General features: G+C 47.9%; 2 long non-coding RNA genes across 2 annotated transcripts; one reads left to right on the top strand and one right to left on the bottom strand.

The window, feature by feature from the left end:
• The first annotated feature begins 30,577 nt into the window (after positions 1-30,577).
• Positions 30,578-43,677, top strand: LOC102155901. Its single transcript, XR_005368441.1, has 3 exons — positions 30,578-31,012; positions 31,124-31,389; positions 42,842-43,677. It is a non-coding gene; the product is annotated as an uncharacterized LOC102155901 (long non-coding RNA).
• A 6,970-nt stretch (positions 43,678-50,647) lies between these two features.
• On the bottom strand, positions 50,648-53,183 carry LOC111098494. The gene is made up of 2 exons (XR_005368255.1): positions 51,793-53,183; positions 50,648-51,066 (listed from the first exon to the last, which is right to left on the bottom strand). It is a non-coding gene; the product is annotated as an uncharacterized LOC111098494 (long non-coding RNA).
• Positions 53,184-71,725: the final 18,542 nt, after the last annotated feature.

Here is a 71,725-nt window from a genome sequence, read left to right as displayed (position 1 = left end):
TGTCCCCTACAAGAATACCACTTAGTAGTGGCTCAGCGTGCTTTCTCCGGAGGGAGAGAAAGAGCTCAAATTACAGGCAGCAGGTGGAGAATCCCATGCAAGACCCTAAATACACCTGTGTGTCGTAGATGTGAATGTGAAGCAGCATGTGTATTACAGTGGGAGGAAGACAGTGTAAAGTCTCTGATGCAGAGGAGATAGCATAGGCTTCTCTGCCAGGTAAAGTTAGATTTGGATTTATCCCTGCTATTTAGAATCCAGGTGACTGAGTAGTAAACTCACCACACGTCTCTGAATCTCACTGTTCTTATCTCTAAAATGAGGATAACCACCAACTTTCATTTCTAACAACTTTAACAAAGTAGAAATGAAAACCCTAAAATATGACTCTTGGCCATTTAAAAGGTAGTATTCCCTGGAAAAGGAGGTTGTGCAAATCCATTGCTGGACCAAGGCATCCTGTCCAGATAGATGTACATGTTCTAAATATTTGATGATGTTTTGTATTTTGAATGAGTAGCAATGGGAAATACCTTTCTTCATTCTCAAATGCTTTGGAGCTTTTCTTCATTTATTTTGTTCTTTACTAGTCTTGTTAGGAGTAGTTTAAAAGTACTACATGCTTCATGGTAAATAGTTCAAGCAATGCAGAAATATGAAATATAAAATAAGTAAAAGCCCCTGACTTTCCCATGCATACTATGAAACATTTTCCTTTTGTTTTGGTTTTGACTGGTTTGTTGACTGATGGACTTACTAGATTGGGTTTAGGTTTCCACATTCAAAATGCCACTATTTTTGAATGGTTTGTTTGCATTGTCTAAAGGGCAAAATTTCTTTGACCAGTGATCAACCTACTGACAGTCAACAGGGCCTCTGTGATTTAAAAGTTCTAGCGACAAAACTCACCAACTTAATATTAAACCCAATTTTAATTGGCTTATGTAGTGAAAGGCTCTAATTAAAGAGCCTGCCACTTCAAGGAAATGCCACAGCCCGCTGGCACACACTCCCTGTGTGAGGGAGGCCTGCGGCTTGCTGTCACAGCTGAACTCCAGATCCACCTCCATAAAGAATGTTTGATTGCATGAGCAAAGAACTTGAGGTTTACTAGTGTTTTCTTGTTTTGTTTTTAAAAGTCTAACTATAGGCTCACAAGAGTAAATCTACCTGTTGTGGGATTATTGTGACTACCACTAGATCCCTGGAGAAAAATAAATTACAAGGAAAAATTTGAGTTTCAAAGAAAATGGTTTTAATGCACAAAGACAATGAAGTGGTTCTTAACATCAAAATATGGAGGTTTGCCTCTCATATTCTAAGCTGGTTCTTCATTAAAATAATTTTATCTAAAGTAAAATAAAAAGTTCAGTGTTAAACATTTTCACTTAAAAGGGTTGAAGTTAGTGCCCAATGAACCTGTATCCAGAGCTGATTACTAGCTGTACCAGCCTGTGTGGCACTGCAGGTTACCATACTGAAATACTTCTACCCAGTAGGGAATAACCTGTTGATTATCCCAAATGGTGCCCACTCCTCAGCCACCCTGCCCCTCTGCTTCCCATAACCTCCTCACAATCCAGCGACAAAAGAGCTAATAGACTAGGGGCTTGTTGGACCCTGCACCAGCACTCCAAACCACGATCCAGTCTGATTAGCCCGTGCCCTCCTAGCTGTTGATACCATCTTTTGAATGTTCATCCCTATGTCAACAAGAACTGAATGGCACAGCAGTGATTAATCCAAAATCAGCATTTGGCCATTTTTCCCTTAATACTCAACACAGCAATGTGATGTATGATTTAAATGGTCAGATGCAGAACTGGGAATGCCAAACCTTAGGAAAAAAGCACATGCTTGTTTAACTCACTTCACTCTTCTGTATTATCCTACATTCCTTTTCTCTTTCTCATATACTCAAATTTTCTTTCATTGCAGCCTGAGAGGACACTGCCCCATTTTGTTTTGTCCATTTATCCTCGGATCTTGACGTGGGTACCTTGAGTCATTTAGTGTTAGCATCAGCAGGATGCTATCACTGTCAGTGTTGATATTACCCAGCTGTTTTAACACTGAGATCCATTTATTTTTCTTCTAAGAAAAGGCAGAATGTAATTCTGCTCTGTGATTTACTGCCTTTTTTTTTTTTTTTTTTTTTACTGCTTCTATCAGATGTTTTATTGACTTTTCATTAGTCTCCCAAAGATCTAACAATCTATTAAGTTTTCTTTGTTTTGAAGGGAATGGCTGTTTCTTGTCATTGGGATGAGGCAGTGTAGTGCAAGAATCTAGGACATGGGCTGTGAACTCATCTGTGTTGAGTTTCAGCCCTGACTTTAGGCGAGTCACCTAACCAGGCCAAAACTATTTTGTCTTTGGTAAAATAAGGATGATAATAAGAGTTAATTAACTCTTAAATATGATATAAGCATTAAGTGCTTAGAGCAGAGTATTCAATAAATGTCAACCACACACAATAAGCAATCTAATTTTCTGACACTGGCAGATAAGCTGCTTGAATATTTGCTATCTGAATTGTTGAAAAGTGCCATGTGATTTTGGGAAAGTTACTTGATTATTCTGAGTTTCAGAAAATGTGAAAGCAACTACAGGACAATTTGCTTAATGACTGCGCACGTTTATGAGATACAGAAGGGACAAAGTAGACAGCTGGTGTTCATGTGGCTTACACAGAAGTAGGACTAAATACTGTGTTTTAGCCAGACAAGGTGAAGAAGTGCCACGTATACAAGTTATAAAATCAAATGTGGTTCTCCCTCTCAAGAGAGTAGGTTTTATTCTCTCTGAAATTAGTGAAGCATTCTAGTCACCAGTAGCTACAAAGATAATGTTAGTAATTCAAACAAGGGGCTGTAGTTGATGACTTTGTTAACCGAGGGATTCACAGATACTCGGGGGTGAACATACAGCTGCCTCTTGGGAGCACAGGCCCGAGTGGTGGCAGAAAGGGCCGTGTCCGCCAGTGGCTACCTATTCTGCTAGCTCCTGTGGGAACAGATCTGTTAAATGAAATCTAGAACGTATCTGTGGTGACCTGGAGCCCTGGACGATAAACCAGAAGTTCTCGGGCTCAGGACTTTCATGTCTCCTAGTTGAAGGTTGTGCTTGGAAGAGGGATGGGAAGTGAGCAGATGTTTTATACACAGTATCAGATAAGAATTTGTTTTTCTGGACCACAGTTTATAGTATCAATATTTCAAGGTTCTGAAAGGGCCCGTGGGAAACTGACACCCAAACTGGATTGGAAGCGTGACAGATTAGGGGACATGCCTGTGAAGGAGAAAGGGAGAAGGTGGGAATAGGCCTGGCCAGCCTCCGGAGCACCGTGCAGTTCTGGTGGCTGTGAAGGGAGGAAGGCCAAGCACGGAGGTGCTGGGAAGAAGCGTCAGGCTACAGCCCAGTTGGGAGAAAGCTGCCCGGCCCATGGGTGTCGTCCGGCAGGGGAACCCTGTGCAGGACCCAGCTAGGCCAGCACTCTGCTCTGGCTGCTCTGGCCATGGGAGGAGGGTGGCCTCAGCAGAAGGACCGCTGGGTCCAAGGGGGCCACAGCCGGGGCTGTGAGCCAGGTTCCCACAACCTAGGAGATGGGAGCAGCAAACCCTGATGGGGGCTACAGATCCTAAACTGCACACCTTCTTGGGAAGCTGTGGCATTCGAAGGTAGGTCCTTAGGAATCTGTAAGCCAAAAGACCCACCTCTAGATCATCATTTGATACCGATTACCTATGTCAGGCACTGGGGGTACAACCCCAAGCAGGGTTGATAGAAGGATCCTTGCGTTCATGTGGTTTGTAGTCTGCTGGGCAGACAGGTAGGGCACTGTGAAAGTACCATAGGTGTGTCCTTGTCTGGAAAGGAGGGTGGTCATCAGATTCCTCTCCAGAGGCCAGGTGGCCTGGGCCTTTCTGGGGAAACAGTCAGTACAGAGGCCCCGAGGCAGAATGGAAAGGGTCTGTATGCTACAGTGCAGAGAACATTAGAGATGAGGTGGCACGGAATGAGGTTTGAAGGTGATCAGGAGCCAGATAAGGCAAGGCTTTGTCAGCTATGGTGATGCTTTTGGACTTGCTTTCAAGTGCCATGGGAAGAATTGAAGATGTTGTGAGCAAGGGAGGGATGTGACCCAATTTTACATTTTATTTTGTCAGGAGCACCCTCCCTGATGTACGGAGGATCCTTTAGAAGGTGGTGAGTGTGGTGATGGGAGACAAATCAATTCTACCATCAATTCTAGGGAATGGCAGTGTAGACTTGGACCTGGGTGGTGGCAGTAGACAAGTGGACTGAGTTACAAGCTATTTTAGAGGTTAAACTAACTGGCCTTGCTGGTGGCTTCTTTGTGGATGAGAGAAATGGAGGAATCAAAGTTCACTGTCAGGTTTCTGGCTTAGTTGGCTAGGTCGTTAGTGATGCCGTAAGCTGACCTAATAGGGAAGCAGGTGAGGGAAGATTTTGAGGAAGAATATACCAGGAAGTTAAGACCTCACCTCTGGACAGGTTTGGGATGCCCATCAGCCAAGTGGCAATGTCAAGTACATTGTACTTAAAGCACATGTGTCCAGGTGCATATATGATTCTTGGGGAGAGGTGAGGCTGGAGTTATAAATTAGAGTTGTCAACATGCAAAAGGTATTTAAAACTATAGGACTGAATGAGATCACTTAGAAAAGAGAGGAGCCCTGAGGAGTCCAACATTCACATTAAGTAGAGGAAAAGGAGTCAGGAAAGGAGAGAAGGGAGTCAAGTCAAGGGAGAAGGGAGTCAAAGCAGCTCCGAGAGGAGGGTACTTCAGGGAGGGAGCACTCACCAGTAAGTGTTTCAGAGAGGAGGCCTGGTGAGAGGAAACTACCAAAGCCTTGCTGGCAAGATCACATTGGTGATCTTAAGAAGATCACTTTCAAGTGAGTAGTGATGATGCAAGCCAAAAATGGACTAAAGAAGAAATGGGAGACAGGAAGGTAGAAACAGCAGGGGTATAGCCCCCATTTCAAGAGTTCTTTTGTGAAGGGAACTGAGAGATGGGCTAATCACTGGAGGAGGAGTCCAGTGGAGTCCCAGGGAATCTTAAATATTTTTTGTTTTGTTTTGTTTTGTTTTAATGTAACAAGTTAGGGACTCCTGGCTGGCTCGGTCAGCAGAGCATGTGACTCTTGATCTCAGGGTTATAAGTTCAAGCCCTATTGGTTGTAGAGATTACTTAAAAATGAAGTCTTTTTAAAAAAAGATTTTATTTATTTATTTGAGAGAGAGAGATAGTGAGAAAGCATGAGCAGGGGTGAGGGAGAGGGAGAAGCAGGCTCTCCACTAAGCAGGGAGCCCAACATAGGACTTCATCCCAGGACGCTGGGATCATGACCGAGCCAAAGGCAGACACTTAACTGACTGAGCCACCCAGGTGCCCCTTAAAAATGAAATCTTTAAATAAAATAAAATAATATGGGGATCCCTGGGTGGCGCAGCGGTTTGGCGCCTGCCTTTGGCCCAGGGCACGATCCTGGAGACCCGGGATCGAATCCCACATCAGGCTCCCGGTGCATGGAGCCTGCTTCTCCCTCTGCCTGTGTCTCTGCCTCTCTCTCTCTCTCTCTGTGACTATCATAAATAGATAAAAAAAGAAAATAAATAAATAAATAAATAAAATAAAATAATATGGAACAAAGTGTTAAAAGAACATTAGGACTAATAGTCTGCATCCCACTTTGCTGAGATCAGATTCTCCAACAAAAAGGAAGAACAGAACGTGTCCCTAGCACTGGGTAGAGATGTCCAGGCCCACACGGACTCTCATGCCAGCTCAGGATGGTTGGGGCAACTGTGAGCAGCAGGTGAGAGTCCTTGGAGGTGGTCCTAAGTGGCGTCAGATGGCTCCGACCTAGGTCTGAGGTGATGAAGCTCCTCTGAAAGGTGCTGAGTGAGAACTTCAGCAGTGCCAGCCTCTGAGGACTTCAATAAAGATCTGTAACAGAAAGAGGGAGAAGCATTCTCCTTCCTCAGCAAATGACAGCAGCAGCCAGAGGAGGGGCCAGGTCAGCATGCAGGCCTTGGGGGCATTAAGATGGGCACTAAAAAAGTAACAAGGTCTTCTGATACCTGGCCACACACACACTGCCAGCCGAGGCTTCCTGGCTGTGGAGCAGAAAGTACAGCACAAGAGGTCATGAGCCCAAAATCATCTCTTGTCATTTCTTTCATGAGGGTTTCTCAAACTCTTGATTATCTCTAGCAAGCAGATGACCTGCATAACAATTGCCATGCCAGAACAATGGACTTCTAGCAAGAGCCAAAGTTCACCTAAGAAGATATGGGAAAAACAAGCTTGTCAGAGATTCGATAATTTTGCCAAGAAGTCTACACTGAAATTTGAGAGAGTGAGAAAATGAATGGCTCGAGTGAAACTGTAAACCTTAGTATTTATAAGAAAATATGTGTGACACAGACATAGAGCAATTGGAGAATCCTCTAATTTTCATGGAAAAATGAGGCAAAGGTAAGGAATAATACATTGGATTTCAAGTTAGGAGGTTGTATTAGGCAAAGGGAATTTGAGATGTTAGCACCTGGAATTTCCCAGGGTCGGAAGAACCAGGGCTAAGGACTGCCCTAATATGGGTGGCAGGGGGATGTATGTCCAAGAATTAGAAGTGATGTAAGTGATCAGAAATGATTTCACTGTAGGTAGGGGTTGTGGTCCCTAAAACTTAGGGACCAGAGACTACTACCAGCATCTGTAGGCCATGGCTTCCTAATCCTGATTCCAGAAAGAGGCAAGATATAGTTGAAATAAAAGTGTGTTCAGGGATCCCTGGGTGGCGCAACGGTTTGGCGCCTGCCTTTGGCCCAGGGCGCGATCCTGGAGACCCGGGACCGAATCCCATGTCGGGCTCCTGGTGCATGGAGCCTGCTTCTCCCTCTGCCTGTGTCTCTGCCTCTCTCTCTCTCTCTGTGTGTGTGACTATCATAAATAATAAAAATTAAAAAATAAATAAAAGAATAATGTATTTAAAAAAAAAAAGTGTGTTCAGTTCTCAGCCTTTATTAGAATGCTCTGCTAAAAGAGTGAGTGCATTTGGTAAACTTCTGATGTGTTGATAATTTCTCTTCTGAGATGATGAATGAAAAATGACAGTAGACTATTTATGTATACTTCTCTCTCCTAGAAGGAAAAATGTATCCTTACAGAGTCCACAGTTCCATGTTGAAAAGGTATTAAGACTAACAGTGGGCAAGTGGTGTGAAAACAGAGAAAAAGCTGTGCCCAGATGCTAGCAGGGAGAGCCTGGGTAAGCAGAGAACTTGGCTCCAGGGCAGTAAGGAGTCCAGCTCTAGGCTCTAGGAGGCTTAGCTTGAATGAGCTTAGAAGACCCTGGGTAGGATTTCATGGCCAGAAACTAAAAAGGACCATAGTATAAGACAGGCAGAGCCTTCAAGAAGGCAGTTTGGTCATATGATCACATGACTGACATGGGCACAAAGTCACCAGGGTAACTCAGAGGCCCTGGGACAGTGGTAGAGCTTTCTCCTGACTGGGAGGTGCCTGGAGGGCTCCTGAGCAGCAGACACTGGTGAGAACTGGAACCTGGAGGACAGAAAAGGCCAGGGAAGCTGTGGCTTTCCAACTGGAGCTAGTCAGGACTTAGAAATTGTGTTTGGAGGGCAAAGGTTAAGAAAGGAGGGGCATAAAAAAAAAAAAAGAAAGGAGGGGCATGATATAAAGAAATAGCTGACAGGACATTTCATTGCAGGACACTGCTGGGGAGGGATTGGCAAAGAAACAACCTGGTAATGATGAGGACCTTCCAGAAAACATGGCATTGTCTGTTTCTGTAGTCCAGGATCTGCCTGTTCCTTTTGGATCTGCTGACTCTAAGCCATCCTTGGCCTGTCAGGGTCACATCTAACACTGACAAGTTCTGCTTTGAATATATTAAACCGTGTTTTGTAAGTCTTACAAGGCAGCGGGTGCCATTGGCTAAGGCTATAGGATGTAGCATTAGGATTGTTTGGCCTGTAGGTAACAAATGCCGGGATCCCTGGGTGGCGCAGCGGTTTGGCGCCTGCCTTTGGCCCAGGGCGCGATCTTGGAGACCCGGGATCGAGTCCCACGTCGAGCTCCCGGTGCATGGAGCCTGCTTCTCCCTCTGCCTATGTCTCTGCCCCTCTCTCTCTCTCTGTGTGACTATCATGAATAAATAAAAATTAAAAAAAAAAACAAAAAAAAAACAAAAAAAACAAATGCCCACCTTCCTTCCTTCTGTCCCCAATCTATTCAGAAGACCTACAGATGGATGAAACTCCAGGAATCTGTATTTCAAACACGGTCCTCAGATGATTCTATCCAAAAATAGTTTCTGAATCACCGAGCTACATAGTCTGCCCCTACCTTTGTTGCTCAAGGACCCCATGACTCTGTGGGTTTACAGCCTGAATATTTTTTTTTTTGTCCATCACAACTTTGCTGCAATTTAACTTCTGGGACAATAGTCAAGAATTCTTATGGAATAAAGCATTTAAAAAAAGCCATACATTTTCTAATGGTTAGATTTGCAGTGATTCTCAGTTCTACACATTAGAAGAACACAAATGCCCAGCCCCATCCCAGACCAATTAAGTCAGGATGTCCAGGGTGGGACCCAGGCCTTTTTTTTTTTTTTTTAATTGTTTTGTTTTGCCTTAATCTTTCTAAGTGGTTCTGATGTACAGCCAGGGTGGAGAACCACCCCTGTTTAAACATTTTTAAAGTATAACACTTCTTCAAAGACTCTATTCTTTGTGATACCTTTAAATCAACAAATAACTCCTTTTCATTTCCTCTCCATCAAAGATAGCTCTCAGAAAGGATGAAACAAATCTGGTTAAAAGAGAACACTCTATACAGGGAGCTGTACAAAATAGACTTGTCTCTTGGCCCTGAAAACTTGCTTTCAGGGCACTGCAAAGATTTGCAGATATAACTGAGTAGCCATAAGTTGTTAGAGCGAATGAGAAAGGAGAGTGCCAAAAGACGTGAATCAAGGAGATGTCAGCCCAATTGTCCAAAAGGTGACTCAGGGACAATACAAGCCAATAAGTTTGGATCTGTTTCCTGGAAAAATTATAGAATGCTTAATTAAAAAGATACTTTGTGCAACTTTAAAGAGGAATGTGTGAAGAAGAGTAGACCATTCCTATTCGGGTAGATGAGTGAGTGCTAGAAATGGAGGTTCTCTTTAAATCTGACAAGATCACAAAAAAGAGCCTCACATTCCTTGATGTGGAAGTGTGGACCCAATTATTACCCAGTTTATGTGAATTTACAGCTGCTTGAATACATCCAAAGGGACCTCTAGTCCTCTCTCTAGTACTAAGATTCTTTGAAAGCTACAGTTGTGAACCTTATTATAAAAATAAATTATTTATGTAAAGAATTTTGTCCAAGGGCACCTGGCTAGCTCATTCGGTTAAGCATCTGCCTTCAGCTCAGGTTGTGATCCCAGAGTCCTGGGATCAAGCCCCATGTTGGGCCCCCTGCGTAGTAGTGAGCCTATTTCTCTCTCTCTCTCTTCTCTTGCTCTCTCTCTGTCTCTCATGAATAAATCTTAAAAAAAAAAAAAAATCTGTCCAAAGTGGTGGGAAATATATATATATTTCATCAAAGATCAAGTCCTCAGAGTTAGGATGAAACAAATATGGTTAAAAGAGAACACAATGTAGGTACCTGTGGAAAACATATGTATGTCTCTTGGCCACACACATACACATACATATGTATATATTTGGAGTGGGGGCTTGGAATAGCCCAATACATAGTCTTCCACATTTGGCTTCTCTAAAACTTCACTCCCTCCCTGTAACGCTGTGCAATAATATGTAACAGACTTTGGCTTATTGGGCTCTATGTCCAACCTCAGCTGTTGTTGTTCAGCTTTAACTTTGATGACTCACTTGTGTTCGGTTGTCATGCAGATATTATAGCAAACCATCTTAGCAAGAGCTGAACTGATTTTTATCCCCCGTAGATCGCCGGGGCCTGGCCTGCTGTCGTGCAGTGTGTGTCCACGTTCTCTGTCCACACAAGTTCACCGCCGCCTCGTGACCATACAGGCTCTGGGCATATCCTGTAGACTTAGCTGAAGACTGCATTTTGGGGATGTTTGCTTCCCAAAGCATCTCCTGTTTAAAAAAAAAAAACACACATATATACACATACATTTTTATCACTATGAAGTAGCCCTATTTTCCAATCACATAAATTTTCTGGAGTATTTTTGAAGAACCCAGGTTTAGAAAACCTGCTGAGTCCTTCAAAAATGCCTTTAGTTCAGTTGTAGACAAAGTCAAATGAATTCTCTGAATATAAATCAGAGCAAGAAAGAAAATAATAAATAAATAAATAAATAAATAAATCAGAGTAAGACGGTATAGTCCAAAAGTATACCTAACAGAGACTTATAGTATCAATGACTTAAACAAATACCGAGGCTTATTTCTCTTACCTAATAGTTTGAAGGTCTGCTGCCTAGGATTAGTGAGGTGACCCCCTGGTGTCATGGACCTAGGCTTCTCTTGCCTTACCACTTCATACTCTTCAACAAGTGGCCCTCATCCACAGGGGCCTCAGATGGCTCCCTGCAGCCACCATCCTCAGACCAGACAGGAGAGGCAGGGCATGCTCTCCCCAGAAGCTGCACCCTAGAGGAAGAGAACAGACACTGGAGAACCACCTCTCTAGTAGTCTCTCCAGCATATTCCTGGAAAACATTTAAGAAGGGGGAGTGGGTGGCTTGGAGAAGGAGGAATCCTCATCTCATCCAAAGAATGATATCTGGCTTAAAGTATCAAAGTCACCATCAAAAAGGCTTGTGCTGTCCCTGGCTTTCCTTTAGAGGGCATCCATCCAGCTGGAGGGACCCCTCCCCAGCCCCCACCACTGAGGGGGCTGCCCCCCTCTGGGGACCTGGGCCCTGCTGTGGGAGGTGGCCCAGAAGGGGAGCAGAGTTACTGACCCTATCAGAGCCAGCCCACAACCTCTTTAGGTCATCATAAGAACCACACACAAAATTCTGGGCTGGAAGAAATGGTCCGAAACTGGAGCAAGAAGATTCAACCAGCCACAAAGCTCATTAAAAGGAGAAACCTGTTTTCCACAAGCACCTCTTCAATATGCACAAATTCTGCGTTCTTGGCATTCCATGCCTCCTTCAGCACCGAAGCATTTTCAACCAATTCCTGGTTGCTTTGCTCCTCCCTTTACATTTAGCAGTCCTTTCCTAGGGCTCCTCCCTTTCATTCCTCCAGCTGCGTAGAACAGTTTTCTGGAGCATTTGAGCAAACCCACATACGTTCATTCCCCTCCCCTACTCTTCTTTTTTTAAGCAAAGAGAATGCTGCTTTCTATTACACACACACACACACACACACACACACACACACACACACAGCCGGAGACAATTCCGCCCTTGAGGTCCACAGGGCGGGTCTCAAGTCGCGCATTCCTCTACCTGTGTGGAACTGTAATTAGTTTAGGTGGGAGGTCTGGGCCAAGACACAGCAGCACATCGCAGTGGCGATCTGCAGAACAGATTTTTCCCCCTTAATAAGGCAATTTCAAACTGAATACCACTAGCAGTTTGGAAACCAGCGATGCAAGTTACTAGACACCGGGCTGGTCCTCGGTCCTTTGCAGGTGTGAGCGTCACCCGCGGCCAGACGGGCCCCACTGGTACCCGGAGAGCCTGCACCTGATCCGCTGTGTGCTCACCGGAGCACCTCACATGCGTTGGCTCAGCCTGCTGGTAAATGACTAATATCACCCCCATTTTGGTGACGCGAAAACCAAGCTAGGAACGGTTAAGTGACAGAGGCTGAACCAAAACTGGGTCCGATCTGTGTTGCTAACATAAGATGTTCAGGAACTGTCCGCGGTTAAAAGAGAATGAGCGCTATTTTTAACAATGTTCTTTCCTTCCTGCTGCAGTCCGAGATGGCCCTAAACTTTGATTTGATAGAATTATTTTCCACAGTCCTCTAAGTCAGGCTTTGAAATTTCTGTTCTGCCTCCGGGTCTTGTTTTGCCTTGATGTAAGGATGGCAGGCAGGGATCCTTCTTATGTAATCTCCGGGTCTGATATTTTAGTTCTCTACCTGAAAATGTGTAAAGTCACTTTGCATCTACCACAGTAAAGGAAAACAGTCTCTCGTTTCTGCTATTTAAGAATTAGATAGGGCAGCCCGGGTGGCTCAGAGGTTTAGCGCCGCCTTCAGCCCAGGGCCTGATCCTGGAGACCTGGGATCGAGTCCTGCGTCGGGTTCCCTGCATGGAGCCTGCTTCTCCCTCTGCCTGTGTCTCTGCCTCTCTCTCTCTCTCTCTCTCTCTCTCTCTCTCTCTCTCATCTTTCTCTGTGTCTCTCATGAATAAATAAAAAAAAAAAAAGAATTAGATATTTAAGGGACATCTGGGTGACTCAGTGTGTTAAGCATCTGCCTTTGGTTTAGGTCATGATCCCAGGGTCCTGGGATCTGGTCCTAGGATGGAGCCCCACCCAGGTCAGCTCCCTGCTCATCTGGGAGCCTGCTTCTCCCTTTGCCTCTGCTGCTTCCCCTGCTCGTGCTCTTTTGCTCTCTCGGTCAAATAAATAAAATCTTAAAAAAAAAAAGAGAAGTCAATATTTAAGATTTAAGGAACTACATATAAATATTGCTTATCCAGAAGCCTTCTGAACATTTCATTTCTAGTGAAAATGCTGGATGTTTTTAAGAAACTTTATCCCTTACAAAATAACTTGAAAAGAAATTTTTAAAATTCTATAAGGGTAGCAAGAACTGTTTTTTTTTTTTGTTGGAAGAAGGTAGTGTGCACAGAAAGTAATTCTCAGTTTTTAAGACTGCCAGAAAATGGATTTTATATTGAAAATAGCTAAGAGCACAATCATTGTTTTAAGGATTCGTCAAGATGGGAGTAAATGTTCAGTATTTTTAACATGTATTGACATGTATCTGGATGAGCTCTTTTAAAGAAAAATCACAAGTTTTATAAAATCTAAGAAACTTTAAAACTGTGTCATTTATAATGTAAAATTAAGGCAGTTGAAATTCAGTGGTTGACTCATAGCTCCCACATCCATCTTCAGTTCTCTTTAACTCATATGGTTTTCTTTAAAAATTAGTGATATCAGCTAAATGGGACTATTTCCCACTCCTACCCACAGAGAAAAGTGCTTTTTGTGAACATGTCAGCCCTGTTCCATCATTATATGCCATCATGGAGTGAAACAGAAGCAGGCTGGCTGTTCGCACTTGATCACCAGTATTAGTACAGTGGCAGGAGCCAAATCCAAATCAGACAACCCTAAAATTTCCACCCATTTATTTTATGCACATAAGCTACCTTTTCTTTTTTAAGAAACTTTGTATCTTGCAGAAGAATGAAACTAGACCACTCTCTTGCACCATACACAAAGATAAACTCAAAATGGATGAAAGATCTAAATGTGAGACAAGATTCCATCAAAATCCTAGAGAAGAACACAGGCAACACCCTTTTTGAACTCGGCCATAGTAACTTCTTGCAAGATACATCCACGAAGGCAAAAGAAACAAAAGCAAAAATGAACTATTGGGACTTCATCAAGATAAGAAGCTTTTGCACAGCAAAGGATACAGTCAACAAAACTCAAAGACAACCTACAGAATGGGAGAAGATATTTGCAAATGACATATCAGATAAAGGGCTAGTTTCCAAGATCTATAAAGAACTTCTTAAACTCAACACCAAAGAAACAAACAATCCAATCATGAAATGGGCAAAAGACATGAACAGAAATCTCACAGAGGAAGACATAGACATGGCCAACATGCACATGAGAAATTGCTCTGCATCACTTGCCATCAGGGAAATACAAATCAAAACCACAATGAGATACCACCTCACACCAGTGAGAATGGGGAAAATTAACAAGGCAGGAAACAACAAATGTTGGAGAGGATGTGGAGAAAAGGGAACCCTCATACACTGTTGGTGGGAATGTGAACTGGTGCAGCCACTCTGGAAAACTGTGTGGAGGTTCCTCAAACAGTTAAAAATAGACCTGCCCTACGACCCAGCAATTGCACTGCTGGGGATTTACCCCAAAGATACAGATGCAGTGAAACGCCGGGACACCTGCACCCCGATGTTTATAGCAGCAATGGCCACGATAGCCACACTGTGGAAGGAGCCTCGGTGTCCAACGAAAGATGAATGGATAAAGAAGATGTGGTTTATGTATACAATGGAATATTACTCAGCTATTAGAAATGACAAATACCCACCATTTGCTTCAACGTGGATGGAACTGGAGGGTGTTATGCTGAGTGAAGTAAGCCAGTCGGAGAAGGACAAACATTATATGTTCTCATTCATTTGGGGAATATAAATAATAGTGAAAGGGAATATAAGGGAAGGGGGAAGAAATGTGTGGGAAATATCAGAAAGGGAGACAGAACGTAAAGACTGCTAACTCTGGGAAACGAACTAGGGGTGTTAGAAGGGGAGGAGGGCGGGGGGTGGGAGTGAATGGGTGACGGGCACTGGGGGTTATTCTGTATGTTAGTAAATTGAACACCAATAAAAAAAAAAAGAAAAAAAAAAACCATCAAGCCATACTCCTAAAAAAAAAAAAAAAACTTTGTATCTAGACTAGAGCTTTGAAGTCTTCCAACCTAGCTTCTTTATTATAGACATGGGGAAACCGAGGCACAGAGAAGTCCAGCAGCTTGGCCAATATCACACAGCTCATAGCTGAGCCTAGAACCCAGATCTCTGTAACTCCAAAACCTTCATTCCTTCTGCTGCCTTGCTTCACAGAACAGAGATGATTTGGTCTGTGCACCCTCCATGCCTTTTCCTGCATAGCTGCCTTCCCCTGGTGTCAAGCTATTTAGAGGCAATCTCACACATTTCTGGAAAAGCCCTCCCTATGTGGGGAGCTACCAAGTCCCTCTCTAAAGCTCACCCCCATTCTCTGCAGTCAATGTAGGTTTCTCCAGACTAAGCGGTTCCATCCCTCCTTCTGATGATGTGCTTTCCCGTCAACCCTCTCCGGACACATTATGTGACACAGACCAGTTGTTAGTGCCTGTTTTATTACAAGGGGACCCACCCAGAGTGGGACTCCTCCGACTTGTTCATCATTGCATCCCCAATGTCCATCAGTCCTACTGTTGTCCTGCTTGTCTCCCACCCCCCAAATCTAGTTGTCTTTGCCTCTCCTCCTTCCCTCCCAACACCCAGCATCCAAGCAATTTCTGACACAGCTCACCCTTTTTCTACTCCCACGACTCAATGTTTTTTACTTGACTGTGGACGAAGTCCCTTAACTGATTTCCCTGTCCCCCAGGCCAGGTCTCTCCAGAAATGCTTTCCTAAACTCCAACAGCTGTACAAGGTCTAATCACTGTTGTTGTTATTCCCAGGGGACAAAGGAGCCATCAGTCCAGGATCCTGGTTTTGCTGTTCCTCTGCCATCTCTGTGGCTTTAGGTACATGATTTATGCCTTGGGCCCATTTCTCCTCTTATAAAATAGAAGACATTAAACAAGACCATCTCTAAAGAGATGCCTCCAATTCTAAACTATTGTGTCTCCCCACTTTGATCTGCCCACCAGATTGCTTCCAAAGAAATCTTCCTAAACACTGATCTTTTTGTTGTTGTTGTTCCTCTTTGCACATAAATCCCAGTCTCCATAGCCTGGTGCTAAGGACTCCCTTACAGATTGGTACTGACCTCGTGCCCCCCCCCCCCCCCCACACACACACCTTATTGTTCCGTGCTCTTTACAAGCCCACACTCAAGCTAAACTCAGCCACCCACTTTGGGTCACACTGGTGCCAAGCTTCCCACCTCTGCTCTTGCAACACCAAATGCTGTCTGCCTTGTGCTATACGGAGAATATGTGCCATGTCTTTGTAAGCTTCAAAGCAGGGCAGCACCTTCCCCATCTTGTCTCTCACACAATACTGAGCACTAGTAAGCCCTGAATAAGTAATTGTTGGGTAAGTTTATTCAGCCCAAAATTGCACTAACATTTTTGGCCATAATACCATATTCTTGACTCATACTGGGCTTCCAGTCAAATAAAACCCTTAAACCTTTTAAAAATATAATCTTGGGACGCCTGGGTGGCTCAGCGGTTGAGCGTCTGCCTTTGGCTCAGGGCGTAATCTTGGAGTCTCAGGATCGAGTCCCACATCAGGCTTCCTGCATGGAGCCTGCTTCTCCCTCTGCCTATGTCTCTGCCTCTCTCTCTGTGAGTCTCTCATGAATAAATAAATAAATAAAATCTTTTTAAAAAAATAAAAATAAAAAACAATAATATAATCTTTAATTAAGTTTTCCTCCATTCTTTCCTTTTCCCCATCTTTGAACTAGTATTCAGAATTTCATCTGTTAAAGTTAAATTTTCATCCATTGTTCTTATCTGTACAGATATTTTTGGTTCTTGATTCTCTTATCTACATCATTGGTTTCTCATTATGTTGTCCACCAGTACAATGGGTATACTGACCATGCCACTGAAGTTGCCCACAGTAATGTTGAACAGGAGACAGTCTAGGAGCTTGGCACCTCATTCTCTGGCTTGACAATGACCTCTTCTCTAGCAGTTTGGGGATATGGTTACTTAACCACAAAAGATTACCTGCTCATTTTATTATGATTCATTGTGTATATAGACAATGAAGAATAATCTATACATTCACCCAACTCATTTATTAAGAACCAAGGCAATGTGTGAGGCTTCATGTAATACAAAGCAATGATTAAGATTTGGTCCCTGTCTTCTTTGAGCTGTAAAGAGCAACCAGGACTCCCACACAGAACAATGGAGTCCAATGTAGAATTTAGGTAGGTCAAAGGGCTTTGAGAGCCAAAGGATGGAAAGGCACATTTCTGCCTGGATGAAGCCTTACAGAATGAATAGGATTATCATATGTAGAGATGAGGATATTAAGGTACAGGCTAAGCCGCTGTACCAGAAAGTCTACAATGCAGAGGCCTTGTACCACAGTCTCAGCAGTCAGTGTAGGGAGGAGATCCAAGCCTTGCTGCTCTGTCCTTAATAGACTTCTACTTGTGTGTTCAGGGTGACTATTCCAGGTCTCGCCATTACCAGCCAGAAGGAAGGGAGATAGAGACCAAGACAAGCCACTCCCTTGTTTTAAGGCTATAACCAGGAAGTTGCTTACATCGTGAATATGTATTGATGAATGAATATGAATTTATACCACATTGGCCTGTGCTTAGTCACATGACCGCACCCAATTGCAAAGGCATCTGGGAAATGTAGTATTTCACTGAGTAGCACCACGGCCAGCTAAAACTATTATTTTGAAGGAGAAAACAGATATTGGGAAGGCAATGAACAGTCTGCCACAAGAAGAAAAAGAAGTCTTATGTTCCATGTGAGGAGAAAAACTGTAAAAGAGGGAGCTGATTGATTAAATTCTCAGTTGAGTGAAAGTTACTGGGAACAGAGATTTGGATTTTTTTTTTTATTTTTTTATGTTTTTGTTTTCTTTTACAGATTTGGATTTAGTAGAAAAAATTTAAAACTTCAAAGGAAGCAACGGGCTGTCTTGAGAGTTAGAATTCTTCACCTCTGAAAAGTCAAGAAAAATGATAAAAGGCATTTACACTCTGAGGGAAGATGTACAAAATGTCAGCCTTTCAGGCTGGTGGCTGTGTGATGGGAAGCAGAGTAGAGAAAAGAGGTCCAGGAGACTGGCAGACTAGAAACTGTCAGGTAACTACAATACTAGCCCTGACGTGAGGAGACAAGGGTGGGAGCAGAAAGAGTGGGCTGGAAGGAATGAAGTGAGAGCGACAGACAGCGTGGCCATCCATCCACCTCAGCAGGGAGCTGGGGACGTGCGGGGCAGATCTGGGAGCACATGAGCTTGGCAGCTACGGAGATTCAGAAAGGCGAGCTCCAGGGCTGTGGCCAGGCATGCGCTTCCCTGCAGCGTCCCAAGCCCAGCACATAGAACCCAGTTCTTTCTGGATAAAACAATGAACATCCCAATGGGCTCTGCTCCTGAGAACGTATTTTATTTATGAACAAACGCTTTTTTCTCCCCACACCCTCTCCTGCCTCGGTCCTGATTTTTGTTTCTGTCTAAATTCAGTAAAAGCATTAATGAATTTTAAAATAATGTGGCCTGTTTGCCCTACCCCTTCCTCGGTGAGCAAAGGTATGTAATCTGGTTGTTCCCAAAAGGCAGTTGTTTTCTGGATGTATATGTACTCTAATACTTAATGTTTTGTGTAACAATAAAAATCATCCCCTTTGGCAGATACCATTGTTGCCTTCGTGTTCTGTCCAAGAACGCTATTTCACATCTGTTAAATAGTAGCATTTCCCCCACTAACCAGATTCCCTAGGTGGCCAGTTTGTACTTTAAATCAAGGGTGTCAAAGCTTGTGGCTGCTGACGGTTGGTCAAGGCCAGGTCTAAAGGGTCGGAACCATAGAGGAACGTGCTCAAGCAGCCCCTGTGGGTCCCTGAGAGAAGAGATATAATTGGAAAGGGCCTCCAGTGAGGATCCTTCCTCCCCTGTGTATCTGAGGCATTCCTGTTGGGAAGGCAGGAACATCCATGATGTTGGCACAATCACAGGAGCTTCCTTCCTTGTACTGAGCACCTACTATGTGCCAAGTGATGGCCTGAGGAGTTACATGCATGATCTCATTTGTCCCAATAGTGGTCCTATGTGGCAAGTTCTCTCTAACTCCCATGTCACAGAAAAGAGATCAGAAAGGTCAAGTGACTTGAGCAAGGTCACACAGGATTTGAACCTCACTCTGTGGAAGTCCAGAGCCAGAGGTCTTAATCCCTATGTTGAACTGCTGAGATGGAGCATGTACTCTGCTGCTGCATAGACTGTTTCTCTGCCTCTTGGGCATGGTAAGTCGGGACAGTGCTGCCATAGGGGCAGGATTCCCAGGAGGAGCTAGGAAGAGCAGGAGCACACAGAGCCTGAAGCTGGGCCTCAGAGGGAGCTGGAAGGCACAGAGGGAGCTTAGCTGAGGGGATCCATAATCAGATGTGCTAGACTCACTCCAATGGCAGCTGGGTGGCACCGGGGTCAAGACCACAGGTTCTGGAGGCAGGTCGCCTGAGTTCACCCTAGCTATGCAACTATGGCCAAGGTAGTTACCTTTGCTATGCCTCAGTTTTCCCCTCTGTAACATGAATATAAGAATACCATCCATCTCATAGGAGGGCCATGAGGATTCAGTGAGGGAATACATCTGAAACAGAGGCTGTTTTTCCTACTCCTTTTTCCTATAATTATTATTTTGCATTAAATCATGTATGAGGTGAGGCCAAATTACAGTTGACCCTTGAACTGCACAGATTTGAGGTACACAGTTTCCCTTGAATGTGTTTTTTCTTTTTAGTAAAGACAGTACAAAACTGTCCATGTATTTTCTCTTCCTTATGATTTTCCTAATAACATCTTTTCTCTAGGTTACTTTATTGTAAGAATACAGTAGATAATATATATTCAAAATAAGTGCTAATCTACTATTTATGTTATAGCCAAGTCTTCCCACCAGCAATAGGCTGTTAGTAGCTAACTTATTAGGGAGTCAAAAATCATATACAGATTTTCAACTGCACAAGGTGATCAGCACACCTAACTCCCACATTGTTCAAGAGTCAACTGTAAAACACAAGAGCTATGGAAAACAGAAGACAGGGGCGCCTGAGTGACTCAGTTGGTTAAGTGTCTGCCTTTGGCTCAGGTCATGATCCCCAGGGCCTGGGATGGAGCCTCATGCAGCAAGGAGCTGGCTTCCCCCTCTCCTTCTGCCTGCCACCCACCCTGCTTGTGCTCTCTCTGTCAAATAAATAAAATAAAATCTTAAAAAGAAAGAAAGCAAGCAGAGGACAAAATTGTATCAGAACACTAGACTGAGGCTGGTTATTAAAACTGCACAAAATTTAGCTCTGAGTTGCCTGGCTGCTTTGGCTCTGAAAAAAGAGAAGCCTTTTCCACCTTCTGAGCAGAGGTTTCCTGTTGTGCAGGGGTTTTGTAAAGCACCTGAATCTAGCACTGCTGTGCAGGAGGTTGGATGGAGACGAGAGAAGTGCTCATTAGGAAGCCATTGCAGGAATCCAAGTACAAAGTACTAAAGGATTTCGGCAGCAGAACAGGAGTCAGGGAAAAGATATAGAAGATAATTCAAAGGAGCTAAAGAGGACTTGACAAGGAATAGCTATGGGGTTAAAGGAAGTGTGGATGTCAAAGATGACTGAAGCCTCACATCTGAGCAATTATAGTCAGATGTCTGCTACTAAAATGCTGTGTAACAAACAATCCCATAATCTCAATACATTACAACAACGGGCATTTATTTACTGGGCATGCAGGCAACTCTGACTCTCTTGGGTAGCTAGAATGAGGTAAGTGTGGCTCCAAGCTACCAGTTGTGTTCAGGTCTGTTCCAAATGTCTCCTCATTCTGGGAACAGAGGCACTCTGCGCAAATTCATCTTGCGGCAGGTGACAGAAATGCAAAAGACCAACCAAGCCATGAAAGCATTTTTAAGACCCCTGTTCACATCACTTCCACTAATTTCTTTCTCCTTTTTTTTTTTTTAAAGATTTTATTTATTTATTCATGAGAGACACAGAGAGAGAGAAAGAGGCAGAGACACTGGCAGAGGGAGAAGCAGGTTCCATGTAGGGAGCCTGATGTGGGACTTGATCCGAGATCCCGGGATCACACCCTGAGCCAAAGGCAGATGCTTAACCACTGAGCCACCCAAGCGTCCCACTTCCACTCATTTTTATCAAGCGAAGCAGGTCATGTGGCTAAGTCTAAAGACAATGGGGCATGGACATATCAGCCAGCTTTACCAGAGGGCACTGGAAGGGTCACATAATGGGAGGAACAGACCAGGGAACAATGATGCAATTTGCCACAGCAACTAAAATAAGAGTGATATCCCAACATAGAAATTCGAAGTAGGGTGGGGCATACTCAGTCTTTCTCTTATTGCTATTTTATGCCATAGGTGTTTAAACTAGACCAGCAGATGGATATTTTCTCCCCTGCATTTTTCATCAGTTCCCCTTCCCCTCATGCACCAGAGAGAGAATCCTGCTGTCATACAGTCACTCCTGAGATCTGCTTTGCCACAGATGTTAGTGGATCAGACATAAAAACAGCTGTCAAAATTGGACCTGCTACTAGAAATAAAAGACTAGAAAGAAATATTCCAAGATGGTACTACCATGGTGGGACTCCAGGCTATTTTAGGTCTTTCTGGATTTTCCAACCCTTCTTTGATGAACATATACAGATTTTATAATTTCAGGGAATTTTTAAAAAATCTTGTCAATTCCATTCCATTCATCCTTCACCAGTAAATATCCAAAACAAAGTATATCTGAAGCCTTAGCACGAAGCACCCACCAAGCAATGCCTTCCTTGTAAGAACACAGGAACCAACTAACACAAAGGTAGCTCCTACCCTTCTAACCTGAGACATGGTTTGAGCATTCTCTCCACTCCCTAAATTTTGAGGTGGTGGGCAGGAAGATATTTAGTTTGAACACAAAAGAGCAGATTGAGGTTTTCTCCTGTTTTGCCTCTTTTTCTTCCCTTAGCTGTTGTATTGGCTTTGGACCTGCCTAGAACAAAGTCAGGCAGGAAGTACATACAAGATACCAACCAGCTATGTACTTCGTCATTTTCCCAAACACTCCTCTGCCCCTGTGATGCACGGACCTGAGGTGAAACCACCACAGCTGCACAAATGCTCCGTTGGGATTACTTCTACCAACCGAGTTCTCTCAGGCACAGAGGAGCAGTTTTTGACTGAAAGGAGCATTGGAGCCACTGACATAAACCCTGCCTTGACCTTGCCCCACCCACCACTCTTCTTTCTCATACCTAATCTCCCACAGAACTCCCAGAGCCACTGCCTCCCCTCCCTGACTTCTCAGGCAGCCTGGCTTCCCACTCCCGCCCCTCCCTCTAGGGATCCTACCCTGTGGATCATCAACAATCCCCTTGTCAAGTCCAAAGGCCAGTGTCCTATTTACCTTGCCCCTTGGCTTACATGAAATCTTCGATTGTTTATTCTTCAAACTCTTACTCCCTTGGTTTCATAGAAACCATTATCCTGGACTCTCTCTGAGCATTTAAGTTCTTGTTCCTTCCTCCTTGCAGCCTTTGCTCCTTCTCCTGGATGCCTCCCGCTGCTCACTTGTATTCTCTCCCCTCTGCCCTCTCAGTACTGATTCGTTTTTGGTTCCAACCATGATTTACATGATCTATGGGCCAATAACTCCAGTCCAGACCTTTCTCCTTCTGCTTCATATTTCCTGGAAGTGCCCATCCTCACATGGATGCCACATGGCACGAGACCACCAGGTCTGGGACTGAATTCATCTCTTCATTAGGGATCCTAGGTTGTAAGCAACAAGGACTGACCCTGATTTGCCAGAAGAAACTAATTGTAAGGATCGCAAAACAGGTCCTAGAATCGAGAGAATCACTGGACAGCCTGGGTGTCTGGTAACAATAACAAGGCCTCTGCACACAGATTCAAGTTCCCAGGAGCAAATTTGACACACCCAGCTTGGATGATGGCTCCACTTCTTGGGATCTTTTAATCAGAATAAAGTGGAATGAGAGTTGTGGAAATTCCCAGACAAGACAATAGCTACCGTGTCTCTCAAATGGGTTTTCTTCTGGACTAGAAGGGAGTCTCATTCCACAACTCAGGTATCTCAACACCAACAAGTCATTAAATTATGATATTTTTAAAGTAGTTTTCCAAACAGTTGCCTTGTCCCCATCACTTGGACCTCTGGAGCCTTATTATCTCTCACCTTGATGACCACTGATGGCTTCCTAAAGAGTCCGTGCCCTCCCTCTTGTCCTACCTCCAGTTTGTCCTCCATGTAATAGCCAGAGTGATCTACCTAAAAGCAGATCTAACCATGTTACTCCCTTGTTTGGGCTCTTTACCTAGAAGGGAAGCTATGGGACTTGCAACCTATATTTCTTGAGACCAAATAGAATACTGCCAGGACCTGTCTTCTACCCACAACCCCTAGTCCACACTCGCTTCTCTGTAGCACGTTTTGTTTGTTTGGTTGGTTTTGCTTATGGCACTCCCTCTGCCTGCCGGCCTTCTTCTCTCCCTACCACCCTACCCCCAACCAGGCCAGCACCAATTTATCTGTAAAAATCAGTTGAGACCACATCCTCCAGGTTGCCCTCCCTAAGTCTTTCCTGACGTTTCACATGGAGTTGAGGCTCCTAAAATGCCTTGAACATATCACTGTCACTGCACAAAACCCACTATTGGAGAAATATCTGTTTATGTACCCATGTCTCTTACTATCTGTACATTCTAGAAAAACAGGGACAAGGCATATAGTAGGTGCTCAATAAATGTTTTCTGAATGGTCATTGGCCTTGGTAAGTCCTATAATGTCCCTGGGTTTCAGCTTCCTCATTGCAAAAACAAGATAGGTCTGCCTATCCCATGTTGTGAGATTAAGTGAGATAATATGAATGAAATGCCTTGCACAGTACCTGGCACACAGTAAGTGCTCAATTAAAAGTCACTTCCTTCACCACCATTCATCCTCCTGCCACAATTTTAAGTAAAAGGGAAAAGAATGCCTCGTGCTTAACACTGTGTTTCCTCTACTGCAGTGGGAGCTGTTGGAGAAAATGAGGCCAGGTCTTTAGTATTCGTTGCTAAATCTAGTGCATATGGCAGGTGTTTAGTCAATATTTTTAGGATAAATGAGTAACCGTTATATATGCTTATCTGACCCTGTGTTTGTGCCTTCAATGAATTTATAGTTTTGTTTCCTTTTACCATTTAAAAAAAATCACCAGCCTCAATTTATTTAGTATGCATTGTTTCCCTGTCGCAAACCAGCCAAGGCTGGGGAAAGAATGGAGGCTGGGCTGCTGGACCAGCCACCAGGCCAGGCGGTCCAGGCATTTGCTGGCCATGCTGTAGCCCTGGGTGTGTGTGTGGGGGGGGGAGTGGGGGGAGACTGTAAATGCCCTGGGGAGGAGCACTGCCACTCCTGCACCTGCTACCTGGTCTGGAACACATGCTGGCTCATTTACTTCCCCTAACAGTCCTGCGAGGAGGATACTGTCCTCCTGCCTTATCAGGTAGGGTCCCAGAAGGGACAGATTAACATACTCCAGCTGGGTAACTAAGGAGAGTTTAATAAAAGGGTCCTCAGGTTCAAGGGAGTCAGTAGGGGATAGGGTAGTGCCCCAGGGCTAGCAATAGCAGGGAGTCTTTATCCCCCCTGAGGAGATAAGAAGAACAGCCAACCTACAGCAACCCAGGAGGGAGGGAGCTAGGGCCGAGAATACCCTGGCCGCACTTTCCTTCTGCAGGTCTCCAGGCAACCCAGGTGGCCCGAGGGGCGAGCTTTCCAGGCCCTGGGCAGAAAGAAAAGAGTCAGGAGTGACCTGTGTAACTAGGTTAGAGAGCACGAGGTGAGGCAACCCTGGCGCTCTAGCTTCCGACCTACCCACTCTGCTCCCCTGCCTCTGCAACAGCGGGGCACGTGGCTCCATTTCTCTGGCCTCACTAGCCATGCCGCCAGTCTCACCAGTGAAACCAGGGCCCACTGCAGCACTCTGGGCTGCCCTGGAAGTTTCCATGAAGACCCTAAGAGATGGCTGCATCAGCATGGGACAAATGGGGAAATCCCAGATAAGGAAGGAAGGGAGCCCAGCCTTTATAAAGACAGACACATACACACATCCCCCATGCTGCTCTGTGAACACACACCCATGCTGCTGTACGAATATGCACACCCCATGTGTATATACATACACACACCCCATGCTGCTCCGTAGACACACACGCACACACACACACCCCATGCTGTTCTGTGAACCCCCCAGGAAAGTTCCCAGTATCTTAACTCCAACAGCTTGGAGAACGCGTCCGCGAACCTGCCCTAACACAGGGCCCTGTGGCAGGTAAGGTCCTAGCTTGGGAATCAGAATGACCAGGACTTGAATCCTGACTCTATCACCAGCCATGTGAATTGGGTCCCATTTGAAACATGGACATTATCACAATCAGTAGGAGTGTTGTTAGAATTAAAAGCAACATGTAATTAGCTTTGCCCCTATTAAATGTTATCTAACATTTAATCATCATCAGGATGATTGCTACAGCTTTGCACTACCAGAAATTTTGACCTTATTGCTTACTCACCCAACTTTCAGAACCCTTTAAGAATGGATACTTCTACACTAAGAAAAAGGATAATGCCATCTGGTAGGGACCTACAGTTTGGAAGGACTTTCCCTTGGCTGATCAAACAGGACTGTCACAAAAGCCCAGAGGGAACGGCCGTGCAAATATTATTCTGCTTCTTTTAAAGATGGAGAAACCAACACCCAAAGAGACCAAGTGACGTGCTCAAGGTCACACGTGGAGCAACCGGCTGAGTCGGGGCACTCCCCCCACCCCCAGAGGCAGCACCTGTCAGCTGGTCTCCACTGCCAGGTCCCCGCTTTAGCCCCGAGGGGCCGCCACTCGCCCCCACATTACCCTACGGAGGCCTTTTGGCTGTGATCTGCTGGATCACTTAACAATTTGTGTTTTCCCAAATTGTAATTAGGTCCTTGTTCTCCACAAAGAATATGTGAGCCACTTCCCTCAGCTACGCCCGTGGGCGGGGGAGTGGCCAGTGCCCGCTCTCGGGCTGGCGCAGGGCATGGGCTTTCCCTGGGGTCGGGGGAGCGACAGCAAGTGGTCTCAAGGCTCCACTTACTGCAGGTGCACAATTGACAAGGAGAAGCCCGTCTCTGAAAGCACAGCGTCATTAGCATCCTCTCCTTTGGAGAGAGCTATTTTTGTCTTCCATCTTCAGAAACTGTGTTCCAAAATAAAGGAGACAAGTCTCAGAAGGAGAACCAACGACAACCAGCATCTCCGGCTTGGAGGAGAGCAAGTCACTATTTCCCCAACAACCACGACAGCGACAATCACCCTGGCCGCGGTGGAGTTGGTGTCCTGTTGCCCTTGGGTACAGCCCCTTGTCCTGCACCTGCCATCATCTTTCCGTGTGACTTCTCGGAGCGGGTTCGTTGCCATGGTTACTAGCAAATCACATGACAGCCTGGCTACCTAGCAGTGTGGGAGAACAGTGGGATCAGATCTGGGGGAAGCATCCCTCCCCCCGCTTGGCGGCTTTCCCTTAGCAGGCCTGCAGGGTCCCAGAGGTCCTTATATGTGACCTGCCTACCTCTGGGGTTAAGGGTCAGCTTTCTTTGAGCGCCAGGACATTGCTTTCACAACAAGATCAGCACCAGTCTTCCTCAAGGGCTTCTCCTTCTGGTTCGGGAGTCCCTCTGCCCCTCCCCAACCCTGCCTTTCCCTGGCCCCCTCCCCCCACTCACACCCTCACGCAGTTGCTGTGATTAAATAGCTGGGCTGAGTGGGAAGGGGTGGAGCATGCAGCCTACACCACTTGAATAAGCTCTTTTTAAAAATCTGAGGATGGCATGAGTCAGGGAATTTTGAAGCCTTGATACAATCAGGACACTGATGCCTCAGGGGGTGGAGGCAGGGACCGTAGACTCTCCCAGATGCTGGAGGGACCAAGCAGGGGCTGATCTTCCAGCCATAGCCTTCCGGGGGGGTCTGCAGCCCTTCGGACATGAACTCACGGAAGTGGGTGTGCTCTGCGGGGCCCTGAGGGGCACAGTGTCCTCGCCCCGGGTGGCCCTCCAGGGAGAGCAGGCCTGAGGCCTGGAGCAAGCTCTCAAAGCACAGAGCCCTCTGCCTCTCCTCCCCCGCTCCCCCCTCTCCTGCAGAACCAGGCGTGGGAGCAGGAGTTGGTGCTTGAGAGGCGGGTGGGTGGGTGGGCCCAACTTAGCAGCAGGGGCAGGGGCTGGAAGTGTGTCCTTTTCTCCCTGACAATCCCAGTTGCCGACTTCTTTGGGTTCAGATTATATCTCATCTTGTGGATTCCATCAAATTTCCTGATCTGCTTTGCTTTCCCTGTTGCAAAAGTGAAGTCCAGGTGACAGACTCAGACCCGGAAGAGTCAAAGGGCAGCAAAGGGCAGGGCCTGGGAGGGATCCTACCCCAGGTGTACTCGGCTGGTTCTGAGGACCCGCTTGCCTTAAAGAGCAAAGTGTGTTCAGGGAACATTCATGGGCAAGGACCAAGGAGACCAGAGGCCTCTACAATGAGGGGGGCCAGGATGCAGCCCGAGTGTGTGACACTCTACCAGTGGTGTACAAAATACAGAACTTCTGTTTAGAGTTATTTTATCTCTTCTTTTTCGTATCTGTCTTGGCATGTGTCTTATAATGTATATAACTGTATCAAGTAGAATCAGTTTGGGCTGAGATTAAGAAAGAAGAGAAATTCAACACACTAGCAGCTTCATCAGGAGAGAAGTTAATTTCTCTCTCATGTAAATGGAGTCTGGAGATAAGCCACCCAGAGCAGGTAAGGTGGCTTTTCTGGTCACTCGAACATTCTTAACATGCAGCCTCCACTTCGTTATCCAAGGCTGTTGCTCATGGTCAGGATGTCCTGTTCACCTTCTAAGCAGCAGGGAGAAAGAAAGGAAGAATGCCATGCCTCTCCCATGAGGACACTTCCTAGAAATTGCACTGTACACATTTAGCATTTAGCTAGCACTTAGTCATATGACTTCATCTAGCTGCAGAGGATCCTAGGAAATGTAGTCTATTCCGGGATGCCATGTGCCTGTTAGGGAATGCTATACTAAGGAAGTAAGGAAGGATGGACACTGGAAAGCCACCAGCACATGTGCATACTTATAAAAAATAAATGTACTTGTTAGGGCCTAATCAAAGTTGGGACTTCTTAGGTAGAGTTCAAAGACCACTGCTATGGATTATATAGTACCCTAGAAGTACCTAAAATTGATCGAAGGAAGAAATGAGGGATTTTTTTTTTTTTCACCACCACCTTACATCCATCCATCTTTTAAAACAGTGTGGAGAATTTTGTGTGTGGGCTCTTCTCTCCCCTATTCTCAGCCATACAGTTGTGAGAGAGCCCTAAATTAGTCTTGGCGAACCAATTTCTCCCACTCTCTTGGTCACCAGGATTGGTGCAGGTTACTGAAAGTCGGGTCCAGGACTTCCATTTGACTCTTAGAACGGTGATGGTGGACATAAAGCTATCAGCACATGAAGTCTGGAGCCACCCAAACCCTCCTACGACCCAGATGGGAGGGTGCAGCCCACATCTATGGGAGGGGGAGCCGTGCCAAGAGAGGACCAGGTCCTGGCTACACCATTTTAACTCCTATATCAAGCTGCATCTAAACACAGGGTGAGGGACACCTGGGTGGCCCAGCGGTTGAGCACCTGCCTTTGGCTCAGGGCGTGATCCTGAGGTCCTGGGATCGAGTCCCACATTGGGTTTCCTGCATGGAGCCTGCATCTCCTTCTGCCTGTGTCTCTGCTTCTCTCTCTGTGTCTCTCATGAATAAATAAATTAAATATTTAAAAATAAATTAATAAATAAAAATAAACACAGAGTGATGTGTGATGAGGCGCCTTCTGGGACAAGATGGATGAGGTCGGTCTCCTAGAACGAGCTGAGCAACTAGGTGGAAAGAGCCTGGGATGGATGACTTCCTGGAGTAAAGCCACCGTCCTGGCTGGATGTGTATGTGAAAGAGAAATCAGTTTCCATCTGGTTTAAGGGATTGTTTATTTAAGAGTCATCATTTTAGCAGCCAGACTATACTCTGATACACATGCATTTTTTCATTTCATTTATTTTTAACACTCTCATTTAATTGCCCAAGGTCATAGAAGCAAGTGGGTGTAAGGCCAGGGCTTGAGCCCAAGACAGCCTGACAGGGGAGCCCAGCTGCTGGTCATCACTTCAGCACTCTCTGTGCTTGTGTCCCCGAGGCTAATACTTTTCCCTCTGAGATGACTGGAGTAACAATACTTTACCTGATCTCATTGTCTCTATGCACGTGTGGGTGCTCTGGAGCTAGAGGCTGTGCTGTTCCCTCTTGCTTTGCCCAGGTCTGGCTGGGCCTTGGTGCTCCCCACACATGTTGATCCAATAAATAACAAATGGTCTCACTGAGCTCAGAACGCATGTAGCAGGCTAGTGGAGGATCAAATGAAGTAATGTTTGAGGAGAGGTTTTGAACACTACAAGCCAGTATGTACACAGTAGTTATAGTTAGCCCTCTTGTTAGGAAATTCCCTTATTTGGGGCAGGAATGTGGCTGTCTATGATTCTGCCTTCTGGTGCCTTCCTCTGAGAAACAGTCCTCCAGGTCCTGTTGCTCTTAGAGTCAGAGGACACCTTTGAGACCACTCAGATGCACACCCTCCCACCCCTACCCCAGGCAGGATTCCCCTCCTCGATGGCTTCACTAAGGGGTCAGTTGGTGGTGACTCTCATAACAACTGGGCACCATGATTAAAATAGGACTCAAAAGTGTAGGTTAGGGGACAAGTTCCATGCCTCTCCCTGGACATACCCATGAGTTTTTGCCTTCTTACTTCTGCACAGTCTTTTCTCTGCCATAGTCTGGAGCCCTCTTTCAAGGTCAGGCTCAAAGTCACCTGCTCTGCAGAGGTCTTCCAACTTTGACAGGCACATTCGCACTCAAGTGCTTCTCTTCTTTTTCTTGCTGTGTCATTTTGTACTTAACTCTATTATAAGACATATCAAATTCTATTTTTTTAAGATTTTATTTATTTATTCATGAGAGACACAGAGAGAGGCAGAGACACAGGCAGAGGGAGGTGCAGGCTCCATGCAGAAAGCCCGACGCAGGACTCAATCCCGGGACTCCAGGATCACGCCCCGGGGCCGAAGGCAGGCGCTAAACTGCCGAGCCACCCAGGGATCTCGAATTCTATTTTTAGGGGCTCTTGGGTGGCTCAGTCAGTTGGGCATCTGCCTTTGTCTGGCATCGTGATCCCAGGGTCCTGGGGTCAAGCCTGCACTGCATTGAGCTCTCTGCTCGGTGGGGAGCCTGCTTTCTCCCTCTGCCTCCTGCTCCTTCTGCTTGTGCTCTCACTCACTCTCTCTCTTTCTCTCTGTCAAATGGATAAATAAAATCCTTAAAAAGTATATTTTTATTTGTGTGTGTGTGTGTGTGTGTGTGTGTGTGTGTGTTTAGTAAACCCACTTTATCAAACCACCACCAAACCACCACCCTTTATCTGTGAGATTTTCAAGGGCGGAGACTGGGTCTTACTCATTTGATTCTCTGGCACCTCCCTGGGTGCCTGGCACCTGCGGACCGTTTGCTGAGCGCTTACTGAGAGGCCGAGTGCGCAGGGAGCTGAAAACTCGTCTCCGGCATTAGGCAGGTTCCTGTCCAAACCCCACCAAGCGACTCCTGCATTCACACGTGCCCGCCGTTCCTCCAGGCGCGCGGGCGCCGGGTGCCCACCACGTTCCAGGCCCGGCTCGGCCTCACAAGCTGTATCCGAACCGCAGAGACCCAAGCAGGCAAGCGGTCCGCGAGGCGAGTCTCTGCCCTGTTCTTGGAAGGACGAGCGAGCGCGGCTGCGGCTGCGGAGGGGACCTGGCGGGGACCTGGGGACCTGGGCACCTGGGGACCTGGGCGCCCCCGCGGCGGAGGGAGGGGACCGAGAGCCTCTTGAGGCTCGGCCGGAAAGAGGAACAGCCACCAACCTGAAAAAGCCACTTCTGTCGCCAAGGCTGAGCTTCCTGGCTGGTAAATCAAAATAAGGAGAGCGGCCACGGCCCCAGCGCGGCGCCCAGCCCCAGGAAGCCCCGCCCGGGCTTAGCTCTTACCAGTCAGGGTCACGCCGCAGAAAGGAAACGAGGGGAGCCCATGCGGCCCTCTCTAACTGCCACTTCCTTTTCCAAGTTCCCAAGCCACCTGCTAAATAACCCACTTATGAATGTTCCTGGGCACCGACGTCAATCCCTCTGGTCTGTGGTCTCTAGAATCTCTTTAAAAGGTGTGTAAAGGCCTAGGTTGATAGCAAAATAAGCCAAGTGTGGCAGTGCAGGTAAAGCTGCAACTGTCGTGGTGACCACTACTGTGTTGTTTCTTGATCATTTCCCCATAGTCTCCGGACACCCCGCGTCTGGCTGCCAGCACACCACCCGGTTTGCCAAGGACCTTCATAAAATAAGGCTCCTGAAACTGCACGTGGACCTTCAGGCAAGCTCTGGCAGAGCCGGGCGGCAGCCTGAGGCCCCTGGGGCCCAGCACAGCCTTGCAGCTAGGTCGTGAATTAGCAGCAGAGGCCAGAGAAGAGGCAGGTCTCCGCCCCACAAGGACAACCGGCTTCCCCTGCAGCACCCTGTGGTCCAGCGTCCTGTAGTCTAGCAGGTGAGAAGAGTTTTGCCCTGTGACTCCCGAACCAAGCTGACTTTCAGGGAATTTCAAGACACTCACCAGGCTAGCTTTCCTTACTGGACAAGTGGGAGGATCTTGCATTTGTACCAGCAGCAAAGGGAAGGATTCTAGGAATCTCAGAGGCAAAAGGTTTTCTGCAGTTCAATTTTTTTTGAACCTGCGGTTTCTCTGTTAAGGTGTGTGTGTGTGTGTGTGTGTGTGTGGTGTATGCATGCACATTCGTGTGCATACAAGACAGGAGAAATAGTCCTGGCTCCATACTGTAAAGCCACTGACTCTTGCAGATATGGTTATTTTATGCATACATGTTTTCAAGTGTGGCCTTAAATGGCCACATAAGCAGAAAGATGCCAAGGAATGTGGTGGTACAAGGGCTTAATTACAGGGACCTTTGTCCAACTAACATGCCAATAATTTGCCTAGCTGAATGATTCAGCAGTAATCCTGCCAGGTTCCCAAAAAAAATCCCCTATCTGGGATGACGTAATGTCTCTCCAGCCCAATGCAGCCATCTCTCCACGCCCACCGCCACACATTTACCATCTCCTCTTAGAAGCCACATTTCCATCTGTGGGATCTTCACTTGCCATCTGCATTGTGACAAATATGTATTTTATTATTGAAATGGTATTACAATATACAGTGTGGCTAATCTAGCCCTTCATGCTTAAAAATTCAACAAAAAATTAAAACAGAAAAAAATCCTAGCCTCCAGTGAGTTATAGATTAGCAAATCATGTCTGCAGAATGCCTCCAGTATGTCTGATTGGATATTTGATCTATGTATCCCATGAATATTTATACTTTGAGGCAAAGTGATTGACTTAATTTATCACTGAAAATTGAGGTGACCGTCTAGACTGGCTCCGTGGTGCGCGTTGCAGAGCATAGGAAGAGAAAGGGACTCTGGTCCGGCCCCAGTACCCTCGGTGGGAGCTGGCACATAAAATTTTTGCTTGCCGACATCAGATCCATCAATCTCACCCTTCTTTCTGACCTGACAGTACTCAGGGAAGATGCTCTTATCCCCATTGAAACTAATTTTGCTTTTCCTTGTGACTCCTGGCTGGGCATATCCTTTATTTTATTTCAGTTTCTTTCAATGAGAAATGAAAGGAATTCTGCTGGGAGTTGGTGGGGGTGGGGAGTTCTGGGAAAGATGTCTTTCCCGATAAAATGAGATCCAAAGAATAAGTTGCCACTTTTTTTGAACTCTGGATGTTGTTATGATGCAAGGAACTCCTACAGGCATCTTGCAGACATGAGGGAAGGTGGCCAGAAGGATGACAGAAATGGCAAAAATCAGGGTCCTTGATGTTGATAAGTTGATAAACCAACCCAGATCTGCCTTCACTTTTAGACTTTTCATTATAGCTGGTAATAAACCCTTTGTTATTTAAGCTGATTGGATCAAGACTTTCTGTTACATAGAAACTGAAAACATCATTACTGTGTGAGGCAGTGACTTTCTAGCTTTTTGATCATAAACCAAAATGAGAAATATGTTTGTGTGTAATGTACTCTAAGATGTTCTATTGTTTCCACTTAATTTTTAAAAATTCAGGTCATGACCCACTAAAGTGATTTCGAAACTCACTTAGTGGGTCATGATCCACATTTTTGAGACCGTTAAAGTCATAGGGAGCATAAGCCACTGTGATATAATGAACGCATAATGTGACAAACGTCATAAAAGATATATGAACACAGTGCTGATTACGTTGAGTTTGGGGAACCAGGGAAGCTTCCATGGAAGGGCTAGACCTTGAAAAATACCTACATTTGGGGGTTTAAAGAGTGACAGGAGAAAAGGCAAGATGGTGAGAAGTACGGACATATTCCAGCACCTGTGTGTAAACGTGGGCAGAGGTGAATGCGTATGATTTAGAGAGCAGTGAGAAGGCCTGATTCTTGTTAGATAACGTGCAGCCTTGAGTGGCAAGCAAATGAGAGGCCATAGGAAAGCCTGTAGAGAGAGCTGGGCCTAAGAAAGTCTAAAAATGCTGGCAGCTTGGGTTGGGTCTGTGTCCTAGCAGAGGCTCAAACGGTAGAGTTTATAGCTTGAGGCAAATGGCAAGGGCCTCTCCTCTGGGAGGTGAGCTCCTGCTCTGGCACTTCATTCGGCCCATAGTCACTAAAGACCCCCCCCCTTTTTTTTTTAATTTATTCATGAGAGACACAGAGAAAGAGAGGCAGAGACACAGGCCGAGGGAGAAGCAGGCTCCCTGCAGGGAGCTCAATGCGGGGAGGGGGGGGGGGATTGATCCCAAGACCTCCGGGCCTGAGCCAAAGGCAGACGCTCAACCACTGAGCCACTCAGGTGTCCCACTAAAGACCCATTTTACGTGCTCTATCTGTGAGCTGGTTTTAGTGGTGAACAGTGAGCTGGCCTTTCTAAGCTGGTAGCCCCCAGTTGAAACCAACAGTGCCAATATTGTGATTCTTCTAAATAAAACCAACAGAGCATGGGACGCCTGGGGGGCCCGAAGGTTGAGCATCTGCCTTTGGCTCAGAGAATGATGGGGTGGGGGGCCCTAGGAGTCCCACATCAGGTTCCCTGTGAAGAGCCTGCTTCTCCCTCTGCCTGTGTCTCTGCCTCTCTCTCTGTGTCTCTCATGAATAAATGAATAAAATCTTAAAAAAAAAAATAGAAGCAAGAAGGAGCAGCCAATTTTCTAATTCAGAAAGGCCAACAATTCCCAATTTATTGTTCTTCTTGAGCCCATCTACTTGCCTTCTGATGAGTTCACCTCTTATTAGATCCAGCCCCAGAAAGTGGGCTGAGCTTTGCTACTTGGCACCTCTGATGAAAAAAAAAAATCAGTGGAGGAGGATTTGAAACTGCTGGTTAAATTGGATGTTTGTGCTATCTGTGGATCTTAATTACCATTCCTTCCCTACTCTCTCCCTGAAAATCAAGAGTTGACTCTCATGATGGAAATTAATCAGAACTCCTCCTGGCTTCTCATTTATTATACCCGCAGACCTAAGGGATGGGCAAATCAGAGTGGAATTTTACCGGGAACCCAAATACTGGAGAATAGAACCAGATTATGATACATCTAAAGCAGAGTTAAGTTTATTCTTATCCTCTCCTTTCAAATTCAGTGACTGGTTTTTAAACTATAAGTCAAAATCATCAGATTTCTGGAGTATTGTTTCTGTCTTGACAGTTGACACCCTTCGTGATTTGGGCAAAGGTCCCAACATTTCTGCTGCAACTGGTTCCACACAGAAAATTACAACTAAATACATAACCTGTGGGAGCACAAAGAAAGTTCATTGCTTCATGGTGTGTGTGTGGGGGTGGGGGGGACATTTTGATGCTGAAAAGCACCAGCTTGGTTGCATTTGACCTCAGGGCATGTGAAATTAAGTGATGAGTTAGAATAATTACATTGATTCTGCCTCAATAGCTTCTTCAAGTGGTCTATTTGGGCTTTTCTTTGTAGAACCTCATTTGTTAGAATCTCAGAATGGAGTTTATACGGTGAATAAATGTGTGAAGGAGAGAGTAGACGGGACAGTGCTATTCCTCTCAAGTCCAAAGCCACACTATCTGTCTCCTCCCAGTCCTGCTTGTGCTCCTGGCTTTCCTGCTTGAACAGGCCCCTCACTCCCTTGCACCATATTCCTCAGTGGCTCCCCATCAAAGTCTAAACTTATGAACACAATACACAAGACCGTTCAATGCTGAGATCCAACCTCTCATTTCCGTGTTTTCTCCCACTGTGTCTGTTTCATGGACCAGCGTGAAGGTTAGAGAAGAAGATACTTGTATTTCATCATGAAGAATTTATCATATTTATTATAATCCCTTGGAGTCTGAAGCACCTTCTAGACTATAACCTTTAAGGGGGCAGGGGTTGGGTTTTCGCTATCAGTGTCTACCATAGTACCAGACACATGATTTGTATATAAACAGTGTCAAACTGAGGGAGTCAATGAATAAATGCAGATGTAATACCTCAAGGTTTCTGGTTTTTTCTTTTTTAAATTTTTATTTATTTATGATAGTCACAGAGAGAGAGAGAGGCAGAGACATAGGCAGAGGGAGAAGCAGGCTCCATGCACCTGGAGCCCAATGTGGGATTTGATCCTGGGTCTCCAGGATCGCGCCCTGGGCCAAAGGCAGGCGCTAAACCACTGCGCCACCCAGGGATTCCTAGGTTTCTGGTTTTAAATGGAATTTGTTTATCAATACATAATATTACATTTCAAATCTACTAAAACACCTATTCAGGATGCACAAAACAGTAAGGACTTGTAATCCCACCATAAGTGAAAACAATTGTAAAATTTACTGCCTGAGTTTGGAGGAAACTGAGGGTGATTCTAAGACTTACATGGCCAACTTGAGACTCCAAGTCAGGTATAGTACGTCCTTCATGAGCTCAAATGAAGCAGGTCTATAATGTCAAAGAAGGAAGGTAGACATTTTATTTCTCTCTAGATTTTTGTCCTGTGGCTTAGAGAGAGGCCTAAAATCTGGATTGTCCGGGATCCCTGGGTGGCGCAGCGGTTTGGCGCCTGCCTTTGGCCCAGGGCCCGATCCTGGAGACCCAGGATCGAATCCCATATCAGGCTCCCGGTGCATGGAGCCTGCTTCTCCCTCTGCCTGTGTCTCTGCCTCTCTCTTTCTCTGTGACTATCATAAGTAAATAAATAAAAATTAAAAAAAAAATCTGGATTGTCCAAATGTCGGTAATCCATTCTTCCACCACTCGGGTTTTTGTTGCAAGGTAGAACTTCAGGGATGCCCAGGTGGCTCAAGCAGTTGAACGTCTGCCTTCGGCTCAGGGCATAATCCTGGGATCCCGAGATCGAGTCCAGCATTGGGCTCCCTGTGGGCAGCCTGCTTCTCCCTCTGCCTCTAATGAATGAATAAATAAATCGTTAAAAAATAAAGGCAGGGCAGTCCGGGTGGCTTAGCAGTTTAGCGCCGCCTTCAGCCCAGGGTGTGATCCTGGAGACCCGGGATCGAGTCCCACATCGGGCTCCCTGCATGGAGCCTGCTTCTCCCTCTGCCTGTGTCTCTGCCTCTCTCTCTCTCTCTCTCTATCTCTAGATCTCATGAATAAATAAATAAAATCTTTTTTAAATAAATAAATAAAGGCAGAACTTCATTCTTCTCAAACTTACTAACAGTAAGCTCCTGCTTTCTGCATTTATTTAGAAATTGCAAGTCCTAGTTTAATAAATAAATTCCCAAAAGACAATAGACAGGAAGTTGTGTACATGTGTGCATGATGGCAGAGGGTGTTTAGGCATATTTCTGATGGTAGTTGTGTACTGGAGGAAGTATAGCTGCAGCATATAGGATACCTTTGGGGATGACAGATATAGGAAAAGTTCTGATAACAGTATATTCTGGGTAATATAGTTGTGAGTGTGTATATGTGGGTATGTGTGCACATTTCATCTATTCAGAATGTCAACAAACCAGATGCTAGATGTAAGAGAACATTCTGATTTAGTCCTATGAAGCTAAATTAAGGGAGTAAATGCATTCTGGATGTTAGAAAATGCACCAAGCTGTGCACATTATACTCTCTTCCAGTTGAAGACCTGAGAAAAGGATTCCACCAATATCCAAATGAACAGTGAGGTATATCAAGAGAAAGCCACATTCTATCTTCTAGTAACCAGAATATCTGGACAGACCTCCCTTCATTATAGGATAAGTTCTAGAATACTTCAGGTAAAGTACATGCACTGTCATCCTGAAATCTAGCAGAAGAACATATTTGAAAACAAAGTATTGCAGGAACCAGAAGAGAATTTTAGAAAATTGCTTTGAGTCTTTGTGAGGACACAACAAGATATGGAGAGAGGATGAAAAGGATGAGGGAAGAGCAGATACTAATGAAATGAGGAAAAAATTCAATCAAGGACCATTGTGGGAAAAATGAAAATGCAATGACACCTGGTGAATGTGATTAAAGCAGTTAGGAGTGGGTCAGAGGGCACCTAAAAGTTAACGATGTTGCCATAGGAGAAAGGAAAGCCATAAGCAAAGCATCTCTTAAGGCACAGGTGACCGGGTCACCATATCCATGAAGCTTTGCCCAACAACTATTTGTTCAGTAATATGTTGAGTGCCTACTAAGCAACTGGCTGTGTGCAATAGGCCAAGATAAGATGGTGGCCAAATGGACACAGTGCCTGCCTTTCTCTGTGGTCCCTTCTGCACCTTTTGCCTGATTCTCCTTTGGCACCTTTAGCATTTAACATAACTGCCGGACATAGCTGCCCTGCAACAGGAAGGTGGCATTCTCAAGGACAGGATGATGACCCATTCATTTCTGTATGCCCAGAATCTAGTATGAAAAATGTTTTTTGCATGAATAATCAAGTGAATAAATGAAATATGACCAGACTGACTAACCGCAAAAGTTCTCCTTGGATTTCTTTGACAATACCAGCTCAGAATCAACTCCTCTGGAACCATCTGGTGTTGATTTTCCGACCACACCTCCTGAGGCCTCCTCGGAGTCCAAAATCCACTGTTATTGCAGACATGAAATTACCTGGTGTTTCCTTTCCATGTTTTTATTTTTATTTTCTTCATGGACATTTATTCAAAAACAATTTCTTTCTTTTAACACATTCTTTTTTTATTATTAAAGATTTTATTTATTTACTCCTGAGAGAGAGAGAGAGAGAGAGAGAGAGAGAGAGGGAGAGAGAGAGGGAGGGAGAGAAAGAGAGGCAGAGACCCAGGCAGAGGGAGAAGCAGGCTCCATGCAGGGAGCCCAATGTGGGACTTGATCCCGGGACCCCAGGATCATGCCCTGGACTGAAGGCAGCAGCACTAAACTGCTGAGCCACCCGGGCTGTCTTCAAAAACAATTTCTAATAACTTACTTTAATAGTCTTTCCTCTAATTTTAAAAGCAACAAAAGCCCCTTCTGTATATAGAAAAGCATAAAGAAAAAAATATTGTATCTGTAAGAGGTACTAGCTGAGGTCAGTGTCTATTCTATGCTTGCCATAGAATAGACACTCAATAATAAATATTTGTAAGATGGATGGTCCTGGTGCAAGTACCATGGTCTCCTTGTCTTAGCGCTTACCTGGCTGAGGGAAGGCAACGCCCTGGTCCCTTGAAACCCCCCTCAGCCATGCCTCCAGGGCTTCCAGTCATGGATGTTGTAGCTCCTGGGAGCTAGTACCTCATCTCTATTTTTGGTGCTGCCATCACCCCTGGGCTTGTGGCTACCATGTATCTTCTATAGCTGGAGTGGTCCGAGGCTCTTGGGTGTATGGACACATAAACCATCTCTGAACATAAGAGTCCTGGTTTTCGGGAGTCCTCCATGCAGTGAATCTGAACCCTGTGCCCTTTAAGAATGGAAAGAAACCACCCCTGTCTTTTGTCATAAAGGTGGATTGCTGGTGGCCTTACCTACCTATGACTTGGTTTTATGAAATTTTTAATGCTTTTGATATTTTGATTGGTTTTCATATTTTGATACTTGCTGTTTTAAATGCTCTCCCACTGCTCATTGAACTGTGGCTTCACCTGAGGGTTGCTCTGCCTCGCTTTGAAGATGCAAAAACAGAATGATTTGGAAGGAACCTAAGCTGGAAGTTGAGCCCACAGCAGGACACAAACTCTTGGGCCTTCTTAGCTCTTCAGTGAATATGCAGGTCTTCCCTGAGTGCACCCCTGGGGGTAGGGCAAGGGGACCCAGTCTCTGAGTAGGGGCTTCTACAGAGCTGGTTCCCTCTCCTCCCCCAGGGAGGAGCTGGGGGGTACCTGAAGCAGAGACTGCACCCTGAGGCTCAGAGAGGGACTTGTGGAAAGGTGGGGAGCAATCCTTGGGATACGCATTCCCAGCCGCCAAACAGAGCAGCTCCCCTTTAGTTGGCTCTGCCCATGGGCCCTGTATGACATTTCATTAGCCCCACAGGGTGCACAGCTAGCCAGCAGAAGCTAGGAAGCCACCGGCTACCCAGAAAGGGTGCATCAGGTGCCGGCGCCTACTGTAGGACCCCACCCTACCCCGCCAGCTTTACCAGTCCCAGAACTCCACTTTGTCGGACACCCAGAATCTGTCAGTTCTGAGGTCCTGTATTGATTTAACCAAATTCATGGGAAATGATGCATTGAACAGAATGTCAGTGTATCTGTTGCCATTGAGGGGGCTCCTTTTCAGGGACCAGAACCCTAGTTGCCAGCATGGGGATCAGCCCCACTGCACACCCCCCTCACCCCAACCCGGTCTGTTCTTCCCAGTATGGAAGCCAATTGGCCACGTTTGTCATCAGAAGGTTGCTGGCAGGGCAAGTGGGGCTTTGGTGAGCAGTGTCTGACCCGGGCCAGGTGGAGCTGAGGACTGGGCTCTCCTCCAAGACAAAGTCCTCTCTCCCCTGCCTGGAATGCTGCGGCTCCGGCCCAGTGCTTCCTCTCCTGCCTGGTGCCAACCAGCAGCTGCCTGGTACAAACAGCGCTCTTCCTTCTCACCCTGTGGCCAAGTCCCACGTCCTCCTTCCTGAAGGGACCGGATTTTGTTCTGACATCACCATCCTCTGCTGCTGGTGGTGAGTCCCATTCTCTACCCCACAGATGAATCTCCACGGCTCTGAAGAGTGGCTCTCATTCCATTAGATCCAATGCCCTCTCTTAGGGCAAACATTTTTACAACTTCGCCTTTACTACACTGAAAGGAAGTTTTGGTTTTTTCTTAAAGATTTTATTTATTTATTCATGAGAGACAGAGACAGAGACATAGGCAGAGGGAGAAACAGGCTCCATGCAGGGAGCCCGACGTGGGACTCAATCCCGGGTCTCCAGGATCAGGCCCTGGGCTGAAGGCGGCGCTAAACCGCTGAGCCACCCGGGCTGCCCACGCTGAAAGGAAGTTTATAGATAACATAGTCTATCTATACATATAATTTCAAAACTTCAATAACCAATGTTATAAAGTGTTATGGACTAAATGTGTCCCCCCACAAATTCAGATGTTGAAATCTTAACCCCCCAGTGTGATGGTGTTAGGAGGTGAGGTCTTTGGGAGGTGATTAGGTCATGAAGGTGGACCCCAGAGGATGGGATTAGTGCCCCCCCATAGAAGACACCCCAGAGAACTCACTCTCTTGCTGCCATGTAAGGATACAAAGAAAAAAAAATGATCATCTGCCTTCATCAGAACCTGGTCAAGTTGCCACCTGATCTTGGATTTCTAGCCTCCAGAGCTCAGAGAAATCAGTTTCTTTCCCAGATAAGCAAGGAACTGACAATGATGCAAAGTAGAATTTAAGTGGAAAATAATTAACAATAAAATAGGGTGTATTTCAACATGAAAGTGCTCTGCAGGACCACACTAGGAGAAATAAATCAGAATGTTCCAGGTGCGAACGTCCATACCCGGAATCCTTGTGATTCTGGCAGCAGCCAGAGCAAGCCCGGACAGGTTTGTTGTGGCAGAGACTCAGATTCCATGAGTGGTGTTGGCATTGCTCAATGGCATTCTACGACAGTGAACGACTTTTCCAAAGGTTCCAAAGTAGGGTATTCCTTACCCCCCCCCCAAAGATTTATCTACTTATTTGAGAGAGAGAGAATGCAGAGGGAGAGGGAGGAGACTCCCGGCTGAGCAGAGAGCTAGATGTGGGGCTCTACGTGGGGTTCAATGTGGGGCTTGATCCCAGGACTCCAGGATCATGACCTGAGCCAAAGGCAGACACCTCACTGACTGAGCCACCCAGGTGCCCCAGGTATCCCTTGATGAATTCAGTAGTTGCTTTCCTGGAAAATGCAATGTCTTTTTAAATGCTTTAGGTTTACAGATAAACAAGAAGTAGGCTTTAGCTCAGAAAATTTGGAACACTGTCTTCACCTGTGGGAACGGTCAGCGAGAGGTTCAGAAACCATGCAGCTCTCACGAAAGGGACTGTCCTGTGCACTGCAGGTCGTTCACTGTCTCTAGCCTTTACCCCTGTACGTGCTAATGTCCCGAGCCCTCTCTGAGTCGCCCGGCCCGTTGACCACGGGCTCCCCCACACTGCTTCAACACCCCAGCTGAGAGCCGCAGATCCATGCAAATCCTGATGCTCCCATCCCCCTTGCCTGGGATGAAGCACAAGAGGAATCCTACTGGGGGCCTTTGGCCCAAGGTGTGTCTACTCGATAAAAAGAGACACCTCTGAGGGGACACCTGGGTGGCTCAGCAGTTAAGCGTCTGCCTTCGGCTTAGGGCGTGATCCTGGGGTCCAGGGATCGAGTCTCACATCGGGCTCCCTGCGAGGAGCCTGCTTCGTTCTCTGTCTATGTCTCTGTCTCTCTGTCTGTGTCTCTCATGAATAAATAAATAAAATCTTTAAAAAAGGAAAAAGATAAGAGACACCTCTGCATAAACAGTAGTTCTCTCTGGCTATGGTTACCCTGTGAAGATAGGCGATGGGGGGAGGGGGTTGCGGGGAGAGCTGCAACCACAGGCTGGTTTGAGGAGAGCCGGCCGGAGGCCAAGGCCAGGGCACAGAACCGAGCAGAGCAGAAAGGTGGAGTGAGGAGCTCAGTGACTTTAAATGAGCTACTGAATGCCAAGCCCAGAACTGTTCCGGCTCCATTCCTTTGATATGGTAAGTAATTGTGCAAGCTGGTGTAGTTGGGGTTTTCTGTTATGACAGCCAAGATCTTCTTCCTGATAAAAGTATTCATATTCCAATTGTTTGGAGACCCCCCTTTCTGGGCTTTATGCAGAGAATGTGCCTCCTTTTTTTGGCTCTACCATGAAGTGTGGTGATTAAGAAGTTTCTGGGTTCACATTCCAGGTCTGCTTTTACAGGCTGGGAAAGTTTAGGCAAGTCACCTCATCTCGTGAAGTCTCCTTTCCTCCTCCGTAAAATAGGAACAATCACAATCATGGTTTTTCTAACTTTGGGGAAGTCGGGATTCAATTAAGTGAGTTAACATAAGAAAAGCATTTCAAACTGCCTAGCTCAGTCACTGATGCTGAATGTCTCTTTTGGCCACTAACGATGGAAATTCAATTCCAACTAAATTAAGCAAAAAAAAAAAAAAAGAGAGAGAGAGAGAGAGAGAGAGAGAGAGAAGTTGTGGACAGCTGAGGGCACTGAGATGGGTTACAGAATCAGGGAGAGCTGCTGAATCAAGTTCTCAAGGATGAGATATGGTGGTTCCCAATAAGCAATTCACAGCCTTTGGTTGCCCATAAGAATCACCAGAGGGTTTTTAGAAGTCTTGAGGCCCAGGCTACACCCAGACCAATGAAATACAAATTTCTGGGGCTGGGCCCGGACCTCAGCAGTTGTAAACCTCCCCAGGTGATTCCAACGCACTGCGTAGACCTCTCTCTTTGCTTCTCTCGCCGGGTTCCACTCTACAGAAAGCTCTTCCACCCTCCTATCATAGTCTCATTTGAGAAAACAAGTAATTAACGAAGCTTCTTTCTTTCAGCATCTGCATGTCAATGGATTTGTCCTGCTCAGAGTCTGTCTCCTGCTCACCCTCCTTATTCTGATCACCCTTGCCGAGGGTTGGGATACCAAGCCACCCCAGCAACCAGGAATCTTGATTGACAACACACCAAAAACACCTGGGATGAGACAGAGCAATTCCCTCAAAGGACTAGAAAGAACAGGGAAAATCTGTACATATCATCTAATTAAATGAAACTAATTATGCTTCATCTTGGTTGATACAATTAATTGTTAGCGAGTTTTGCTTCAGCCATTTTCCCTAATGGATAAGACTTGGGCTTGATGGGCTCTTTCCTTTAGGTCTCTTAGCCACCGCAAGTGACAGGTTATTGCTTCGCTGGGATGATGCCTGGCCTGTCGATGGCAGGTTGTTCATTCCCAGGATCTGCTTATTCACGCCCACGGATGACTGAGCTCATGGGTTACGTACGCTCCTGAACTCCCTGCAGGATGATCTCCTAACAATGCTGTCACCCATAGGTACAGCATTTCGACTCAAACTGAAATCCAAGTTTCCGTTTCCTCCAACTTTGGACCTCTCATCTGTTTTACTGGCTTGTCTTTGGGTGGAGGAGCTCTTGTGGGAGGCACCCTCTTTTAACTGACAGATGATTGGAAGGACACGTGCAGACCTCACTTGTGTTTATCCACTTGTTCTGAGGAGCACTCACCAAATTCCCTTTTCTAAACTGGACATCATTGAGAACAAGAAAACACATTCCCAACCTTCCAGAAAGTGGGAACTTTTTAAAATCAGTTTGGGCAAAGAGTATCTGGGGAGAGAAACCACAATAAATACCTGCGTATAATTAACATAATTACCACCATTAAGCAAACATATCTGCATCCCCAAGGGTTCTGGCAGCTGTGGTTTATCTCTGTGGCCCTGCCTGTCACATTTTCTGAATTCAGCTCAGCTCTCCTGCAGGTTTCACAAGGTTCTGGTGACACACTGAGCTGTTCGTTTTGATGGCTGTGTTTCCCAACCAGCTAAAGGCATTGCTGCAACACGACAGATGGATGACGGGCAAGTGGCCGCAAGGTGGGCGCAGTTGGGGGAGGGGGCGGACGGAAGGCCTGTGGTTGTGAGCGCTGCCTGGGGGGCTGTTCTTATAAAGGAAAGCTTGATTTCTTGGTTATTTAAGTAGATACCTCACTATGTATTAAGTAGACATGTATTACAAAACCATTCTCTTCCTGTTATGTCCGGGCTTTGCATAGTTTCAGATGAAACGAAAGGGGCCCCCAAAGGGGCTTTGCTCCACCACTAGGTGGAAGAACACCATCACCCCCAGAGCGCTGGAGGCATGGGCCCAGGGAACAGGAAAAAGATCTGCTGCTCCCCTCCTCCCCCTCCAGTCCCCTCCTGCACTGGGCAGGAAGCCACCTGCCTCGGCAGCAACGGCCACCAGTGGAGTCGCACTCAACGTGTGCTTTACATTTTGAGATCTGATTCCTGCGTGAAGCCACAGCATCCTCTTTGGTGTTCTTTGAAAGTTCTGTGTTTTTCCAGCTGTTCCACAAACCTCTATTGGCCAGGGCAGCCTTGCACATAGCTTTCCAAAATTACCCAGGCCATCAACATTCTTTCCACCCACAGTATCCGCACTGACCCCTCTACCATTTGTTGATGCAAATCCTTCCCCTTCTAACCGGGTTGTCTCACTTCCGCCTAGCACAAAGGCGGTGCACCCCACTCAGCCCACAAGTAGAAAGGGGAAAGGGGTCACCAGGCACAGCCAGGATTAGTTTTCTCTATTCTTGAATTTTATATAAATAGAATCACACAGTATGTCCTTTTCGTGTGTGGCTTCTTTTGATCAACACGTCGTCTGTGAGATTCAGGCATGTAAGCCCTTCTTATTCCATTATATAAATAGACCACAGTTTGTCACTTCCCTTATGGATGGACATTGGGGTTATTTCCAGGTTTTGACTGTGATGAATAAGGCTGCTATGGACATTTTTTGTTCAAGGCAATTTCTGGTTGTATGTACTCACATCTCTTGTATGTATACCTAGGGGTAGAATTGTTGGTCCTTCTAAGTGTGTGCTTCGCCTTACTAGAGACTGCCAGCTTTCCAAAGGTTTTAATATGTTTCCTCGTCGCAACAGCCTTAAATGTTCATGAATCAGTTCACCATCACTTACTGAGCACCCACTATGTGCCAAGCACTGTTCTAGATGCTGGGATATAACAATGAATAGACAGATAAGGTTCCTGTGATCGAGGCTCATTCTCAGGGTTTGGGGTTAGGCCACATGACCAAAATAAAGAAGGTAACTTCAGGCGCTTGAAAATAGGGTAATGAGATGGAGCACTAGGGAATAGGAGCCGCTTCTGCCACCGCGTCAGGAAAAGTCTCTTTGAGGAGCTGAGTCTGAGTCAACACCTGAAAGGTGGAGCGGTGTGGCCACACAGAGCTGGGGGAACAGTGCTAGAAGCAGAAGGAATAGCATATACAACTGCCCTCAGACAGGAAAAAGTGTGGTGGGTTTGAGGGAGAGAAGGTCCATGAGGCCGGCAGTCATTCATTCATCCAACAAGTAAATATATAGTAAGCTTCTGTTATGTTGCAGGCACTTTTCGAGGCCCTGGAAATGTAGCAAGTGACCAAAATAGATGAACAACCTGCTGTCACAGAATTAGAAGGAAAGAGCGGGTAGGAGGGTTTGGAGGAGGAAAGAGAGGCCACGTTAAGTAGGACCAGATAGATCACAGAAATGAGTCTAGATTTTTATCCTGGAGCAGTGGCAAGTCATGGAAGGGTTGTAATCAGAGCCAGGAAAATGATCTAACTTATAAGGATGGAGTAAAGGAGTCATTAGAAGGCCCTGTGATCCAGGCAGAGACTCTGGGCTGAAACTCTGTGACCGTGGAAACTGTGAAAATGACCAGACTTCAGGGTATTTTTTTTTGGAGTTTGAGCTAATAGGACTTAATGAAAGATTGGTTACAGGGTGAGTAAAAAGAAGAATACAATTTAGATTCTAGGTTCTTAGCCGGAGCAGCTGGGTAGATGGTGACACCATGCATGGACACCAGGAGGACTGAGGAGGGGGTAAGAATTTGGCTAGGAAAAGCAAGAGTCCTCCGTTTTGCTAAGTGGAAGATGCAAATGAGCATTAAAGGGGAAATGTTCAAGAGGCAGGAGTTAAGGGATCCCTGTGTGGCTCAGCGGTTGAGTGCGGCTGCCTTTGGCTCAGGTCTTGATCCCGGAGTCCCAGGATCGAGTCCCACATCAGGCTCCCTGCGTGGAGCCTGCTTCTCCCTCTGCCTATGTCTGTCTGTGTGTGTGTGTGTGTGTGTGTGTGTGTGTGTGTGTCTCATGGATAAATAAATAAAATCTTTAAAAAGTAAATAAATAAAGGTGCAAGCCTGAACGGGAGTGCCTAGGAGGAGCATATGGGCCAAGAAGGTGCCAAGGAAGAGTCTTAGAATATACTGAGACTTTCATGTTCCAGTTTACAATGAAGAAACTGAGGCTCAGAGGCGTGAAACAAATTGCCCAGGGTCACATGGTGTGTGACAAAGCCAGTCTTACTTCAGAGTCTGCATACTACCCACGCATCTTTAATGCTGTGGTTTCTCGGTTCTGCCACTTAGATGCCATGTGACCCGGAGGGAATGATGTAGCCTCTCAGTGCCCTTACCCTGTTACCTCATCTCTAAGGGCAGGGTAACCATAATTCTGCATAGCACATAGGGCAGTGTGAATATCAGATAAATTCATATAATGAAAGGGCTTAGAACAATGGCTGGCACACGGTGGGGTTGGCTCGGATCATTACATAAGCCACAGGCTAAGCGCATGCCGGCCTCAGAGGCGAGAGCAGGAACGGGGTCCCGAATCTGCATGGCCAGGGTTGCTGGCTCCGGATGCCAGGGCCAGGAAGGTCCACTTCAGGCTGAACTCCTTTATACTTGTTCCGACAAGAGGTCCCAGGGCATGGATAAACCAGGGGAGCTATGTTTCTTTGGGATCAGGTCAGTAAGAGGGCGAGGGCAGGGCTGCCAGGCAGAGGTGACCGTGACTCCTCAGCTCCAAAAATGCACAAAGGTGTGTGCAGGAGCCCTGCTTAATGCCTTCTATTCTGCTCTGGCTGACATTGGATGTCTAACCACGTTTGGTGCAATAAATATATTTGGTCTTTGTCCTCAGCTCCTAGCACAAAAATCTTAAAACTCTTGGAATTTCCTCAGTGACAGGCATATCTTTTGTCATTCAGCGGACCCCTTTCGAGTATACCCGAGTTTAGGCTAATGAGGTGGCTTAGCCTGGGGCTGCTAGATTTCTTCTGAGGGGCTGACCTTTCAGCCCCACCCATGACATGTGGGAAAGAGAAGGAGGGGGTGACTGCAGATTTAACTCTCTAGGAACTCTTGAATAACAAGATTTGATGAGCTTCTGGTTGGGAAACACATCCATGAGCCAGGTGGGTGGCATACCCCAGTTCCATGGGGACAAAAGCTCCTGTGCTCCAGACCCTTCCAGACCTCACCCTATGGACCTCTCATCATTTATATCCTTTATAATCCACTAGTAAAGGTAAGTGAATGTTTCTCTAAGTCCTGGAAGCCACTCTGGCTAGTTAGTCAAACCTGAAGAGAGCTTTGTGGGAACACCCAGTTTACAGCACAGGTGACAACGTGGACTAGCAAGTGACATCTGAAGTGGGAGTAGTCTTGTGGGAGTAAGCCCTTCACTGGGGGGATCTGATGCTATCTCCGGGTAGTGTCAGAACTGAGCTGAGTTGTAGGCACCCACTCAGTGTCCGCTGAGAATTGGAGGATTGCTTGGTAGTGTTGGAAAACACGCATCAGAGCCATGACTCAGGATTCTTCCAATTAGCACCTCGGCTGTAAAAGCCGATGTGAAGGCAAGAGAAGAGAAAGACCTTGTGACTATCAAATGTATTTTATGCACGTGGGACAAACACCTGTTTTGTATGTGTGTGAGCACAGTGTCCCCCGCCCTCTGCTCTTGGTAATGGCAGCCCTCCCTTCCTTGGGGTTACCACCCCACCCCCCACCCAGTGTCAATCATAGATCCCATGCCCCAGCCTCAATGGTTGTCTGAAGGGTGGATGCATGATCCCAGCCATACCAACCAGAAAAGTGTCCTTTGGCTCTACAGATATTGGGAGAATAATCTTTCTTTCCTCAGGGGATGCTGAGCTGTGATGATGTAAGAATGGAACGGTCGGCCTCCATACCTCCCTTTGTCCATCAGCCATTAGGAGAGAACAAAACCAGTGGAGAGACAGAGGGCTTTTGCAGCTTTAACCCAGCCCTGGCTCAGTGATGGGAGTCAGAACATTCCTTCGGTTTGCTTAAGCTAGTTGGGATGCCTCACAATCCTAAAGGACTAATTCATGTTAAGTTCCACTAGTGCTAATTTTCACAGTCTTAGTTGAGACTCTCCTGAAAGTAATTCAGTGTTGTCATTTAGTTTCATGAATGATGAACCTTGAAGTTTGAAAGTTCCAGCCAAGGTCTTTTTTTTTTTTTTTTTAAGGATTTTATTTATTTATTCATGAAAGACACAGAGAGAGGCAGAGACATAGGCAGAGGGAGAATCAGGCTCCTTGCGGGGAACCTGATGCGACCCCATCCCAGGACTCCGGGATCACAACCCAAACTAAAGGCAGATACTCAACCACTGAGCCACCTCAGTGCCCCTCAGCCCAAGGTCTTATGGCATTAAACAAACTGACTTGTGACTTAGAACTCTGAAGTCCTCGGGGGATCCCCATAAAAAAAGGAGCCCTCAGCTCATGTGGTCAGAGTATTTGGAGACAAGAGGACACCAAACAGACAATACTTTGCTTAAGGACCTAGGACATCTCAAGACAAGGAGACTGAGACAAAGGAATCAAGTGAGTTGGGATTGAGATCCTACTGGATGGAATCAAAGCAACCCTTTGGACTTGGATTTCTACAGTTCTGGGTCCAGTAAAAGGTCCAGTTGAATTATGAGTCCCTGAAAGATTTAGCAGATTTCCAGAATCTTACGGATTCTAGTCTTCCAAGAGAGAGTAGATCACTGGGTGGTATTTGCTTCATTCATACATATGTGTGTGTGTACATATACACATACACACACACATACACACACACACACACACACACACACACACACACACACGCAAACAGGCTCTAGCTCACACATTTCTCCAGAAAGGAAGATTTAAAGAAATGGTGGGGAAAAAAAAATCAGAATTCCTTAAAACCTCCTGGGGAATCATGTGAACTTGGCCCCTATTCCTCCTGCAAGATTTTCATCTCAAAGTTCTAAATTCTTTTCACAGCTCTTGAGTAGGTGAAAGCCCCTTGAGAACGAGGAGTCTTGTATTGTCTTGCTTTCCTTTGGGAAGCAAGGAGGGAAGATTGAGGAGTCGGAAGGTTGGGGGATGGGGGTGTCCATATCCCCTGCGCCTCCAACCTGGCAGGCCCAGGTTTGAAAAGCTCCAGAAAATGCAGCACTTGAAAATGTAGCCAGGAGAGCGTAGACCCAGGAGGCCCAGAACTAGAAGCAAATGTGGGTTTTCGGTGTTATTCTTGTCTTCGCTAGGCCAATCACTCCTCCTCCCTGTTCTTGCTGCCTGGAGCCGAGTTTTTAAAGGGTAACTCTCTCCCTGCTGAAAGGGAGCTTTTGTCTGCCTAGGGAATTCCTGAGCACGAAGGAGGGAATCAGGAGAGAGGTTCGGGTTCCTGCCTGGCCACCTCCCTGCCCCAGCGGGCTCAAGGTGGAGTGTGTGCCCCGGGGGTGAGTGCTCCTTTCTCCACCACTGTTTTACTGGTGGCACAATCAGCCTCTTAGAAGATGCTAATGAGATTCTGGTAGAGAGCTACAAAATCATCTGTGGCAGATGGTAGAAGGTTAGGTTTTGATTCCTCTTGTTCCACTGTTGTTTTTCTCTAAAAATGTGCTAACCAATGTGCTGCTTTCTTGTGCTTAATTTTGACAAAGCCACAAATTAATTTTTTAATCCTTTTCATCCATCTTTCCTCTAATCGTAAATATCTTTTTAGAAATGAAAGCGATTCATTATGCAGCTTCTTTCCTCTGCCCCTCCCCTGCAGTCTGTATTTTTTTACACAGAAGAAATCATTTGAATTCTCTTTGAACCTACAGAGAGAATATAGGCCAATGCTCTGAGTGCCCCTGGTAATGTGTAATTTCATTTTCTTATCGACTGGTGCAAGGCTAGGTTATCATGTTTTGGTATGTTTACACTCCCTCGTGGACAGATATAAGAACCAAAAAGGAGCCAACAAAAGGAATACCACCATTTATTGAATACCTTCAACACTCCGGGCATCATGCTAAGCAATATATGGACAATATTTTAGCTAATCTTCACATTAATCCTAAGTAGGCACTGTCCCTATCCCCAATTTACAGATGAGGAAACTGAGACCAGGAGAAAGAAACATGTCCAACATAGAATGGCCAGGAATTGAAAGCTAGGGAGTTCTGCTCCGAAGCCAATGCTTTCAGACAGTACATTCCTCTGTTTTCCTTGATGAATTTCAGTTGCATTAGTGCTGGTGGTCTCTAGGACTCAGGGGCACTTTTCCTGATTCCAAACCCTTGTTTGGAGGCCAGATATCAAAAGGTTTGTTTATGGTGAGAGAATCTGATATTAGTTACAGAGTCATTGGCTTAGCTTCAAAGATGGAAAGCAGACCCACCATTTTGCAAATGAAGATGTTAGGGTATGAACGGTGTTTCAGGGACCTATCACTGTGTAACACACCACCCTAACACTAAGCAGCTTAAATCACAAAACTATTTTATTGCTCCCAATTCAGTGGGCCAGGTCTTCAGGCAGAGCTCAGCGGGGCTGTCTGGTATCAACCGGGTTGGCCAGGTAGCTTCGAGGCCCTGAGGCTGGCTTCTGGCTCTCAGCCCAGCAAGATAGCCTGGACTCTACGTGGTGGCTCAGGCTCAGAGAACATGAGGCCTTGGGCCAGAACCGGAACAGCATCCCTTCTGTCTCCTTCCATTGGGCAAAGCCAGTCCCAGTACCAGCACAGATCCAAGGGGAAAGGGAATTGACTCTACCTCTTGATGACAGGAGCAGCGCATACACACATGGTCATCTTTACAGACAGCACCACACACGGTGACTTGTCGGTCACAGATAGCCAAGGGTTAGGCCAACATCATAGAAAATCTTACCACGGCAGCCTTCCTGGAAGGCAAAAGATTCCCCTCAGAATCTGTGTTCTTTTTTCTACTCTTTCAGTCCGAACAGGTAAATGTGAAAGGTGTTTTATAGGGAATGGGGTGATGCCACTCATCTAATCCTGTGGGTGATGATGTTCTATGAGCCCATGTGACTGACTGTGTCTGTCCCACATCACACTCAGTGGCACCTCCTCTGATCTGGGCCAGCCTGCATGTTCCCTTTGCCAAGAGTGAATCCCAGGCAAAGGAAAGGGGATCGGAGGTGTTTGCCCTACCAATGCCACAGAGGTGATGAGGCCAGAGATGTTGTAGAAGCTACCAAGATGATTGAGGAAGAGAAAACCTCCACCCACCCAGAATGATCAGCCCCATGTGCCTCTAACAAAAACAGATGGAAGGCCTCGCCAAGAAAAATTCAGTGAGAAAAGAAAGGAATTTCAGGCCTTAACTAGCAGGCCGTTTGCAATCATTTTAAAAAGCTCATCCACCGACTTGAGTAAGGAGAAAACATACACTCAAGGTCCAGTGTAGGAATATGTACCTGGGAAAGAAAAATAAAGTGGACTATGACCAGGTGAAGAATAATTCAAACTTAGCAACTGTTTGAGCAAGAGGGAGCCTAAGAGATCAAATTTAGTCCAAACCCCATTTTATGCGTGAAACAATTGAGGCCCAGGAGAAGACAGAGGTGAGGTGCCTGCCCCAGCTCCCACAGCTCAGTTATTCTTACCTTCGTAATGACCACTTAGTAACCACTGATTAGGTGGCAGGCGTTTTGCTGGGTGATGGAAACTCGAGGTGGAGTAGGACACTGTCCTTGCCTTCACAATGCTGACTGTCTAGGGGAGGAGAAGTTTGTGAAAAGCAGGATCACAGAACAAGGCAGGGAATGCTGTGCCAGCCATGCTCAGAGTGGACCAAGGCTGCCCCACATCTCAGCTCGGGGCTCCTTGCTTGCTTGAAGTCCATGGGCTGCGTGTAGAAGAAAGCTCGGTTTCAAAAATCCTGCCAACTGAGCTACCCATTGGAGCTACATCAGAGCCCTGTGCTTTAAAAGAGAGTGTAGTCTTTCAATCTCATGTGCATTCAGAAGAGAACATCCTGAATGTGCCTTGCATTTGGGCAGGTCCTAAGAGAGCATTCACACATCTCAGGACAAGGACAATGTTGCTGCATGTGATCACCACCACCAGTCCCAAGGGAGGCGGGAGCTTTAATCCAGAACCTCTGACTTCCAACCCCTTTGCTGGGCTACCACAGGAGACATATTCTGGCTGGAGGTCACCACAAGCACCCATGTGGGGTCCTTTACCAACTCATAAAGTTGGTTTATAAAGGGTGTTGGATCTAAAGGGAGCTTAAGAGGTTTGGGAGAGTACGGCGATTCACTGGTGGCTTCTACTTTCCACAGCCTTCAGCTTCTACCAGTGGTCCTCAAAGGTTGCTGCCCCTTCCAATCATCTGGGGAGCTTACAAAAAAACCTGTGTGATTTTTTTTCCTACCTATGTGAGGGAGAGAGGGGAGCCCAGACCTGGGTGTGACTTTACTCTGCAAGCCTCAGGTTGCTCATCTGTCTGGGGGGAGAAACTCACAATCCAGAACCCCCTCAGAAGGCTTGACGTGAGTCAGCCACCCATCAGAGGGCTATACAGGAGTGCCTTGCTTAGTTCTCACGACAGTTCGAGTTAACGATCCTAACTCCATCTTACAGATGAAGACACTGAGGCTGAGACCTTAAGTCACCCTGCCCACAGTCACAGGATGAGCAATAGGCTACAGTTTGGGGGCAGCCTCTGGGGAAAGCCTGCACACTAACCTCTGCCACACCCTTTCCAAGGGGCAACGACACAGAGAGAAGTTCCCCAGGTATAGTCGTCTTCTCTCCTGGATCCCGCCCTTCCCGGTGTCTCTCTGTTCCCTGGGATCCTGACCCTTGATGGCTCCTGCTCTCTAGCTTTCTGTGACTCTCACCACCTGCTCTGATCATTCTTCCTGCCACCGTCAGCGCCTGCCCCCAGCAGGACTGTTCTCCCAGGGACTCAGGCCACCCAGGGACCCAATGCCAGCACCGCCCCCCGCCCCCCAGGCTCTCATGTGGACCCTTCCATGTATTCCATCCAACCCAGTCTCCCTCCTTTTTCTCCCCACCCCCACCCCGCCCCCCAGACTGTTTGAGCTTTGGCTTCAGCCCAGCAGTCCTCCTATGAGGGGGGCAGAGAGCAGGGAAAGGGGAGCCTGGAGAGCTCCTTCCTCTACTGTCATTTCCTGGCTGAGTCGGCCATGAGGGTCGGTGGAGAGCTCAGCCGTCCTCACAGAGCTAGGACAGCTCGCCGGGCGCCGGGGCCTTCCCGACGTCGTCTCACCTCTAGCTTGCCAGACACTGGCAGGCCAACAATCACACCCCCATTTCGCCCATAAAGAACCGGGCGGGGCCCTACTTCACCAAGCTGGAGAGAGGCACAGGTGGGATTTCAACCCCTGTCCATCTGCTCCACAGCCCGCATCGACCCTATTGCAAGAGAAAGGCCGAGAAGCAAGGGGCGTTTACAGAGGTGTCTGGCAGCCCCACATGTACCCCCAGGCATCCCCGGGAGCTTGTTAGAAAAAATGCAGGTTCTCGGGCCCCGCCCCAGACCTCTGGAATCGAAACCTGCATTTTCACAAGGTCCCAGGGGGTTCAGTGCCTGCCGTGGTCCGCTGTCCGCAGCCGCGGCCGAGCGCGGGAAGCACCCGGGAGCTTTGACCCGGCGTCAGGGGTGCGTTGGCCTTTAGCTCCCCAGCTGGTTCTGAGGCGCCGCAAGCTTTGGGCACCACCGGCAGGAGGAGGTGGAGGCCGCGGAGGTGGAGGGAGGCCGCGGAGGTGGAGGGAGGCCGCGGAGGTGGAGGGAGGCCGCGGAGGTGGAGGCCGCGGAGGTGGAGGGAGGCCGCGGAGGTGGAGGAGGCCGCGGAGGTGGAGGGAGGCCGCGGAGGTGGAGGCCGCGGAGGTGGAGGGAGGCCGCGGAGGTGGAGGCCGCGGAGGTGGAGGGAGGCCGCGGAGGTGGAGGCCGCGGAGGTGGAGGGAGGCCGCGGAGGTGGAGGGAGGCCGCGGAGGTGGAGGGAGGCCGCGGAGGTGGAGGGAGGCCGCGGAGGTGGAGGCCGCGGAGGTGGAGGGAGGCCGCGGAGGTGGAGGCCGCGGAGGTGGAGGAGGCCGGCGGAGGTGGAGGGGGCCGCGGAGGTGGAGGGAGGCCGCGGAGGTGGAGGGAGCCGCGGAGGGTGGAGGGAGGCCGCGGAGGTGGAGGCCGCGGAGGTGGAGGCGAGGAGGCCGCGGAGGTGGAGGGAGGCCGCGGAGGTGGAGGGAGGCCGCGGAGGCCTGCCATCCCTGTCCAGGCCGAGCCCGCGGTGGGCCCGCGAGGCCCCTGCCAGGGCGCGGGCGATCTGGGGCTCCCGCCCGCGCGAGCTGCCGGCCGGACACCCGCTGCCGAGGGACGCGGGGCAGGGCGCGCCCCAGGAGCCCGACGGCCGGGCCGCGCGGAGAGCGCTGGGGGGAGGTCTCGGGGCGCGGGGCGCAGCCAGCAGGGCGCAGGCGCAGAGCCGCGAGGCGCGGGGCGGGGCTGGGCTGGCCGCGGGCGGGGGCGGGGGCGGGGCGCGGGGCCCCCGGCAGCTGCTCTTTGGTGGGCGTCCGGGCGCAGCGCCAGGCCCGGGCCGCCCCGCCGCCGAGTCCGGCTGACCGCGGGCTGCGTGGCAGGGGGCCCGAGGGGCGCCTTCCTTCCCGGGCCGGCGCGTCTAGCGGGAGGAGGGACGCGAGCCGGGGACGCGGCCGCTCTCCCGCAGCCCCCACGGCCCCTGTGCAAGCCCGGAGCCCAGGCCGGGACTGGGAGCCTGTCCCCGAGGATCCCCCTGCCCAGGGGATGGTGACCGGGAGGCTCCGGCAAGGCTGCTCCACAGGTCTGGAGCGTCAGGGTTCAGGAAGGTTCCTCTCGAGCGGCTCCATGGCCCCGCACCTGCCTGGAGGTGGGGTACCTCCGCCCTGGGCCCTCCGGAAATGCACGTTCTCCAGCCTCGTTGGCACAGGATGAGATGAGTACAGCTGGGGAAGACCATGGAATCTGCATTTTTTAAGTACCCTCAATGTTGGGTTTTTTTAAGCATGTGGTTGCTGATCCTAACTGGAGAATCGCTGATTTTGTAGACGTTCCCCTGAACATCGATGATGCGTTAACCACAAATGGGTGTTGCTGAACAACAAAGTTGAGCTGCCTGGGGAGGGAGATGCCACTGGCAGGCGTTGGCTGAAGTGAAAATCAAGCCAGGGGCACCAGGCCCCAATCTTGTCTCTATAAGACAAGATTGTCAAGGGTCAAGACAAGGGTCAAATTTACCCTCAGGGAATTCCCAGGGAGCTTCTCCACCCCTCCCTTCTGCTTTTGTGGTATTGAATACCACCTGAGGGATCCCTGGGTGGCGCAGCGGTTTGGCGCCTGCCTTTGGCCCAGGGCGCGATCCTGGAGACCCGGGATCGAATCCCACATCAGGCTCCCGGTGCATGGAGCCTGCTTCTCCCTCTGCCTGTGTCTCTGCCTCTCTCTCTCTCTCTGTGACTATCATAAATAAATAAATAAATAAATAAATAAATAAATAAATAAATAAATAAAAATTGAATACCACCTGAAATAAAGTGTCAGCTGGCACTTTGACACCTCTTAGTTTTAACAGGATATCCTTCCAGTTTGGTCAAACGTTATCCTGTTAACAGCCCATAATGGGGGGAAAAAAAGAACAAATTCTATTTTCTACGACGAAGGCAGATGACCTTGGCTCAAATCTCATCCTTCCCACTTATTAGCTGGTAACCTTGGGCAAGTTTCTAACTTCTTCCTGCCTCCATTTCCTTATCTGAAAAAGGTAGTTGCAAATATTTATTTTATACTTACTACTTCTAGATAAGAGATTTGCAAGTGTGATCTTCTGTAATTCCCACTTTACAAATGAGGAAACTGAGGCACAGAAAGGCTAGATATTGAGATCATAGTGCCAGCAAGGGGTAAAGCTGGAACTTATGTGTGGCACTCTGGCTTCCAGGCCTGGGTACCAAACGCTGTGCTGCACTGCCAGTTACATAAGATGGGAGGGGGCTACCCACCAATGCAGCAACGCTGAGGTTTTTCCTTCCCATTAGCACCCTGCTCCTGGGTGCAAAGTTTCCTTCTGCCAGAAAGCTTGCAACTCTACTGGGCCTTTTAAAATTGGTATTTATATAGGAAAGCTGAGAGGTGCTTTGGAAAAGACTTCAGTACAAACCAGCATTGAATCTCCTGGTGACCTTCAGGCAGGCTTCAACAGAGGCCCATCTACAGCAAGGGATGGACACTGATGTGGCTCCTTGTCCAGGGGCTGGCAGTGCTGCCCAATGTAGGAAAATGGCTTGCAGGCTTAGCCTCTACTCGTCGACTGGTCTCCTGCATGACAGCCTGGCTCTGATCGTCTCATGTGTGGTCGCTCTTCTAGCATGAATTTTGAGGTGCATGCTAGAATTATGGGTATTATGGACAATTCTGATAAGGTCTCAGATGTAAACAAGGAACATGTTATTGGGAACTGGAGAAACGGTGATCCCTGTTATAAATTGGCAAAGAGCTTGGCTGAATTGTGTTCTAGTGTTTTGTGTGTGAAAGGTGAAAATTGTGAGCTGTGAAATGGAGTATTTAGCTGAGGAAATCTCAAAGCAAAGTGTTGAGGGAGCCAGCCGCTTGGTATCTCCTGAATCCTTATAGTAAAATGTAAAAGGAGAGACATGAATTAAAGAAGGTATTGTTAAGCAAAATGGAACCAGGGCTTAGAGTTTTAGAAAATTTTCAGTCTGCCATAATTGCAAGAGAAAAAAAAGTTAGAAAGCTTGCTTTGAATAGAACACTAAGCGTGTGGCTGAACAACCATTTGATAACATGAGAATGAGCACAGATCTAATCAGCCAGCCCAGTGGAAGCCAGGCAAGGGATGGGGTTATACCAGCAGACGCTGCCCGTTTGAATTGAAGGAACAAGAGAAAGCAGGACAGAATGCAGGAAAGTTTTTCAACTTCTTGTGTGCTACAGGCCCATAGCACAGAGCTATTTGGCTGAAATGTGCACTCTTCTTCAAGGAAAAGGAAGAAGGACCCTATAGGCAATTCAGAGATTAGTAAGCCATCACCTTGCAGGCCAGAAAGCTTTGGTAGAGCTGTGGAGATGAGACCCCTGCCCCAGTGGGTCAGGAAGGCAGAGCACTGAACCAAAGAGGATTATTCTTGAGCTTTAAAATCGAGCAGAATTTGCCTTGTTGGGGCTTGCTTGGGATCCATTACCCCTTCTTCTTTCCTCCTTTTCCCTTTTTTTTTTTTTTTTAAGATTTTATTTATTTATTCACAAGATACACACAGAGAGAGACAGAGACATAGGTAGAGGGAGGAGAAGCAGGATCCATGCAGGGAGCCTGATGTGGGACTCGATCCTGGGACTCTGGGATCATGCCCTGGGCCGAAGGCAGACGCTCAACCACTGAGCCACCCGGGCGTCCCTCCTTTTCCCTTTTGGAACGTGAATGCCTACCCTGTGTCTGTCCTACTGCTGTATTTTGGAATATATAACTGGTATGGTTTCAGAGGTTCATAGCTGAAGGGAAATATTGCCTCACAGTGACTCAGACTGGTCAGAACTCTCCAGCATGAGATATCTGGATTTGGGTAACTCATTGCTTTAGATGACTTGTTGAGACTTTGAGCTCTAGAGTTGCTGCTGGAATGAGTCTTGACTGGTGAGTTGCTGGGAAGAATGGAGGTGTTTTGCACGTGAGAAGGACACAACTGCTGTGGACTGAACTATACCCCTCCCCCACCCCAAGTTCCTGTGTTGAAGCCTGAACCCCTCTGTGATCTTGTATTTGGAGGTGAGGCCTTCAGGGGATAGTTAGGGCTAGGGGAGATTAGTGTCCTCATGCAGAGAGACCAGAGAGCCTACTCACTCTCACTCTCGCTGCCCTGTGAGGACACAAGAAGATTGCCATCTGCGAAGCACGAAGAAGGTTCTCTCTAGACACTGACCCTGCTGGCATCTTGATATTGGGCTTCCAGCCTCCAGAACTGTAAGAAAATAAGTCTCTGCTGTTTAAGTCACCCAGTCTATGGTATTTTGTTATGGCAGCCCGAGCCCACTAAGATAATTCTCAAATGCCTGTTTTGAACATTTAAAAACTCCGACTTCCTGAAGCAGCAAGGATGCTTCTAACAGATTTGGAGAGAAGCTCTGCACAAAGAGCTGGGGCACAGGGGTGGGCTGTGGAAAGGGAAGAAACGCACAAAGAATATTATTTCAAGGCGGGGATCGACTGAGCTCCTCCCACAGTCTAGGCGCTATGCTGAGCTCCACGCTGGTGAAAAACTGCCTTCTGGCCCCCAAATACCTGGGAGAGCTGTTCTTTCTGGCCGGCTGATGGCCAAGGAGCTCTCTAGATGTCTCTTAATCCTTGCTTCTCAAACCTCCCTCCAAGGACACCCCATTAAGGATGCTCCAGTGCCCAGCAAGCTAGGAGAGCACATGCGGCCCAGAACAGACTGTCTGCCTCTGGTTGGCTTGCTGTGGTCAGAACTCTCCAGCATGAGGAAGAGCTGCCAGTCCCAGACTCCAGTTCACCACTCAGAGCTCCTGCCTGCCCATTCCCAAAGTCCCAAAGTCCATCCAGCTTCTGGACAGTGCTGCCAGTAAGAGGGAGAACTGATCTGAACTTTACTTCTTGTAAATAAGCAGAATAATGACCAAAACTTGCGCAGCAGCTGAGGGAAGAGAAGGGAGATAACCAATATTCACGAAGGCTCTGACAGGTGCCAGTTGTTTCACCCTGAGGCCACAGTGACCTCCACAACACCTTGGGCAAACAGACAGGGAGGGATGAAGCTACTTGCCTAGGATCACCCAGCTAGAAAGGAGCAGAGGCGGGTGGGAGGGGAGCCCTAATCCATCCCAAATGCACCCTCTGGCCTCTATGCCTCACTGCCTTCAAGCAAGAGGAGCAAGGACCTGGACAACCTCTGGACCACCAGCATCCCCTGAGGGTGCCTGGCCAGTCAGCGCTCTCCTCCCTGCTGCACTTCAATGGGCTGGCAGCTGTAGGAAAAATACTGATGCTTGGGCACAGCCCTGAAGTCCTCACTTCGTGGTCTGGGGTCAGCCTGGGTCTTAAAGATCTCCAGTGATTCTAACATGCAGCTAGGACTGACCTCCACTGTCCTCGGGGATACCTCCCAAACTGTGAGGTGCTGTGGGTGCTGTGAGGCTGAACTGCGAGGCCCAGAGGCACAGAGGCTTGGAGAGGGAAGAGACTCCTTGCCCAGGACTATGGGAGCCCCTACCCTGTGCCAGGTGTTACGCCACTGGCCGGGGGTGGGGGCAGGGTGTCCTCCCCGAGGTGGATGGTGCCCTACACTCCTTGCACCTGCCCAGCATCTTACAGCTTATGGATCCCTTTGCTCCATGAGCCCGAGGCTGGCACACTGCGGCCATTCACAAAAGTCTGTTAAATAGATGAATGGATGATGTCCTTTGCCCTTCACAACAACTGTGAGAAGCAAGCTGGAGAGAGATCCTTACCCCCCTGATTCTGTTCCAGAGGTAGGGAATCCAAACTCAAGTCAAGGTTCTGTCACTAGCTCTGTGTCCAGGGACACAATTAAGAGAGCTTCTCAAAGCTTTTGTTTCTTCATTTGCATAATAGGACTTTCTAATAATTCCTTTTTTGTGAGGCTGTTCTGAAGAACTGCTGATCCAATAATATAAATTATTATTTGTTGAGAGAATTGAGGTTCAGAGAGGTTAAGCGATTTGCCCTTGGTCACACAGCTAGTAAATAGGGAAGCCAAAACTTGAACCCAGGACCAAAGAATTTCTGGGCTTTTCTCATTCCCCTTATGAAAGCACCAGTCCACATATACTTTAAAAACAAAAACATGCACCCCGATAAGTACCTGGTTGTAGAGGAAGAGACTCAAATATTTGGAGGGGTGCTGCTCGTCTGACCTTCACTCACCTGTGTGCAAACTGGTGCCCCAAGGTCACACTAGGAAGGAAGGAAACCAGCCTGACCACCTGTCATGTCACCTGAGATAACAATGCCATTAGGTTAGGACCTCATACCACTCAGGGAGAGAGGCATTCAGTACCCCATTATACAGGTGAGGCTCAGAGACATCAGGTCACTGGCTACTTCCCAGGGTCCCTCTGTCCTGGCCATTCCTCTAATGCAACCCCAGAATCCACGTATCTGGGCTCCCAGTGAACTCTGGGACAGGCTGTGCAGGGCTGCTCAGCAGGCAGGCTGGCATTACCTAATTGCTGGCCGGCTTCTTTTGTCACCTCATTTTTCCAAGCTGCCTGGCTCTGAAAGCCTCCTCCTCAGACAGACAAATGAGACTCAAGCCTTGTTCAGCCTGAATGCCAGCAAAAGGAAGAGATCAGAAGTGGTCGCCTTGATGGAACAGCTGCCGGCATATGTACAAAGTGCTGGGGCAGCGGATGTCTTTAGCAGGCGACAAAGCCCAGGCTACTGCCCTACTTACGGCTGTGACTTCTCTTATTGGGCTCTGCCTTCTGCTGTGAGGTGCCTGGGGTCAGCATTCTGGACTTTGGGACTTGATCTTCATCAGCTAGACTCCCTAGGGAGATGAGCCATTGTTAGAGCCAGCCCCTAGCGTCCTAAAAGCCTCTCCTACCCCCACCAGGCAGATGTTTCTGGGGTCAGGGAAGAAAGTCCTCAAAGCTATGTACTCTGCTGCACAGCCTCAAACAGGCAGGCAGGGCTGGTGCACGTTACCGAGCTCAAAAGCAGCATCGTGTGTCCCCTCTGGACTCTGGCCTGAGGCTACACATCTGCCTCCAAAGGAAGTCACGGAAAGGCTGAGGGTAGTCTGGTCTCCATCTGTCCTTGTCCTGGCCGGTAGGGGGTTGGACAGAGCAGCCCTGATGCCCTCCCTAGCCTGAGCATCTCAAGGGCAGAAGCCAGGCCCATTGAACTTGGCATCTCCTGGCACAGGTTAGCATGGACCAGAGCCAAGTACTGCCCTGAGTACGTTAGGTGTATGAGCCCACTGACCATCACTTCAACCCCAGGAGGTGTTATTCGCATTTTTCAGATGGACAAACTGATAGGAAGATTAGGTTCCTAAAGCTCATGAACAGGGGGTCAGGATTTGAATTCAGGCAGCCTAAGGCCAGAGCCTATGTTCCTAACCCTTATATTCTAGTGACTCTCAGTGAACAAATAATGGATGAACAAATAAGTGAATGAATGAATGAAGCAATCAGTTAATGGCTTGCAGAGAGAATGACCAAAAAAGCCCCCTGTTCAAAATCATTTCCTCTCTCAACTGTTCCAGGACCCGAATCTCCCGGTGAAATACATACTTTTGAGTTTTCATCTGTGACTGTCCTAAGAAACTGGCCCTAAGAAACTGGGGTGATGGCGATTATTGGCCTGGCACTGTAGCCCCTGGGAAGTCCACGTGAGGCCCAAGGCCTGGCGAGAGGGAAGCCAATGTATAGGAGAGATGAGCAGGGAGATGGGGGTTTCTGTAAAATCCGCTGGCGCAGAGGCCGCCCCGGGCTGGGAATTCCTGGGGCTGGGTTCCAGCGGCTTCGCCTCCTCCCTGGCCAAGTCCACGGCCCCTGCCAGCCCTGGTCCCCACATCTGTTGGTGGGGATGCTGATACCTGTCACAGGGTTTATGGCTAAAGCAGTGGTGTAGGTAACGCGCCCGGCACGGAGTGGATGCTCAACCGATGGCAGCCGTCGTCGTCGTTGTCGTTATACAAGTTATAGCTAAATACGTGAGTCCGGAACCATCACTGACCTGTTCTTTCCCAAACTGACTTCTGCTCTGGCGACACTATTCGTGGTCTCCCAGGCGCTGGGGTCACGCCTCTTCCCTCCACCCCCCAGCCCTGCTGTCCTTCCCCCGCTCTTTCTTCCTGGGTGTCCTCTCCCTCCCACCTGTGCCCCGGCCAGGGCTCCCACTCCCTGTCACCTGTCCACTCTCCAAGTCCGGGAGACAGAGAGCACGCCACAGGCCGGGGTGGAAGAAGCTCCCAGAACGCCCACCTTTCCCAGTGTCCCCGTATTTGTCTAGTTCCAACTCTTGGCCAACTTGGATCTCCAGCTGCTCTTCGCCTCCCTACTCCTTTTTTCTCACGTTTTCCTTTCTTCCCGTTCCCTGGCTGGCTCCCTCTGGCTCCAGCTCAGCTCTAACTCAGTTATGGAGCCGTGGCCGTGAAGCCTCCTCTCGTTCTAGCCGCTCATCAAAAGCTTGTGTACAACACACCCCGGACACAGGATCCAGGGGCCCCGGGGGGTGAGGGTGGAGTCGGGGGGCAGCAGGAGGATCCCTGACACCAGAGGGGCGTCAGCGCGCTTCTGCACGTCCTGGGGTCATGCATTCGTCTGTCGTGCCGTGACAGAGGTCCCCAGTTCTGACCACACAGGAGTGGGGGAGGGCGGTGGGGGTAGGAACAGGCACTTAATGAAGATGCCCATGAAAGTGCTGGGAACCAGGCACCTGGGGGGCTCAGTGGTTGAGCGTCTGCCTTTGGCTCAGATCATGATCTCAGGGTCCTGGGATCGAGCCCCGCATCAGACCCCCCGACAGGGAGCCTGCTCCTCCCTCTGCCTGTGTCTCTGCCTCTCTCTGTGTGTCTCTCATAAATAAATAAATAAAATATTTTTAAAAATAAAAAAGAAAAGAAAAAGTGCTGGTAACCATCACTCTGCAAGGACTTCGGATAATTACGAGCATTTAGGGAAGGAATCCTGATTGACAAAACCTCTATCATCGGCTCTGTCACTGGACCCCCATGAGGTAATGAGTGAACCCCGTTTCATAGATGAGGAAACTGAAGTCTTGAGGATTCAAATAACTGGCCCAGGGCCTGGGCCGCAGGGCTGATCACCTGAAGCACTCCCTATCACTTCTCTGCGCTACTCGCCCTTTTCCACCCTCAGCCACTGACGCCCCTGCCCCCTCCGTTAGCCTTGGCTGGCCCTGGGGTCCTGAGCATTTTAGAGGAAGTCACGCAGCCGTGGGGACTGTGCCCAAGATGGGCCCAACCTCCAACCTCAGCCAGGCTCTCAGCATGCTCCTCTCCCGTGCGTGGCCTGCCCTCTTCATGTGCTCCTCAAAAATACTTCCAGATTGTCCCTTCCCTCCTTCCTGTCCCGTCACACTCAGGGGACAACCTCATCTCCTGTTACTCCAAAAGGTCATGGTCCCTGGGCAGGGACAACCCTGAGTTCCAGCCCCTGCCTGTCCCCACCCCCTCTGATTCCCCCCTCAGTGCTGGGGCTGTGGGCACTCTTATTCCTGCTTGAAGCCCCCCCACCCCGGATCAACTCTTGACCACCCTCCTGGCTCTGTGGCATCCTCCTCCGTCAGCAACTGAACTTGTCTTCTGAATTCCATCCCCTTCCCCTGTACCCACATCCCTGGCCCAAGAATATGCTACCATCTCTCCCCCCTTCCTCACCCCTGCATTTTTTGCTCCACTTCCCTATCCAAACTAGCTTCGTGAAAGGGTAGTCACACTGGCCTTTGTGAGCCTCGGCCCTACTGACACGGTTGTGGGGACTGTCTGTGTGTTTGCCTTAGTTTGCTTGGACTGCCACAACAAAATACTGTGGATGGGTGGCTCAAGCTAGAGACCTACTTCACCCGGTTCTGGAGGCAGGAAGGCGGAGATCGAGGTCTGGCAGAGTTGTTTCTAGTGAGGGCTCTCTTCCCGGCCTACAGATGGCCACCCCTCACTGCATCCTCCCATATTCGTTCCTCGGAGAGTGGCCACCAGCTCTCGGGTGACTCTTCTAAAGACGCTAATCCCATCATGAGGACCCAACCGTCCTGACCTCATTGAAACCTAACTGCCTCCTCTCCACATCCTATCATGTTGGGGGGCAGAGCTTCAACATGACAATTTGAGGGGGCCGCAGACATTCAGTCTATAACAGCACTGTAGGGTGCTTAGCCACATCCCTGCCTCTACCCTGTCCATTTGGGAAGATGCCAGAGAACCCTAGCTCCCAGTAGTGACCGTCGTGATAGCCTCCACCAGTTGTGACAACCCAAAGGGTCTCCAGACCTTACCAGACATCCCCTAGAGGACAAAATCTGCTCCCTCTGTGAACCACTGGTCTACACTATCTCTTCTACTTTCTTATCCCCATTCATTTCTCAATTCGCTTGTGATTCTATTTCTCCCCTGGCCTACTGAAACGGCTTTAGCAAACACTCCCTGCACCCCATATCGTTGCATCACCTGTTTGTAGCACTGGGCTACTCTGCTCTAGTGGAAACCAGCACTCACTGCTTCTGAGAGCCTCTGCTCTGAGGCCTCCAGAGAAGCCACTGTGAGCCACTCTCCCAATGGCCAGCCTTTCTCCTGCCTTCTGGCAGTGAGAGCTCAGTTCCTGCCACGAGACTGAAATGCTAGTTACTCACTTGCCAACCTCCCCTCAGCTGGGACTGGTTCATGGGATCTGAGGGAACATCCACCTGGGAGGGCTACATACAAACATTTACTTTCTGATGAAGGGGCAGGAGGGACACAAAGAGAAAGCCATACTGTTGGTGAAAAGAATGATGTTGGGAGGTGCTGCAGCCATCTCTCAAGCACAAGGAGAAGCCCAAAGAGGGACTTAGTGGTTGAACCAACCTTGGAATTGCCTCCTATGAATGCCTTGTAAGAGAATCAACATTTCTATTACCTAATCAGTCAGATTTTTCTACTTAGTAAGCTATTCTATGACTTGCAGCCAGAAGTACCCTGACGGATCCAGCTTCTGAGACTCTGCTCAGTCCCTGTTCTCATGCTTTTCTGGTGGATCCTTTACCACCTCCTCTAACAACTCCTCCTCCTCCCTCTCCCTGACACGTTGATGTTTCTAGGCCACCTGTCCTCACTCCATCCTCTCTGTCCTGTTGATGACACCCTAGGTGCTCGTGACTTACACATCTGAACCTGGTGCTTTTGAGCATTGGACACTTAAATCCAGCTGCCCACTAACACATTGTCACTTTGTTGTTTCTCGTGCCAGCTCTCATTTCTCTGCCCCCTCTCGATGTTGGGATGTCCCAGGGCTCATTCCTGGGTCCTTTCCCCTTTTCCAGCTATACCTGCTATACCTGCCTGCCACCCCCCAGGGTTACCTGATATAGGGGGAGGTGACATTTCTATGTTGAAAACCCAAGATTTTGCATGGATGTGGAGGGCTCCAGTGAGGTCTGGATTTGAAAACGCAGCTGCCAGTTGACCGCCTGTGTTCAGAACATCCCACAGAGCTGTCCTACCCACCTGCCCAGTATTCTGTTCATCCTCCCTCCTTAGAAGCTGCTCCTCTCTGGTGTGCTCCAAATCAGCAGCACCCACCTCCGTCCTCCCAGACCAGAACCAGCGAACTAGGCAGGATGCCTCCTTTTTCTCATTGTGTGTTCCAAGAACTGCCAAGTCTCTCAGATTTTACCTCCGAAATATCCCTGTACTCCTCCCCTTCTGACCCACATTGCCTAGTTCCGGCTGCAGCTAGTACACAGTCATCTCCGCATTGACCAAGCACCTCTGCTCCCACTTCCCTGCAGTCTATCCCCTTGCCTACCAGCAAAATGATATTTCTAAAATGCAAATCTCACTGTGTCATCTTTAGGGTCAAAATTCTTCATTAACTAACCATTCCCTTCTAGCAGTGATTTTCCAACAATTTTCAGCATAAGTCCTCCAATATACAATTAATTAAAGCAGAAGAGTAACAGTTGAAGTTAGGGAAGGACATCTGGAGACCTTCATGGAGACTCCACCTCCCCATGCACACATGCACACACAAGTCCACACATATGCACACACAATTCCTGTGTTACTTTTGTTCAGACAATAGATGCCATCCAATTTGCCCTACCTGGATATACAGGCCACACCACTACCACATCCCTGGTAATATCCAGCATCTATTGGAACTTTTGAATAACATGCAGCTCACTACTTTATATGATCCATTTTGGGGTCATATTTTGAAAATCAAAAAGAATTTCAGTCATTTTTGTGACCACATGCAACGCAGGGCCTGTATTACCTGTAACTTGGTATAGCGAGGATTGTCTTACCTGACTCTGGAGGACTTGGGGTTTCTACTACAATTTGTACTTGGGTATAAGCAGAAAAGGGAATGCCTCTGCACACTCATTACGTCATCCCACAGTGCTGTCTCAGCATTCAGCCACTGGAACATGTTTAGCCAGTTGGGGCTGAATGGCTAGACTATAGGACCAGATTAAAGGAACAATAGAAACCATGCTTGTTTCAGACTCCCGCTCACTGACTGGCTCAGGCCATCCACACCTGTGGAAGTGGGTGACATGGCATGGACCACTCCAGGTTCAAACCCCAGCTTAGCTGCTTAAGAAGCATGTGACTGGGCTAGATAACCACTCTGAGCCTCTGTTTCCTTATCTATGAAATGACTGTCACTAGGATGAGGACAGTGTCTATCTCATGCCAAGTGCTTGGCAGTTTTTCAACAGATGGTGTTTTTTAGGGGGCACCAGACAGCAGCCCTTCCTCATTCCTACCTGAGCTTAGAGGTCGGTGGCTTCTGGGTTTTATTTGTGAATAAATTCAGCCTCTCCTCCTGCTCTGTAAGGTGAAGGTGGTAACTTGACTAGTGGATGAGTTCATGCATCCTTGGCACAGCCCCTCAGGGGCCCTAATCTTAGACACACTTGAGGTCAGCTGTCCAGGCAGCCTCAGCCTCCATAAGGAGAGCAAGGGCTGCCATTTGGGGAGCAGTTCACTTGGGGCGGGCAGGAAGGATTAGGGAACCTCGTGTGGCTGCTACATGTAAGCACATTCCAGAGAAACGTTTCCTATTGGCCTCTTGACACCTAGTAATGACTTTTTGAGGGGGAAGTTCAAGTGACAGGTGAGCATGTGTACAAGGCAAATGTCAGGTGTTCTTCTGGTTCTGAGCAACTTTGAAGCTCAGTGTGTTACATGTGACATCAGAAGGGGAAGGATCTGTCTCACTCGCTCTGATACCTAGCAGGCTGATAATAATACCTGCTCACTCTGCTGCAGAGGAGCAGGAGGGGACCTGGAATGGGCCAGGGACAAAATCGGGCCCTCCCTGGCATGCTCCTGGATATGCCGTGGTGCCCCCTGGAAGAGGGAGCTGATTCATGTAGAGGACTTAGTGCACAGCCTGGCACAGAGTAAGTAAATATTGGCCTTTGGTGCTTGGTGGAACTTTTCTTGGAAAGAATAAAAGGATTACAAGTAGAACTGAAGCCAGCACAAAACATAAATCTTGTCATGGCCTCCCCACTGCAGTGCCCTCAGTGGCTAACCTTTGTCGTGGGAGTAAGGACATGCCTTGTGCACTGCCTGCAAGCAGGGACACAGGCTCACCAACCTAGCCCCCACTCTCACCCTTGCTCACTCTCATGCCAGCCATGGGGCCTCATGTCAATGCTTTGAGCAAATGACCTCTGATCTCTCCTGGTTCCAGATGCCTGTTCCCCTTGCATATGCCTCCCAAGGCTAGAGAGAGCAGCCCCCAGCAGGGAGCCCTCCAGTCAGTCCAGCCATTAGGATCAATCTGCTCACTGGGTAGAGACACTATGGCAAAGCAGCCCCTGGGAAGATGAGAAGCCTTCAGAAGGGCCAAAGTCTGGGGTTCCTTGCTTCTGAGCGCCTACACCTAGCTCCTCAGTGTTCCCTGTTACCACCTGCTGGAGGGGGAGGGCAGGTGGCAGTGGGACACAGTACCCTTCCCTGGAAAGGAAATAAGAACTGCTTTATCAAGGCCATTCACTGCACAGGTGCTCAGGGTCAGCAGGAGAGATTGGACAGTGCATGCATACACGTCTGAGATTTATGCCTTGCAAGGCCAGAACTGGTACCTGAATTGTCTGCCATTGTGGCCTGTGTGTGCACCCTGCCCCTGGCAACATGGTTCCAGTTGTTGCCCGGGCTGTGCAAGAGCTGTGGAAATGTTGTGGGGGCGGGGTGGAGTTAAATGAGGTAGCACCTGAACACTGCTTTGGAAACAATGTATTAGGGAACTGTGTTCCCACTGTCATTGACGAAAGAGCTGGGGAGATTGCCCTGGCACTTAGGGGTAGAATGGGGGCGAGGGAGATGGTCTGGGCATCACTGCTCACGTGATCATATGCAGGATCCATTAGATGAGTGCCTCGAATGATCCCAAGGCTTTCTTGACTCGCAAGATTGGGCAGAAAATAAGAGTCTTTCCTCCAAGAAATAATAATAAGTATTAATTGTAATGACCAGTACTGACTGGTTAAGCATTGTGCCGACCATTTTACTGCCTGACCTCTCAGCGCTCACTGTAACACAGGAGAGAGGGAGCATCGCTGACTCCTCCATTGTAGAGATGAAGAAACCGAGGTCTGGGGATGGTAGATGACCTGCCCAAGTCACACACAGCCAGGAGTGGCAAAGCCAGGATGCAAACCTGGGTCATCTGACTCCTGAGCACATGTTCCTCCTGTGTGCAGAGTGATTTGTCCAAGGATGACTTTTCAAGAAGGGGTTCACTCAACAGCCAAGTCCCATTAGGCCAGAGCATGTCAACCCTGGCTGTGCTGGACCATCAGGAGGGAAGCTGTGTAACAATACCAGTGGCTGAGCCCCATCTTACACCAGCAGAGTCAGAATCCTGGGGGTCTGGTCATGGACATTTTCTAAATGCATCTCAGGTGGATTCAGGATGGCCAAGGTTGGTCAGAAAGGGCACTGAAAGCAAACAAGGGAGAAGAGCTGTCCATGGGGATTGGCTCCATCCCTCCCTCTCTGTACCAGCCACATTCTGAGGGGCTGAGCACAGTCCAGGAAGTCCGACTTTCACCCTGACCTTGGCATAGTACCGCCCCCTAGGACTGCTCAGAGGGTCCCTCCTGCACTCTCTCTGACTGTGCAGCTGGGCTAACTAGCACAACCCTTGGACCCATGAGGAAAGGGAGAGGAAAGGGAGCAAAAAGCCTTTTTTTTTTTTTTTTTTTTAATTGGGTCAAGAGAAAAACAGAATTATAAAAAATGCAAGTCATGGTTAGAACTCTAGTCATTTTTCAGGATGCTGCTGTGCTCTGCATCTCCCACATGGGAGAGCTGGTACTCCGGTGAGGAGTGCGAGAACAGTGTGCGGTCCGTGTGCCAGGCACTGTGCTGGCCACACTTGTGCATGATCTCAGCCTGGCCTCATCCCGTGAGGGAGGCATGACGAGGGCCCTTTGGTAGCACAAGAGTATAAGGCAGCCTGGCACCGCTTCCCCTGGGCCAGTCCAAGTGGTTCTGTTTGGTGGTGTCTCCCAGGTGGTCCCAGGGCTGCCAGGACCCCTGCCCCACTTACCTCTTTTGTCCTTTCTCCCTGCTCTCTGCAGGCTCATAATGTGGGCTCAGGTGATCCCAGACCTGCAGCTCTGAGGCCACCCATCAACACTGGCCACCCACAGAGCCGCTTGCCCCCAAGGCCATCTTAACTGCTGGTTTGCTCTGTGTTCTTGAGAAATCAGGAGAGAACATTCAACCTCCCGGGCCCTCACGGGGTGGCTGTGAAGTCCCAGGACCTGGGAGGGATGGCATGTGAATCCTCTGGGAGTCCTCCATGTGCCAGACGCAACTGGAACTCCGACTGTCCCCCCAGATGACATTTACGGAGAACTCCCTGTCCCATCTGGCTCTCTGACCCGCTCTCCCGTTGGCCTCCCTACGTCCCCACATGCAGACAGGGTGGGAAAGGAGGCCAGTGCGGGGCTGGGGAGAAGACTTGCAGCACCACACACTGTTCCTTAGCCATCATTTTCCTTCCTGCAGTGAAGAATAGTCACTCCTTATTCAGTTCACATTCTTGAGCCTCTGAGCTAAGTTGCAGGCGGTGCTGCCAAATCCACAGCCCTGAGCCGGGGGAAGTCACGGTTTTGTGGGATAAACACTCGCAAGTTGTCAAGCCTTGGGATGACGGCAGTACCAGAAGCACATCCACGATCCAGCGTCAGCCCAGAGGAAGACGTGATGAACTTCTGGGGGGAGAGGTGCCAAGTCAGGGGAGTCCAGGGGAGACCAGGCTTTGAGCAAGGCATGACCTCTGGGCACACAGGCCACATTCTCCCTCCTCCCTGGAGCTGGATCTGGCCATCCCCACCATCCCCGATCCCCCCTTCTGGGGACACAAACAGCACGTTTTCTTGTGTCTCACAGATATTCTCTTAACTCTGCTTTGTTCACGATGATTTTTTTCCTTTGTCTAGAGCCCCCTCTCTCAACTGGATTTTAAGTTCCTTGGGTAGGGACCACTTCTGGCATTTCCTCTCCTCCAGGGGGCTGAGACAGCGTGAAGCATCTTGGAATACTAAGAAACACTGATTGAGCTAGTGACCTAATGCCCACTGGAAAGCTTGGATCTTGGGCTTTGACAACCAGTTCCAGGCAAGGAGTGGGAATGCAAATGAGGGCACAGTGAGCCAGCGGGCCTGGGTGCCGGATGGGGACTTCCATCAGAGAACCCGTGGAGCAGACCTCTGCCCTGGAGGAAGGGCAGGTGGGAAAGGTGGACAGCTTTTAAATTTCTCACAAGCTGGCTGTCCATAATGTAATTTATGACCTACGTGTAGTCAAACAACTGTGAAATTAATTTCAAAGTCAAATATTGGGTTGAGGATTATGTGCTCTTCGAGGTGATTAAAACTGCTTGTCCATTGGAAGAAAGACAGTCTCTTCAATAAATGGTGCTGGGAAAATTGGACATCCACATGCAGAAGAATGAAACTGGACCACTCTCTTGCACCAGACACAAAGATAAACTCAAAATGGATGAAAGATCTAAATGTGAGACAAGATTCCATCAAATCCTAGAGGAGAACACAGGCAACACCCTTTTTGAACTCGGCCACAGTAACTTCTTGCAAGATACAGCCACGAAGGCAAAAGAAACAAAAGCAAAAATGAACTATTGGGACTTCATCAAGATAAGAAGCTTTTGCACAGCAAAGGATACAGTCAACAAAACTAAAAGACAACCTACAGAATGGGAGAAGATATTTGCAAGTGACCTATCAGATAAAGGGCTAGTTTCCAAGATCTATAAAGAACTTATTAAACTCAACAGCAAAGAAACAAACAATCCAATCATGAAATGGGCAAAAGACATGAACAGAAATCTCACAGAGGAAGACATAGACATGGCCAACACGCACATGAGAAAATGCTCTGCATCACTTGCCATCAGGGAAATACAAATCAAAACCACAATGAGATCCCACCTCACACCAGTGAGAATGGGGAAAGTTAACAAGGCAGGAAACCACAAATGTTGGAGAGGATGCGGAGAAAAGGGAACCCTCCTGCACTGTTGGTGGGAATGTGACCTGGTGCAGCCACTCTGGAAAACTGTGTGGAGGTTCCTCAAAGAGTTAAAAATAGATCTGCCCTACGACCCAGCAATTGCACTGTTGGGGATTTACCCCAAAGATACAGATGCAATGAAACGCCGGGACACCTACACCCCGATGTTTCTAGCAGCAATGTCCACAATAGCCAAACTGTGGAAGGAGCCTCGGTGTCCATCAGAAGATGGATGGATAAAGAAGATGTGGTCTCTGTATACAATGG

The sequence above is a fragment of the Canis lupus genome, chromosome 13 (genome assembly GCF_011100685.1).
Source record: "Canis lupus familiaris isolate Mischka breed German Shepherd chromosome 13, alternate assembly UU_Cfam_GSD_1.0, whole genome shotgun sequence".
NCBI lineage: Eukaryota > Metazoa > Chordata > Mammalia > Carnivora > Canidae > Canis > Canis lupus.
The sequence above is the reverse complement of the archived record's forward strand: the minus strand, read 5'-3'. Positions and strand labels throughout refer to the sequence as shown.